The sequence below is a fragment of the Lacerta agilis genome, chromosome 10, assembly GCF_009819535.1.
Source record: "Lacerta agilis isolate rLacAgi1 chromosome 10, rLacAgi1.pri, whole genome shotgun sequence".
NCBI lineage: Eukaryota > Metazoa > Chordata > Lepidosauria > Squamata > Lacertidae > Lacerta > Lacerta agilis.
The window spans coordinates 46,095,139-46,167,227 of record NC_046321.1 but is presented as its reverse complement, the minus strand read 5'-3'; the positions used below and the strand labels follow the sequence as shown (position 1 = coordinate 46,167,227).

Here is a 72,089-nt window from a genome sequence, read left to right as displayed (position 1 = left end):
CTGGCCAACCGGAGCTTTGTAATCACATATGGCTCCAACATGTTGCTCCGCGAAAGACATTTTGAAAATATACCGTAACTCATGGAGGAAATGTAATTTCCAAAGCAGAGTCCCTTTTATCTACAAATCAGTGTGGCAGGGGATCTCTCGTGGACTACTATACTTAAGTGCTGGTTGACTTGAAAACATTCAGATTATGTATCACAATTTGGACCAGGGGAACAATATTAAAACATATTTCTATTGTTCCAGCCCCTTCAACGTTCATGAAAAAGTGAGAACTAAGTTCCATTAAGTTCTAAATGAAGATAGCATGCAAAAATAAGAGACTCAGGGCCAATTCAAGACCTTTTGCAGTCACTGCCTTCACCCTACTCGTAGCCCCCTCTCCACTGACTTCCTCCCACCTCCTCTTCTGGTCACTGTCAGCAGATGTCCTCTGGGGCCTTCCATTCAGCAATGGAAGCAGAGGGTGTTTCGACTAAGGGCTCATCCACACTTACATATTGTCCCACACTTTCCAGGCACAGGTCTGTGCTTTAAAGCTCTATGTCCAAACCCCAGATCTTTCCCTGTGAAACCCCACTCTTTAATTCAGGTTTTTTGCAGTAAAGAGGGATTTCACAGGAAAAACTGGAGAGAGAGAGAGAGAGAGAGAGAGAGAGAGAGAGAGAGAGAGAGAGAGAGGCTGAGCCACAGCTTCAGCCTTATGGAAACAACTGCACATGCCTTGGAAGATGCAGTTCAGACTGAAACCAGGGACAATGTGCCTAATGGCTAAACTCTCAATGTCCATACGCACATAGGTCAACCTACTGGACCCTTAAGGAAGACACCAAGACCAGTCCTTTGCATGGCTCCCCACCACATTCCTTCTTCCTTCCCATGCCTCTCTGTGCTTCTCTTCTCTGTGGCCCCAAAGCACAGGCCACATGCTTCTCAGATTGCCCTGCAGCCCCTGCCTGCTACTTTCCTCTGGCCATCCTGGTCTATTTTTCTCCAAGCATTCAGGCTTCTCACTTTAGTTAGCGCTCTCGGCCACACATCTAGGAGGACGCCCGTTCAGTGCACTAACTGCTCCTCGATATGCTGGACTGCCGTTTTCCTACAGTGCGCGTAGAAATGCTAAGTATGAAAAACAAGAGTTGCCCTCAGAGTGACATCACCCCTGGAAATCCAAGCCTAGCAGGACGCACCATCTGCGATTATGGGTTTGCGCAGGCTTCGTGTGTATAATTATGTAACCCCGGGGTTTTCCACTGATTCGTTTCAGAATGAAAAAATCCACTTGCCACTTTCGTACCTCTAGCCAGTGTATAATTATGGATTGGAGAGGGAAGAGATAGTAGTGGAATCCACAAGCCCTACTCCCGGCTTCCCTTAATTTAGCCCTATTACGTTTCTAAAAACTCAGCAACAAGAGGGAGGGCAGCCCCCTCTGCTCCCACCTGTAATTCGAGCACTGCCACCAAGCAACTTTCTCTTTAGTCCAAAAATGTTGCATTAAAGTAGGAAATCAAAGCACGCAGCCATCACTAGAAACAAATGCATGAATCTGATGGAATTGTCTTAATTGTCATGTTCCTATACTACTATTTTATTTTATTTTATGGCTACAACTGCATATATAAATAACTAAGGGCAGTGCTTTTTTTCTGGGGGTACGCAGGGGTACGCATACCTCTAAACATTTTGTGATTCTAATGGGAGAAGAAACTAAAAAATATATAAATTTTTAGTTTCTTCTCTAGCATGGTGAATTGTCAGTTCCATTGTTACCCCCGATGGCAGCCTTATTTCCTGTCACAGTGTTTCCTGAGTCTCAGACGGAAGCAAGTGTTTAATGTGTCAGCTGTGTAATATGAGGTAATGCATGTTCTTTGTACTTTTGTCAATTTGCTGTATTTATTTTCCCCAATTTGAACTATAAAATGGTGGTTTTCTTCAGTCAAAATGAGAGTACCCCTAAACATTTTTTTAGAAAACAAAGCACTGACTAAGGGTATGCCACAAAATTATTGCATTAACTTAGCTCTCTGCCTATAAGCTGCTGCCCATTACAAACTTATAGTATACCAAGGAGAAGGGAAATTATTTGAAATCTACCTTCTCTCAATCAGCAGGCACATAGCATGGTTAAAAATCAGGAGATTTATGGACGCAAAGAGACAATTGCTACCTCAGGATGTATAATCTGGATGCCCTGTGGTATGCTTAGGGCCCATGCTTAATTTGTCACAAGTTTATTGTAAGTAGCTTTTCCTCTACCCTGCCCAATTTATCACATCCAACTACGCACTCAGATAATGGGAAAGGGAAAAGGAGAGAAGGAAGAACATAAAGGAGTTGCAGTTCAATGGTAGTTTGCTATAGCTATGACAGTATTTGATATCAAGGCCAATTATGTGCATTTGGTCAATTGAAAACACTGGGAAAAATGTGAAAGATAATAGCAGATTTTAGTATTGTGCTAGACTCTCTCACACACACACCTTGCTCCACACACACTTTGTTAATTATGTACAAAATTAAAAATGGAAGACACTGCCAGAAAACATAGAGAAATACAAAATATAACAGGATGGTGTGTTCTGAAAAATGAACTACCTCTAACGACAAAGGATTTAAAAATTTTAAATAAAATACTACCTTATGGAATATGGTTGTGTCAGCATGAAGTATTTTTATAACCAAGGGGGGGGGGAGCTGCCACATAAGCCAAAAGGGAGGGATTTATATTTCAGTATTCAAGTCTCTTCATAAGTGATATGAAGTTGTACAAAAAGCTCTGTTAGCGACACATGTGGATGACTTCCCCTTGGTTCCCATCATGCCCTGCTTTGCTGCCATGACGGCATGAGAAAAATCACATGTGGGCTGGGATGGGTACAGTGGGATATTCTGCTGAGGCACTATGTAATATTGCTTGAAATAAGTTTTGGCATTTGAAATCATCTAAGGGCTGCACTTCAATTCAAATTAAGATATTGTTTCTAACAGCTTTGTGACGGTGCCAGAATTGCTTGAACCAATGTATCCGTTTTTCCTGGTTGCTACTCAGCCTGGGTGATATTCAATGGCACGCAACTGGGAGTCTGCTCACGCAATAGGACCTTCCTTCCCCTTCCTTCCTTCCTTCCTTCCTTCCTTCCTTCCTTCCTTCCTTTTCCTCTCCCCCCTGCATGCCTAGTGTCCCAATCTGCCCCAGAGGGTTATGGGAGCAGCAATTCATTGCATTTGTGATTAACATGATTGGATGTCACCCAATGATGTGTGCCTTTGGATATCTTTAGCCACAAATACTGTCCTCATTTCTTTGGGATGCATAATTAACTAACAGCTTTGTGACTGCTGTGTGTCAGAATTGCTTGAAGCAATGTATCATTTGTTCCTGGTTGCTGATATCTAGGTCCTAACCCAAAGTCCTGCCACCCTCTTTGATAATCCAGCCCTGGCTAAAATGGCCTCAATCACCATTGAGTGAAAAATGAAACTAAGTGCAGAACCAAATATGGATAATCTCAACTGCTCCTCAGCCTTCCACCTGAACAGAGAACATGGACCACCAGTGAGAACATGGAACACCTGTAGGAATCTCTGGTCCAGAGGCATGGCTTTCTTCTTCATCATCGTCATCATCAGTTTAAATCACAAACAAACCATGTCAGTGGGGAGAAAAAGCAGTACATTAACAATAAAAAAATGAAGGCAGTATATGATGGAGAGCTAGCTTCAGAGAACAAAAAACAGAGATTGTTTCCTTCATGTCCTGCTTACAAGTTTCCCAGAAGCATCTGGCTTGCAACTGTGGGAAGCAGAATTCTGGACGAGGCAAACCTTTTCCCTAGCGCTGAGCTGAACATTCTCAGCCAAGAATTTCAGTTCTAAAGGAGAGGTGGGAGAGAAAAGAGGAGTGAAGTGGCTCCCCTTTCTTCACCATTTTCATTGCAGCTAGTTTCACAGCAGCAGTTGTGACAAAGAGGGCTTTTCTTAGCACAGTGACCAGCTGGCAGCTGACATTTTCCCCACCAGAAGGACCTGAGAAGCATGTTAGGATATGATGTTGCCAGAGTACTTTGGGAAAGTGTGTATGCATGTGGTGAAATGGGCAGTTTCCAGCCAGTCATAATAATAATAACTTTCTTTTCAACCACCACCAAATCTGGTATTTTAGTTGCATTTTCACCACCCACTTCGATGCCCACAAAACAATTATTTTCATAATGATTAGATTTGAAGTTGGTGGTGTTTCTTCAAGGTTTGCTTTATAGATTTGGATGCCAAATATTTGCCAGAAATTCTATTGTGTGTGTGTGTGTTGTATAATGTGTTGTGTATGTTGTATAATTTATAATTTAATAAGTTAATTTAATAATTTAATTTACCATTTAATGCTTTATTATTTTATATATGTTGGAAGCTGTCCAGAGTGGCTGGGGCAACACAGTCAGATGCACGGGGTACAAATAACAACAACAACTTATTATTAGCATTGAATATGTATTGTATATGTATTGTATTCCTGAAGTTCATATTGCAAATATTCATTTAGGGTGATATTCAATGTTGTACTGAAAATAGACCCATTTGAAATAAGTGGGACTATGTAACAAATCATTTTAATCCAATGGGTCTACCCTGAGTATGGCTATCATTGGCTATCATCCGTAAGCTATAAGAACTGTCATTTCATGAACATTCCTTTGACACATTTAGCATAGTTCTAACTTATTTAGCACATTTTTTAAAAAGGAAGGTGCATTGCTAATCTCTGAGTCAAATATGGATTGCACCTGGAGCTTCTTCTATGAGATCAGCACACCACATACACAACAGTTTAAAGCAATCATTAAAGATTTTGACTGGAGTCATAAATACAGAGAAGTCAATCAATAATTCTAAAATATAGCATCTTTTTCCTTTATCAGCCAAGGGTGAAACACAGTCACATCCACTGAACATGGCTTTAATTGAATCACAGTTGCTTAAGTGTTCTCAGGAGGTGATAAATTAAAAAGTGTTATGCATGAAGGAAATAGGTTTCCACAAGCTGGAAAAAGTAATAAGGCCTGAACTTGGTAATAAATTGCTGGTTATCCACAAAAACCAAGTTGCTCCCAATAAAAATTATCTGTGCACCTTTTTAAAAAGAAAAAGAAAAAGGCAAGAACAATATGTTTGCTTCTGTTCTCAAATTAACAAGGCTATCTATAAAAGAGGCAGAATTATTTCCTGCAGCCAACAAATGTTGCTTTTCTTGTCCTTTGTGTTGTTTACAAGAACACCCTTTAAATCAAGCACAACACCATTTAAATCAAGCCATAATTTGATTCAACTGCTGTTCTTTTTTTGAAGTAATTTTTTGTTTAATGTTTGATGATGGCATTGCTGGCTAAATTGACTGGCATTTGCTATCCAAATAATGCAGCCGCTTACCAGAATCTGCTTTGACATAAAGCAGTAAAACAAATACTAAACTATGTGTTTTTATGTTAAATTTCTGTTTGAGAAGGAAATCAGGACATACATTTCAAGACGAATCAGTGCAATAACTAAAGGATCTTCCACACTTTGTTTGCCCTTCCACTTCCCCCAGGAAAACCCACAGTTTAGTACTGAATTGGAACAAACGACAATGGGATTTTCTGTGGATTGCTGTTTGTTCTGATTAAAACTAAAAGAACAGGTTTTCTGAAGTAGAGTGGTGGGGCAAAATCAAAACCACTTGAACCTGTGCCTAGAAAACCATTTGTACCCATACTTTTTAGGTATGTTGCAAGTGGAAGTGTGAATGAGCCCTTATACTGAGCAAAATTGTTTACCAAAATAAACAAATTGGGAGAAATATCCATGAAAATGCATATGATTTTTGTTGTTGTTGTTGAAAAATCAGAGTGAGGTGAATGAACAATACTGGGGAAAAGAGATTTGGCTTTCCCCAGGACAGAGGCAAGCTGCACTTCACAGTTATGAATAGCACCAGATCTTTCCTCACTTTACATATGGAATCTATGTGCAATTTACTTGTTAAATTTGTGTCCTACCTTTGAATCCAGAAGCCTACTTTTCCGCATGGTCAATGCAGGAGTTGCCTGTATGCTGGTGATTTGGGGTGGAGTGAGCAGCTAAAATTCGCAGGGAAATGTCTCAAAACCATTGCCTACTGTAGTGTGCCCCCTCTCCTTCTGGCTTAAAATAATAATAAGAAAAATCTGGCACTTGGAGTCTTAGGGAAGTTAAACAGAAAAAAGGATTTATTTCACAATAAGAATGGTAAATGGAAATATTTTGGGAGTTAGAGACCTTCGAAGAATCAGCAAAGTGTATACACCAAACTCAGCAGATGTCACAGACTTTTCAATAAGATGGTAAGTGTACACATTAGATTAACTTTGGTTACTTAAACTTATCACAGAGATGTTCCAACTTAGGTTTCACTAACTTGTGGGTTCTGAAACAGGCTGGTACTTTCTGTCAGGCTGGTATTAATCTGCCTATTGTCCTTCTGGTTCCCCACCTTTAGAAATATCACACCTGAGGCTCCTCTATTTGACTCAGCAAGGTTTATTTCTTTTAGCTGGAACTCACCAGAACTCAGTTCCAACACTTCTCAGGTGGGCGCCATTGCCATTATAAGGAGAACAAGAGTGGCATTCAAAGTGAGTTCTAGAAAAATAGTACTGTGGCAGCTCAGTATATTGGACCAGGGAGATCAGTGCACACTCCCTTTCTAACTGGTTTGGGGTTCTTCTTCTCTCACTAGGAAATCTATCCTCTTCCTACAGAATTGGGATTTAAGTAGAGTGTTCCCTCAGAACTCCACTTCTCTTCTCCCATAATTCAGCTTTCTCATGTCTGTATACCCATTGAAAGACAATAACCACTGTCTTTCAATCTAGCCCCCAGCTCAGAGACTGCCTTCTCTGACTGAAAATATCCCCTCAGGGTGGATTTTCCACAGCTCAGAGGTTATACTGTTTTCCCAGCCCAACACCACAAACAAAGTCCTGTTCCACCCTCCTTCTGGCTAACTGTACCTGCCACCAATCACAGTGAAGCTCTAGCTCAGCATATTCCACTCTGGTGGAATTCCACCTGCACTGCTTTTCCTGGACTTTCCATCACACCTACGCATTTGGAAACTAATGCAAACAACAACATTACCCATATGTGTTAACATGTTAAGATGTAGGAACAGAACGAGCCACCTGCTTCTGTAAATGAAGAAACAGTAAAAACACCATAGAAATGCATGAAAGGGTAAGCAGAATGAACAACTGAACATCCCAGCTCTGCAGTAGCACAACATGTGGGCAACCCGAGGAACAGTAACAGCAACTTGTGGCATACTACAACTATGGAAAACCACAAGACCACCCACAGTCATCGAAAGTGCTGAGCTTAGCACACATTTTTAAAACTGGCAAGCCTCTCCTCATTTTTTCAGATGGTAAGCTGGTAATTTGCATTCAGCCAATGCACCTCCCCAAATATTCTTTAAAATGCACATTATTGTATGAGCATTTTAGGAATGAAAGGTGAGGGACTTTAGTTGTTTAAAAAGCAAACAGAAAATATTAAGGTTGTTGTTGTTGTTATTTGCAATTGTATGACTCAATGGAGGACATTCATAAGTTTGCTGGTTCGTTCTATTTTTATGTTTCCAGGTAAAGTTCAGAGAGGTGTGCATTTCTCATGTAGGGAAAAACATCTAATGCATGCATCTTGTGGAATGCCAATAATGGGGGTAAATTCACTGTTGGAAGTTAGGTCCCATCCACACTGTACATTTGAAGCTGCATCATAGCACTTGGCTTTCCCCAAAACATCTTGAGAACCGAGAATGCTGAGAGTTGTTATGTAACACCCATTCCCCTCATGGAGCTACAGTTTTGACAGGGTTTAACAAGTCAATCCTCCTTTCCCAGAGAACTCTTGGAATTGTAGCTGACAAATCTCTCCACCTTTAACTAACAACAGTTCCTGGGATCCTTTAGGGAACCCATTACTGTTTAAAGTGGTCTGTTACTGCTTTAAATGTCTGATCAGCAACATGACATTACTGAGCTAAGTTCAACATATTAGTGTTAGTGTACAAAGCCCTGAATGACCTAGGATCAGGTTACTAGAAAGAACACCTTGCCTCCTTATACTCCAGCCAGGTCATTGTCATCATGCAGAGAAGCTCTCCTGACTGTCCCCACAGGTGTTTGTTTAGCAGTCAGTGGTGTAGCGTAGGTTGCCCGTGTCCGGGGCATGCAGAGGGGTGGATGGGAGAGAGAAAAATGGATGGAGTATGCATGCACATTCAACTGCCTAGCAGATATTGCAGCCAGAGAGATAAGAAGAGTCATTCTGTTGTCTGAAGAGGTCACTTCCTGATTTGCAAGGAGAAGCCATTTTCAATGGAGCCCAATGACGGATGCGCGCAACTGTATTGAGGCAGCACCGAGTGTTGAATTTTTGCACCCCCTAATAATTTGTGCCTGGGGCAACCACCTCCCCCCCCCCACTATGCCACTATTAGCAGCTTGCTGGAACTAAAGCTTTCAGAACAGTAGCACTAACCCTTTGGGATACACTTCCTGTTGAAATTGAAACAGCACTTGCAAATCCTGATCTGTTTCCATTGTTTTGCTGAAAACATTTTTTGTTGTTCTGTCAAGGTGTTTAGAGAACGCACTTAATTGAATTCCTTGTTGGGTCACTTGATCCTGTCCATTTGCAAAATGAAATGTGACTGTAGATTTTGCTTTAATTTGGGGAAACACTTCTACAATATTTTATTATAATGAGCTGCTGGTTTAGAAATGCCTTTATACGTAAAAGCGAACAAATACATTCACATGTAATGCCGTCAAGCCAGCAGTCACCTTTCCTGTGTTTGTGCATCCGGTTCTTCCTATCAAATTTCAAGCCACTCTGACACCATTTTGGATTCATGACCAGTTTAATATAAGCTTCACAATTTCTCCACTATTTAAACCAGCCCACCCCCCATTCAAATGGCAACCATGTTGTGACTGGTGCCCACATCGTATTATTATTATTATTATTATTATTATTATTATTATTATTATTATTTACCACAGGTCTAAGGGTGGTTCACAGAATAAAATCTAAATCTAAAACCACAAAATGCATAATCAAGATTAAAGCTTGAAAACCCTCTGATATGACAGCATGGGCACTGCCAAAACACAGTCTTGTTTTAGTTATTCCATACCAGGACCGGATGTAGGTTTGATGAGGCCCGAAGCTACTGAAGGTAATGGGGCGCTTTATATGTCCAACTGTCCTTTGTCAACAACAAATTGTCACTTTTTGTGTTGAATATATGCTATATGGTAATTTGGACCTGTTGTTGTTGTTGTTCAGTCGTTCAGTCGTGTCCGACTCTTCGTGACCCCATGGACCAGAGCACGTATCTGGACCTAATAGGTATCTATTTATGGACCTAATAGGTATCTAAAGCCATTTGCACATAACAAAATATGTATTTTATCAAAGTAATTATTGAACTGAAATACAATGAAGAAGTATATTAATAGTGAAATAATCATTAAGCTCTAACTTAAAATGATTTTTAATTCATAACAAACTTAATAATGCAAACACATTGGCATTACATCATAGGAGCCTACACAGCACAAAACACTGTTGCTATATGTAGGTTTTATTTGTTTTTTATCTTATATTTTGGAAATGTACATCCTGTTATTTTTCCTGTAAATTTTTTTTTTGAGGCCCACAAGAGAGTGGGGCCCTAAGCCACTCAACCTCGGCCCTCCAGATGTTTTGTGACTACAATTCCCATCATCCCTGACCACTGGTCCTGTTAGCTAGGGATCATGGGAGTTGTAGGCCAAAACATTTGGAGGACTGAGGTTGAGGAAGCCTGCCCTAAGCTATAGCTTATTTAGCTTATACGTAAATCCGGCACTGTTCCATACTACATAAACAAATTCAAACCTTTACCCATTTCCTTCGTCCTGCAGTATATAATTCCCATAAAATGCTTGGCAGGTTAAACCAAGCTATTGTTATCCTAGAATTATCAATGTCTCTTAGCACGTTAAAGCCAGACAATTGCAGAGTTTTCCGCCTTCCTTATCTGTTGGATTCTCACCACCTCCCTGTCCCTCCTATCAAAATACATCAAGCTCTTTTTATTTGTTATCATTAAGATTTCTTGCTGGGACACCAGTCTTCCCCAGTCTCTTTCCCATGCATGTATGTTCTAAGCAGTGCAGTATGGATACCCATCTGATGCCCAATATACATTGTAGACCATTTCTACAAACCAAAAAAAAAAATGTAATTAAGATAATGTTAATGACTTTATCAGATTTTTTTTAAGTAGTTGAATGAAGTCATGGAATTTGGCTCACAGCAAGAGATCTCTCTACATGCTTTTTATTTATGACTTGCTTTCCACCTACGCTGACACAGCTGGGAATTTACAACAGCACTGAAAGCATTACAAGTAGTAACCTCAGAAATTCCACATTTTTATCGGGCTGCATTATTATGGAACGTTTGTCATGCAGCCCAAACACTGTCAGTTTTGTAAGTGATTTATGGCAACATGCATTTAAAAAACAAACAAACACGGGGGAAGGGATAGGAACTCATCCCTGTATTGGACCCTACTGTTTCAGAAGATATTCCTGCCACATCGCATTGAGGAACACACAGAACTAGAGAAAGCAGCATGCTTACAAGTGCGTATCAGGAAAATGTGGCTGAAGAGGTCTAAAAGCAAAGCCCATCTTTTTCTAAGCTGTAGTCCTATGCTTGTCTACCCAACAAATTCATTGAGACTTACTCCAGAATCAGAAGTAAAGGATTGTGGCTTTAGAAATGTCACACACTAGTTGTATAAAACATCTGTTGGGGAAAATATATTGAATTTAGGATTTTCTTTCTAAGCACTGTCCAGTAAAGCTAATGAAATTCTAGGCTGCATCCACTGAAGTATAATATCCAGATCAAGGGAAGTAATAGTTCCACTCTTTGCTGCCCAAGTTAGACCCCACCTGAGTACTGTGTGCTTTTCTGGGTGCCACGGGGTAAGAAGGATATTGACAAGCTGGAAAGTGTGCAGAGGAGGGAAAAGAGGACAATAAAAGGTCTGGAGGCCAAGCCTTATGAGGAATGGTTGAGGAATGTTTAGCCGGGAGAAGACTGAGAGGTCTGATATTCAAGCCATCTTCAAGTATCCGAAGGACTGTCACGCAGATGATGGAGCAATCTTGTTTTCTGCTCTGCTCCAGAGGGTAGAGCCTGAAGCAATGGATTCAAACTGTAAGAAAAGAGCTTCTGACGAAACATCCTGTCATTTCAAACTCATGTCCTATCGCCTGCACTACACCTGTATGAATATCAAGCCACAAACTTTATTTGATATCTGCGTCAGAAGGAAAAATAGCACAGCATAGCTCTGTGTTCCATGAGCGCAGAGTGTCAGGGTCAACCATTTAGCTTCTTTCTAACTAATAAAACTCAGATGCCAGAAATTGTGCATGGAAGCAAACTAAAAATATATTTTTGTAATGTTTCTACCTCCAAAAATTAATGTGTGACAACATGTACTCTGGAACTGGTTCCTACATACAGGCACATATCAGAATGAAGGCTGCCTTGTGAAGAAATCATAGTTCTGCCTTTCAAAATGTGCACAGACAGTGTATTTGTCCAGAGGCAGCCTTCACAGCCAACACAAGCAGCACATGTTTTTGTTTGTTTTTTTACTCAGGAATTCAATCTGTAAGACATCTTAAGAGGTCCTCAGTGTCCAGCAATTGGGAGTTGACAATTGAAACTGGAGCTCCTCTATTAGATGAAAAGTGTTGCAATATGCTTAACAGCATGATACACTTAAGCATCATTAAGGCCCATTGATGTTAATAGGAGATTTTAAGTACAGTATATGCATATTTGCTCTCCTTAAAATCAATGGAAATCAGAAGTGCCTAACTTTGGCTAGACTGGGCCTTCTGACAAGATGTAAAGCCATAATACGAAAAGCAGAATTTTACCTTCCTCTATTTTGGCTTGGTGTCAATTCTTTCTACCCTTTCTGGAATTTCCCAGGATTGGAAAGCCAACTTGTTGAAAGCTCTCTTCTAGGAAGAAGAGGGAAAGAACCCAAAAGTCTGCCTATCCATGCACATCTCACTGTGCAGATCTTTTAGCTCTTTTGTCTGTCTGTAAAATTAAACTCTGATATGTCATTAGTGTAATTCTAGATAGATGTATTGGAAATTGTTGAGTATGAGCATCCAATGAATAATGGGCTTAGTCTCAGGAAAGTGAGTGTAGGATCGCACCACTAGCAAGCAAATCTAATTTAGGGTTTCTTACATTACTGTCTCGGAGCTGTGCGTCTAACCCTGGAAAAATTAATTTCTCTCAAAACACCGTTAATTATCCCCAAATGCTGATATCCGTGTCTGCCACCACATAACCACATCTGGCAACAATGAAGACAAATTAACAAGAACAGTCAGAAAACCTGGCAATTTGATAAACAAAGCATGAAAAATCCATTCTGTACAGTTAGACCACCGGTGTCTTAAGATGGATTAGCTTCCTGTCTCCAATGCTAGGGCTGAAATTAAAGAGGGAAATTACACTGCAATCTGGATGCCAGGTTCCTGGATGGGGAGGAAAAAGACAGAGCTTGACTTCACTGGGATGGGCAATGGGGAGGGGAAAGGACCTTTGCTCCAGACTTACTCTCTGAAAGATGCAGCCTACAGAGTTCTGTTCCAACAGCTGCTTTAATTAAGCCTTAAAAAGTCTGACAACTATATAATTTGCACCTTCAAAGTGAAGCGATTTTTTTTAAAAAAAGAGACTCATAATATTAGCCTACAGGGAGCCACATGGGTCTAAGCACATTTGTTGAGATGAGGATTCGCAACTTTTCAGGAGCCCTCGAGTAATGAAACAGATGGGGAGGGTAAATTAGGCTTTTATACCTTGACCTACATTTCTTGCCCTCCCACCATTTTTTGCTTTAAACTGGCGTTGGTGCGGGGTTCCCCCACTTTAAACCTGGTCTAGATGAATTGTACCATTTAACTGATGAATACTTAAATATGTATCTTTAAGAGAATAGGGAATTATGTGCTTCCTCCATAAGTTGGCCTCCAATTCCTATCAACTGCAGCTACCATGGTCAATGGTCGGAAATGTAGTTCAGCAGTATCTGGAGGCCACAGGTTAGCACCCCCGCTTTAGAGTAATACATGGATAACCTCCACTTAATATAGGGCTGAAAATGGCTTCTCTGTAATATATGAACTTTGCACATGCAGGGAGAGTAGAGAACATTTTCAAGTAAGCCCTCTACTGTGTGCATATTTGGAGGTGATGAAAATCATCTCACACACCCTGAAAAATATGAGTCTCCCTTAATGCATTATACACAGGGACGTGGGTGGCGCTGTGGTATAAACCACCGAGCCTAGGGCTTGCTGATCGGAGGTTGGAGGTTTGAATCCCCCGACGGGGTACGCTCCCATTGCTCGGTCACCTGCTCCTGCCCACCTGGCAGTTCGAAAGCACTTCAAAGTGCAAGTAGATAAATAGGTACCGCTCCGGCAGGAAGGTAAACAGCGTTTCTGTGCGCTGCTCTGGTTTCGCCAGAAGCGAATTAGTCATGCTAGCCACATGACCTGGAAAAACTGTCTGCGGACAAACGTCTGCTCCCTTGGCCAGTAATGCGAGATGAGCGCCACAAACCCCAGAGTCTGGACTTAACTGCCAGGGGTCCTTTACCTTTACCGCACTATACACAATCATTTTCACCAATATACTGAGTGCGTGGAGGGGTGTGGGTGGTCAAATCCACAGGTAAAGGATGTGGGATATCTTGCTTAGCAGTGCTATATAAGCAACGAACCTTGAGTTTGCAGTCAGTCACAGGATGATCATACCAGCAGTGTTAATGCGGCTGCAAACACAATCTTAGGTTGCATTAACAGAACCATTCTTTCCAAGACTCAAGAAGTAATAGTTCTAGCCAGACCTCATCTGGAATACCGCGTAAGGTTCTGGTCATAGCATTTTAAGAAGGATATAGACAAATCAGAAAAGGTTCAGAGGAAGGCAACAATGCTAGTCAGTGGTTGTAGGAAGTAGCTTAGTCTCTAGAGTAGCACCGAGGAATCTCTGGCCTGCAGGCCAGATGAAGGCCTCGTTTGGTCCATGAGGTTGCTTAGGCCAAGCATGCCCATCTCAATGTGGGGCAAGTAAAGATGCAGCTCCCTACAAAAGGGACCAGCTGATCATCATCACCTTCAAAACCCTGTGCTTTTGCCCTTTTGGTTTGTGGAAAGGTAGTTTCCCCACAGGTATCGAGACCTGTGATTTTAACTTGTAACCTGGAATGCACTGCGGACATCAAAACTGTTCTGGGTCTTCCCAAACTGGGTGGACAAGCATTGAAATGGCAAATGTGATTCAACGTAAGCAATTGTTAAGGGAAATACACCAGGGCAAAACAGTCTAACGTCCCACATACAGGTTCGGGTTATGGGTATACTTCCAGGTTTCGCTGCTCACGCATGTGCAGAAGCACTCTATCGCGCTGCGCGTGCATGCAGAAATGGCACCTCTAGTTACGGATTTTTCAGGGTGCACATGGCACCCCGAAATAAATTAAATCCGTAACCAGAGGTACCACTATACAGCTCTGGAGTCTGAACTGACAGTGACTGACGGCCAAAGTGTTTGGATATGTGCAGTGTAGCCCCACCACAAGTACTTTGCCCATCAGAGTGTTTGGGCTCAAACTGAGCAGGGTGCCTTTTGTTGTTTTCAAGTGAGGATACATAAGAAGTAATGTTCCCGGTTACTTCTTTACAATTACAAGACTTCATCAGCTGTAAGCTTTGTTCCGTTCCTAGGCAGGTAACCTTCTGAAAGTGTTATGAAAATACTTTATTGGGGTATTCAGGCTTAACAGACTGTTGAATGACTTGGTAAACAGGGTTTTAAATTATTTTTTTGATCTTTGGCAAAAAAAAAATTGGGTATTGCTACATTTTTAGAGATGATTTTGTTTGGGAAACTGAAATGGTAAAATAACAAGCATAAATGATTAACTCATATTCGTTTGGAATGTTTTCCAGTGGCTCAAATGGCACACAATCAAAGATTCATACAAATCAAACATGTTTGCCTTAAGGAATGCATCACATGTTGATGGGCTGCTCCTTTGCATGTGCAAAGCTCTACATACAACTTGGAATTAGGCCAATATATGGTGGGTTTGAAAATGCTGTTGCTCATTTTGCTCTGCAGAACTGTGATGCACATTGGCGAAGCTGCCTAAATCAAAAGTAGCAGCTCAAGTAAAATAATGAACACTATCTGGAAAAGGAGACTTACAAGTGCCTTTGTTCAGATGCCAAATATTCTGCTATGGGTGCTTATGCACTGTACTGCAGACAAATTGGTGAAAAGATGGTTGGAGGAGGGAAACGACTTTTTCATTTCTCTGAACATAAAAAGCCGGCTGTATTTTTTCTTTTTATTACAGTGCTTCAAGTGCACAAGGCAGCCCAATGTATTAAAAAGTGATATGGAAATATGACCATTTTACCAGCTTATAACTTTGGAATGACCATTAAATGCGCGCACACACACACACACACACACACACCCCATGGAAACAAAACTTGTACATATGTTGGTATTCCTTTAGAACACTTTAGCACCCATTTCAACAAAATGAAATCTTAGTAACAAATGCATAGTTATTATTCACACCCTTAATTTACAAAAAGGTACCATTCAGTTTAAAACAAAGCTATAAAATTATTAGAAATATATTCTATAAGGAATGTATAATCTGCATAAAAATGTATAATGTTTTTGGCAATAAAACTGCATCTGTATAAAAAAATGTACTTCTTTCTTTCTTTCTTTGAATCATAGCTCTAATAAAAAAACAAGTATGGAGTGTCTTCTTTTCCCTCCTTTTTTAAATAATGTCCACTTTGAGGTAGTATATTCCTTTGGTTCATAAATCAACTTGCAGGGTAGAGGGGGGAAGCTATGTATCCAACTCAGAGAACCGAAAAGCAGGAGTCCTAAAACTTTCAGCAGCCTGTCCGTATATACAATTGCCACTGTCCCCTTCATGAAACGTCCGGTCCTTTCTGTTATCATCCTCAGACTCTGAGTCAAAATTCAATGATTCGTGAGGATGATTTTGAGCAGCTTTTGGCTGCCAAATTGAAGGCTGCCTACAACTTGAGAAGGAATCGAGCTGATGTCTCCATATAGGTTTTCCAAATGTTCCTGAAAGATACACAGAGAGAAAATACGTTTGTCAACTGCTCTCCATTAAGAAGGGACAAAAGGCCACCCCACAGACCAATGAAATGTTCTTAAATCAGATCCACCTTTCTACCCGCTGCCTTTTGACACAGTTAAATGTTGAAGTCAGTAACAAGATGCATTTTTTTAAAATAGTCAACTCCCTGAGTTTAGCCAGAGGCTGTATACATGTGGCTGCAGATTTTCATTCAACACTATCGCCAGCTGGTTGGGGAATTCTGTGTGCAAATGGGTGCTGAATGTTGCATTTCCCAACCCAACATTGAAATGGAGACTGCATGACAATGGTTCACATTTATTTGCTTTTTCAAAGCTATTTTAACCATTGAAAACGTACCCATGAAAGCGCCGCTTGTAGCAAGGGGAGGCAGCTCTTGATTTCTGCTAAATTCACATGCATCCAAATTCAGATGCAAGCTTCTTGTTCCACTGTCTTCACGCTGAGTGTAAGCTGAGGGGAGCAATTTACTACTTGGAGGGGGTATTCCAGAAATGCTGATATACTGGTCAAAAGGATCTTCAGGCGGGTGGGGATAGGGGTAGCATTCCTTTTTCTTTAAGCAGCTTGAGTCATACAGGTCCGCACACACTGTCCTTTGCTCCGGATTGCAGCCTTAAAGAAACAGCACAAGCAAAAAAAAACAAGGTTGGGTTAGCTTCGCTAAGCAAAAGAGAGCCTTCAAAAAGAGACAATGAAATGCAACCAACTATTTCATATATACGTATGTAATGAAGATTACCTGTGTGGTATACGTCAAACATATCTGGGCCGCATATATTGCTTTTCAAATATATACTTCCTGAAGTTCCCAGATAATGACATAAGAACGGATCTGTTACAGCTTCCAAGTCATTTTCGCTGCAGTTATCTGTATGACAAATTCCTTCAAAACAGAAATGGTATATAGGTCAGGATCCCTTTGTTTTCACTTTAACATTCATATATGAATACATATTATAAAAAAGCTGTGCAGTGAATAATTCTTTTATTGATTTAAAAGCAATATTATGTTGAGGTACTCGTTTATTTCTTTATTAAGTGTATTTAATAAAGGTCCCAGATATTACACTAATTTGAGAAATTAATGAGATTTTTCAGAGTTAGTGGTTTCCAGCGTTAAGAGTTGCGCACCCTTAACATCCAGTTCCACAGAGTCTATTGAGATGGTGTAGCACTGACCACGCTGTGGGACATCTCAGCTTTCTGTAAAAATGCCCCTAAATTCTAGAAGTAGCTTGTCAAAGGTGTGGAAAAGCTGCTGCTTGGGAAGGGTGGTGGAGGATCTCCTAACAACATTCCTTACAAAGAACTGACTGTGCAGCCCTCTAGATCACAGTCATTGCCAGGGTCAACGTCATAAAGTTCCTTGTCAAGTTAGGTGCACTTAAGTCTCGGCACAATATTTCCTCAACTGCGAGAGCTAGACCAAGGGTGGGGAATCTGTGGCCCACAAGCTGTTGTCCCATTATCTCTGATCATTAGTTGAGGCTAATGGGAGTTGCAAGACAACAACAACAACAACAACAACAACAACAACAACAACAACAACAATTTGCAGTAATACCTCCGCGAAAGTCTGCCTTGTCTAGCGTCCATTCTGGTTAATGTCCGCGGCAAACCCAGACGTACCGGAACGGGTTACTTCCGGTTTTGCCGCTCGTGCATGCGCAAACTGCACCGTGCGTCTGCGCTGATGGGGCGCTTTGCCCTGCGTCCTTTTCGACTAGCGGCCGGGGCTCCGGAACAGATCCCGGCCGCAAAACGAGGTACAACTGTATTGTTTATACCCTGCCCATCTGGCTGGGTTTCCCTGGCCACTCTGGGCAGCTCCCAACAGAATATTAAAAACACGATACAACATCAAACATTAAAAACTTCCCTAAACAGGGTTGCTTTCAGAGGCCCCTGGGGGGCCACAGTCTCCCCATCACTGATCTAGAGCATTAAGTAGGGCACAAAATATGGCTGCCACACCATGTCCTTCTGTTGCATCTCACAGAAAGAACCAGTGGATACAGACTTTGCCTTCTGGATATGGAAGACTTGGGAAAGTAGTAACTTGGAAAAAAGCCCCTCTGCTTGATGCTGGGGAATGGGGGAAAACAGAACTTATCCTGTCCAGACAGAAAGGTCTCAGCTGAAGATGCTTGGTAGCATTCGGATCACTACTGATGTCCTTGGCCAGTGGTTGAAAAGCTTGGCTCCAGGTAGAAAATAAAAATGAAATAAAATGCACAAGGAAAATCTCCAAGCCATTTCCTGGAAGCACTCCTCAGCAGGACAAAAACGTATGAATTTGCATCTGTATACACCAATGATCTACTACTGAATGCTAAAAGAAGGCAAGTGTTTTGATATTCCAATACTCGTTAAGGGACCATAGCCATTAGTTGACAATTTTCTCATCAACAGAGTCTATCTGTCGAAGAAGCTGCCCTCCATGAATTAAGGACAATAGTGACTGGATCGCTAGCTTTCGGATGGCACACTTCAACATTTTGAATGCTTACCGCCGCTGTCTCTTTGTTGTAAGAAATATCCTCCCATGGATGAGGATGAAGATGCAAAATGATGTTGACTTCCATTCTCCAATGACCCATATCCATCTTGCCTTTCAGCTAGAGTTCCCTGGGATGACAGATAGCTTGGAATATCAGCAGGCAGATTTGTCTCATCTGCGATTTAAGCAAACACACGGAGCTATCAGAATCGAGATTCTTTGCGGCATTTTAAGGCTAATGAGCAACAGAGGGGCGTATTTGAAAAGCTATTCGCTCTTCTGAATCGGAGTCAAGAGACACAAATAAGCCTGGAAGAAAAACCTCTGTAGGTTAACCACAAACATATTTCAGTCTGCTCTTCCGGTGCCAAGTTTCAGTTTACACACCTGTGTTTGTGATGCTGCAATCTTCATTTCTCCTTCTTGTGTGGTATATGATGACCACCCACACGAGGGAAGTGCCCACCACACAGCACACCACAGCTATGATCACAACGCCCACAGTGGCCCATCCATCATCGTCCAAAGATGGGGCAGCGTTCGGAGGAGAGTCACAGGTTGGTGTGGGAATGACGCTGAGGCGGATGTTGCCTCTCTCTGTCCCAAGAGTATTTGACATTTCGCATGTGTACTTCCCAGCGTCTTCAAAGTCTGTGTCCACAATGATGAGCAACTGGTTTCCTGCAGCAAAGAAATGCCTCTCGGTCACCATCAGAGTGCTGTCGTCTTTGGTCCAGTTAAGCCGAGGCGGGGGGCTACCACCGGCAATGCACTGCAAGACGGCCGTTTCACCTTTCGTCACCGTCCGGTCCAACAAAGGCCTCAAAAATGAGGGTGTTTCTGAAGGAAAGTTGGGGGGAGGGGAAGAAGCAAATATATGAATGTTACCAAGTCCAAAAATGAATGAATGAATCTTTATTTGCGTCAGCCATAGCAATAAAAAAACAGTATGATATACAAATAATAGAAATAAAAAGTCAATTATATAAAATACATTTTAGGGTTTTGAATCAATAGTCAAATAGTGGATCTTATTCTGATAGCCCCAGCTAAAAACCTTGCAACCTTTGCTGTCACCTGATCATCTTGATCTGCCAAGAGAAAGGACACTGTGGCAGTGGCTGGGCGACCCGGAATGGACAATAAAAGAGGGGTGATAAATCTCATTCCTCAAGTCTTTATAAAGAGTGCAAGCCAGAAAGGCATGCACCACTGATTTGGTACTGCCATCTCCACAGGGACATAAGCGTTTTTCGTGTGGAATCTGTTGGAATCGTCCCTCAAGTACAGCCGAGGACAATACATTCAATCTTGCGAGAGTAAAAGTGCGCCTATATTTTAGAATTGCTAGGTTATGCAGATAGGGTGCCAGAGAGTCGAAATGGGAAGATGGAAAATAGTCATACCATGGGCAAAATTTCCTTAATGTGGCCAAGTTGTTCTGCCGCTCAGTATTATTTAGGCGCTGACAAATTAGACTGTTTGCTTTACTAAAACCCAAAGTGAGTAGCTGTTGTGGTGATAAACCACGAGAGTGAAGTTTTTGATGGACAATTTTAGCCCAGGCGCTCTTGTGACAATCTTGCACCACTTGGGATATTAGACTGGGTGGGGATTTGAGTCCAAGCCCAAAAATATCTCTAAAGCTTTAATCATGTTATCAGCAAGCAAAGACAAAGCAGTGTTCAGCTGGCAGTCACGTTTTATCTTACCTAACACTGTTAATGTTGCATTAGCAGAGATGCTACCAGCAGTGTTCTGAGCTGTGCAGCTATAGACACCAGTATCTTCGATTTTGACATCCACTATAAAGAAGACATCGTCTTCGGGCATCACGTGCATGCGTCTCTTACGTGCTGCGGGAAAGTCAGTGCCGCCATCTTTCTGCCAAGCGATCTGGGGCACCGGGTGGCCGACTGCAGCGCATTCCAGTCGTGCCATCGCCCCTGCACGGATGGTAAGGTCCATGGGCATCTTGGTAAATGAAGGAAGCACTACAAAAAACACAAAAGATGCAAAAAGATACAAGTGAGTTTTCTTATTACATAGCGTGCAGACCACAGTTTTCAGTATGCCCATACAATGGAAGTGGAATCGGTGTCACCATTGATTCATGGACACTTGTTTCCCCTTCTCAACTGGGTCTAGATTTTTTAATGCCCAACTCAGAATGAAACATCTGCAAGCTGCTTTTGAAATAAGGACTGGTTTCAGGAAAGTACATACAGGGCAATCATTTCTGCATCCCAAGCACTAGCAGCATAACATTACGAAGTGGCTGCTTGCTATGCTATCAATTCTGCTGCCGATTCTCTAGTTTATTTAGGGATAGATGAACCTGTCAATATCCGTTTCTCTCGGTGTGCCTTGTCTGCATGAAAATCTGTATGCAATTTCTGCCGATATGCACATTTTGCATTCATACTGCGATTTGAGAAAGGCATCACAAAATTTGTAGATGTGCATATTTTGAATGATTGCTGCCTCCTGGTTTACGCATTAATTCTGAGAGTGTGAATTTCTCCCCCATGACACTGTATTTAATTTTACTTGAATATTTGACTGAATGTTGTCTTTAACTGGGTGTATCCTGAATGGCAATTCTTTGAATCTTTGATGAACCAAATGCAGTCTGCTTTATATACATAATTTCTAAAGAATCAAATGAGGTTTAACAGGTTGTGACGTACACAACTCTGGAAAACATATATATGAATTGATCTTATTTTAGACAGACCGTATTCATTTACATTTCACACACTCCAAGGTTAATTCTGGGATAAGTGTGTTGGATATAACCTACTGAATCCCAGATATATATGGTTTTGGTGCATTAAAATATAATGTGCTTTCACATTTGTTCCCCATGTGTCCAGACAAGGCAGCCAACAGCATCTCAACTTCCAGTATCCAAATATTTCGGGTGATGCCTTTTGGATTACATATCATATGTTTTTTGTTTAATTTATAGGTAATCTCAAGATGCTTACTGTTCACTGTGAGTTTAGCTTTGACAGAGTAGGATGAGCCAAAGTGATTTGAAATAACACACTGATATTTCCCCTCGTTGCTGAATTCCACATTGCGCAGCCTAAGAATGGTGGTATATTCCATCACTTCGCCGCCCTGTGCCCTGAGATGTGCGTAATTCTCCATTTCAGCATCATGCAGCAATTCATTGTCCTTCTTCCAAGCAAAAGTCATTGGGGAATCGCTGCTGCTGGCGGCTGAACATATAAAACTTAAATTGGAACCTTTGATTGCTGACTGAGTTTCAGGCTGTACGGTTATCTGTGGCTTCGGAAAATCATCTGTGAATATAAGAGCAAAAGGGAGGGAGGGGGAGAATTGCAATAAGCTCACATGATTTCTTGTCGGAGACGAAAGTGAGAGACCAGACCAGACCTTTAATTATAGGTCTGGAAGAATCAAGTACTTAAAAGAGATATGATGCAGATTCCCAATCAGCAGTCTAAATCATGGATGGTGAGCCTTTGACTCCGACTCCCATCATCCCTGACCATTTGCTACAGTGGCTGGGGCCTGGTGGGAGTCGCAATCCAACAACATCTGCAGGGCCACAGGGTCCCCCATCCCTGTTCTAAATTGTACTCTTGAGGGAGGTTCGTTTACGAATAGCTGGGGACACTGGTAACGCTAAACCACTGAGCCTCTTGGGCTTGCCAATCGGAAGGTTGGCAGTCAAATCCCCGTGATGGGGTGAGCTCCCATTGCTCTGTCCCAGCTTCTGCCAACCTAGCAGTGCAAGTAGATAAATAGGTACCACTGCAGTGGGAAGATGAACGGTGCTTCCGTGCGCTCTGGCTTCCGTCACGGTGTTCCGTTGCGCCAGAAGCGGTTTAGTCATGCTGGCCACATGACCCAGGAAGCTGCCTGAGGACAAATGCCGGTCAACAGCATCTGGTGGAACACTAGTTCTCCATCTCAGGTCTACACAGTAACTTTGTTTGTACTTATCTCAGAAACTGTGCCCGTCAAAGGCACCATCCTTTCCCAAATAAGGAAGCAGCACACATACACAAATGGATCCTCTGTTTCTTGTCTACAGAAAGAGCACATTGCTGGATTGGCTGAGGCAAGCAAGCCCAGGCCTCCCATTCCCTCTGATGTTTGGTCATGCTGCTTTTGCATGTGGTTGAGGGTAGGTGGGGCTAAGAGAAGATAAACAGGGCTCTACTAAATCCCATCGGGAAATTGTTGTACTCCGAACACTATAATGTTTTGACCAATCAACTAATGTTTAGCATTTCACTCAAAAAGCAGAAGTACATTCCAACTGCAATCCTATATGCATTTATCTGGCAGCTGAGTCCTATTGAACTCAATAGAGCTTGTTTCTAAGTAGACATGCCTAAGATTGTGCTGCCAGTTTCCATCGCTTGTCAGCTACTGGCTTTGCCACTCTGTCAAGGGAGCAAGAGGTGGCATGTTAAAAGTCAGGTTCCTGGCCTGGTATAAAATTTCATTGCTTATAATCGCAGCAACTTCCATATTGCCTTTTCACCTTTGGGTTGTGCAGCTTTGGCCCAGGGGATACCAGCTGACAACTTCTATTGCATAATCATATGATGATCATACACAACAATGATATACAGGTAAAGCCATGGATCTGCAAGATTATGTTATATTTAAAATCTCATTTTCACCTTCTTCTTTTTTGAAAAAAATGCCTTTAGGTCTGAAATTTATCATCTTTTGATAGCTGGGAGAAGTACAAATTACATCAATTTCAAATTATAAGGACAAAGGAACCAGTAAGCACACACTTTCATTTTATTAAAATGCCCTGTTTCTGTTTCCTTGGCTTCTAAAACCACATACACACAGAGTTGTTTTCATTAAATTTAGAAAGGCATGTGGTATTTTTCTCCTGCTGAGCAACCATATTAATGAATGCAAGGATGAATATTTAAATTACTGTCATTCAGCTGCAAGATCTGAGAATTAAGGAGCACAATTCTTCTTGACTGAAAATATATCTTTAAGCAGCATTTCCCACTGAAACATTAACGTGATAACTAGGATATGGAGATCAAAAAGTGTTTATTCAATTCAATTAATTTGTTTAGTCCATTAAAGAAACCAAATTTTTGTCCAGTTCTTGCTGCAAAGAAAGTTTAATTCAAATAGTAACTCTCTCAATTAGACATGAGGGATTTATTTTAAAAGTTATTAAGAAGCCGTATTGCAAAGATGCTATAGCATATATATTTGCAATGTACTGCATTTCAGTGCTTTCCAGTTGAATGCCTGTAACATTGGCTGAGCTGAAAGCATGTCTCTTTCTTGTAGAAGTTATTTTTTGTGGTTTAATTTCCCATTTCTAATAATGGGGTCAATTATGCTTTTGGACCCACAGTTTCATTAGTTATATTTTACAGCTCTTCAGAGCAAGCCATGGTGGTTGTTTTTATTTTTTATTTTTATTTTTACAAAAGCTGCATTTCTGCTGCCCGTTATGCATTCATAAATCATATTCTTTTAATGCCAGTGTTAACTGTGTACAAAACTTCAGCCCAAGTTTGCTTAGGGCCACCAACTATGGCCATTAACTGTGGCTATGAAAGAACACTTTTGACGGTGGTTCAATGAGCAGCACATTGATGAACAGCACAAAAATAACAGAAATCCTAGACCTGAACCTCCCTGCTATTTAGCACTGGTGTGTTTTTCACTGCAAGAAAGATAAACCAGAGTTAACCCCTCAAAAATTCACAATGCATGACAGATTGTTTGCTCTTTCTGGTCAGTTCCTGTTACCACAGGCTCCCTGCTTCCTTAAAACATGCTCACATTTCATTGGCTGTCAGGGTTGGACAACCTCCCTCCCTTCCATTGTGAACAGAGAGATGCAAAGAGCTTCTCACTGTGAGTGAGGTGGTGCAGTTGCCCTCAAATAGGGTCTAATGAGGAAAGTGCCCACATCATTAGGGCTGGGCGATATATCGTCCAAAATCAGTTTGAAGTCCATATTATGATACTGGTTTCATAATTTCTGACCTGGCGATATATCGGGAATCATGATCTGTGTGCTATGCCAAAAACACAACTTGAGAAAAACCATGAAGACAGCCAATGTCTCCACAAACTCCATCCTTATTTCGGACATTGTGCACTATCAGTATATCGTGAAGTTTAGCTGGTGGTATACCAACAATGCTGAAAACCAGATACCACCCAGCCCTACACAATGTTCGTTTTGTGGTCCAATCTCTTTCTACTCTTTTAGAAATGAAACTATGCCCAAACAAAATTGACTGTGGAATTAGAGCTGGAAAAGATATTGGAATTCCCTAATTTTGAGGGGTGGTGGGTGGAATAATTGTGCCGAGTTGCAAACACCGAAAAGTGCGTCTGTGAGAAAACAATTCCCTAAAGACCATGAGCTCAATAGAGCTTCCTGGGCAGCTGCTAACATGCTGGTCAAAATAGAATGGATGCTTTTGTCTCACCTCTGACTCTTCTCTTTAGGAGATGGGAGCCAGGAATGCTAGAGCTTTGCTAGAGCTCTCAAATGTTCTCAGATGTAGGAGCGCACAAAGGCCAGAAAAATGAAACATTGTGCTTACAGATGACTATGTGGATTTTGTATGTTAACAAAGCTCCTGAAGAACGTCTTAACCTCTGCACAATGAAGGTGCTATTTATATTATACGTATTCCTGTGTTTTTGCATTTAAGAAAACACTAAGCGTGCATCTGTCTAAACATTTCACAGCGTGCCAAAATATTTAGAACAATGCTCACCTAAGTGGCATTCACATTTTAAGCCTAGCAGCGTATGCATTTGCCACCACAAACCACTGAGCCTTCCTTTGTACACAATATGCAACTATGCAGTACACAAAACTTAATCCTAAACTGTCGTTCCCCATCTGAAATAAAACCACAAACTTGAAATATATGCAGTGCAGAGCTCATGGACAGTGGAGAAGGGGGGAAGATTTTAAACAAACAAACAAACAAAACTATTAACCCTCATAACCCTCACAGTTCAGGTAATAAAGCCAAAGCTGTTTAAATCTGTCCTGAAACAACAATCTAGACAGCAATGAAAAAGGATTACAAAAAAACAACAACAACCTTACCACACACAAAATCTTCTAGGCTGACAGCAAGCACATTCCTCCCTTTTAGTATCTGAGGGTGGGCACAAGTGGCATTGACGAAAGCCTGGAAATTGTTGTCCATCAGCCACTCGGGTAGCCATTTCAGCTGGCAGTCGCACAAAAGGCTAGACGTGTTTAGGTACCTATAAAAACGAAACCGGAGAAGATTCCATTCATAGGAAGCAGAACTTCACAACTTCCAGAGCAGGAAAGCAGTTTTAAATCAAACCCGAAGATAAGTTAAGCACCAAAACTGATCACAAAAATCAACGGCGTTGCACTGATTGATTGATTTCGTTTGCAGCCTGGCCGGTCTCAACATCTCAGGGAAGGTTCATGGAAAGGTGAGAATCATGGGCTATCAGACGTACATGTGTTGGAGGGAACATATTACAGGCTTCTTGCTCATTCAGGTCTAACACATACATGAGAACTGAGTGTGGCAGTGTGTAGAAGCCTCCTGCCTCACTCCTAACCTACCCAGATGTGCTACATCTTTTTAACTTTATATATGAACGTACAGAATCAGACCATTGGTCCATCTAGTTTATTACTGAATGCACTGAATGGCAGTAGCTCCCCAGGGTTTCAGACAGATGCCAGGGATTGAACCTCGGATCTTCTGCATGCAAGGCAGAAATTTTATGGCCCTTCCCCTATACTTGGAGAATGAGGGGGACAGAAACAAAACCTTCCCCTACCTTACCTCACTGAGCTAAATCCTGTGCTGGCTCCCTGGTATCAGAACCAGGGTGGTGGAGTAGGAAATGACTTAAAGAAGCGTGATTAAGGGTTTGGTTTTGCGTCCTGTACGTGCAGCTGAACACGCAAGTGTCTACTATAGTCAGTGCCGGATTTACGTATAAGCTAAACAAGCTATAGCTTAGGGCCCCCTCTCTTGCCCCCCCCCCAAAAACCTAAAAAAAAAACTGGATGTACATTTCCAAAATATAAGATAAAAACAAATAAAATAAAACCTACATACAGCAAGTGTTTTATTTTGTTGTGTAGGCTCCTATGATATAAGTAATGGGCCCCACCTGCTAGCCTGTTCCCTAAAATATTACTGATTTGCTCATTTCTATATATAGGGTGCCTACATTCTGCATATGCAAATGGCTTTAGATACCTATTAGGTCCATAAATTACCATATAGCATATATTCGACATAAAAAAACAGTGACAATTTGTTGTTGACAAAGGACAGCTGGACATATAAAGGGCCCAATTACCTTCAGTAGCTTGGGGCCTCATCAAACCTAAATCCAGCCCTGGGTATAGTTCAGAGTAGCCCTTGCTTTAGGTAGGTGGGAAAAAAAATTCTGTCTTATAGGACCAAAACAGAGTGTCATTACTTCTTGAGCATGAACTTCTAGAATTATCCTTGCCTTAGCTGTATCCCTCAAAATACGTACAGTGGTACCTCGGAAGCTGAACGGAACCTGTTCTGGAAGTCCGCTTCACTTCCAAAACGTTCAGAAACCAAGGCACGGCTTCCAATTGGCTGCAGGAGCCTCCTGCAGCCAATCGGAAGCCGCACCAGATGTTTGGGTTCCAAAATAACGTTCGCAAACAGGAACACTCACTTCCAGGTTCACGGCGTTCACGAGCCAAAACTTTTGAGTCGCAAAGCATTCCAGAACCAAGGTACGACTGTATTTCCTTTTTCAGATCCACAGCACCATTTTTCTTAACTGTGCCCTACGTTGTTCGACAACGCCGTGAGAAAGCTGCTAAAGGTACGACTTTTCAAAATAAATGCATTGTCATTACTACCAATGTCGATTCCTATGATTATCTGATATATTCAAACGTAACGCACGTCTCATTGGGGCAAAGTAGAGACACTTACAATTCTTTGAGTTTCTTCATCTGTGAAAACGTGTTTCCTTGAACTGACATGATGGCATTGTTACTTAGATCTCTGGGGATGGAAACAAAAGGAAAAGGCAAAATGTAGGATCACAAGGCAAACAAAGTCAAAGCAAATTCTCACATTCTGCTGGGGTAAAATAAAATAAAATGTGAAAAAGAAGCAGCTTGTACCCTATAAGTACCACTACATAGAGGCTCATTTAAACGATAACGAATCGTAGAATTGTAGAGTTCGAAGGGACCACGGGAGCCATCTCATTCAAGCCCTGCAGTACAGGAATCTTCCACCCAATGCAGGGCTGAAACCCACTGGGTCTCATGCTGTACCAGCTGAGCTACCCCAGTTGTATGATTTGACCATATTTCCTAGATACAATGCAATTTTGCAAGGGAATGCCATCTATAGATCCAATGCTGCAACACAGAAAGTCGTCACATACTCAAACCATCTCTAGCTCAGTCTACAATGATAGGCAGCAGCTCCCCAGGGTTTCAGACAGGGCTTTCTTCTCAACCCTTATTGGAGAATGGAACTGGGAACTTGGGCGTGCAAAGCAGGAGCTCTACCACTGAGCTATATGTCCCCTTTGAAGGTTATCATCGAGTTGGCATCATTGCACATTTTTAAAATTGTCTGGTTCAATATGATTTTCAACTACTTACAGGTGTTCAAGTGCATCCAGACCAGAAAACGCTTTCTTAGTAATTGACCTAATCCGGTTTCCTTGGAGTAGCCTGGAAATATAAAACACTTAACATGTAACAGATGAAAATGAAATATAGATGCATGGTTTTTGGAACCGTTAGGAGAGACTCTTGATAACTGCTTTTTGGGCATGTTTTACTGCACTGTGTCTACCTACCTCTCAACACCTTCCTCTCCTAAATATATACACGTATTCTGCTTCAGTTACTGGAGAGATGAAGGCATGTTCAAAGTCTTTTAATGTATATAATTTGGTGAAGCATTTTTTTTTTTTTGCCAGGGCTGTCAGCCAATTTATTTCTACATCTGTGCATTGTGAAGAAAATCTTTGCATTCTAACACAGCCATTGCCTCTGAATGTTGGATTGCCCTGCCAAACATCTGCAATTGTCTGCCTTATGTAGCTTTCCATTAACATGACAGCCTCTAATTTCTACTCTGAAGAATCTTGGTCTTATGTGAAAGGTATAAGGACTGATTTCACGACACCATGCATGCAGTTAAGATAATCCAAAGTCTTTTCAACCGAAGAGTATTTGGAAACTTTTTTTTGTGTGTGTTTAACGAAAGGAGAGATGTACTGAAGAGAAGCACATCAAGGAAGTCCAGGTTAAATTAAGGTGACTCCAAAGAGCAAATCAAGAAAACATCCTGCTGTTTCTGGACTTTTGCTCCAAGGTTTCATAGGATGTGTTAATTCCCACTCTGCCTGCCTCCATTTTAGCTAATTTCGTCTTTCCAGATTACCCTTCTCCCTCCAACTATAAGCTACATAAAGCAGATTAATACGAGAATCAAGCTTCTGGTAGCTTTGCACTGTTGCAGCTCAGACCTCAGCAGAGAGGGCTGTGTCAGGGAAGTACAGTGGTACCCCGGAAGTTGAATGGAATCCATTCCGGAAGTCTGTTCAACTTCCAAAACCTTCGGAAACCAAGGCGTGGTTTCTGATTGGCTGCAGTAAGCTCCTGCAGCCAATCGGAGGCCATGGAAGTAGTGTCGGGTGTTCGGGTTCCAAAGAACATTTGCAAACCAGAATACTCACTTCCAGGTTTGCGGAGTTCAGGAGCCAAAACATTCAACTTGCAAGGAGTTCGGGATCCAAGGTACGACTGTAAATGTTAACCTACAGTCAAGCACCCTAGTGGCTAAATCCACCTGACAGATGACTTCCAGCTTCCCACAACCACCAATACTAGCAATCTTTTCTTTCCCACCCTTCCTGCCTGATCCTTCTTTATTCTTTACTTTTGCCTCTATTGCCTCTCTCTAACGTGCAAAAGAGGAAAGAGATCTGGAAGGATATTAGCAGCTGGGGTAGAGTGGGGGATACAGAATCTGCATTTGAAGATAAAGCAGTAAGTTGTACCCGTACTTACAGCCACTTAAGTTTGTCAAGTCCAGAAAAAGCGCCATTCATATCTTCAATTGTCCAGGAGATTTCATTGTTTTTCAGATCCCTGTTGAAAGAAACAGGCGAGTCAGATCCAGGATCTTCAAAGTGTACGAGTACGTTTAAATCACAAAAGCAATTGATTCCTAGAAGGGAGCACATTGGGAACCCAGCGGCACGTTTACCCCTGCTCTAAATGTTTTACCCAACTCTAAATGTTTTACCCAGGAAATTGGTGACTCTTTCCACACACAGTGCTTAGAAGCACCCTCTTAAAAGTCGTTTTCAAAAGGAGCAGCTGCATGTCATAAAATCAGCAAAGTAAAGCAGCCCTATTATTTCATGATTTTGCTTTTTGTTCAACTGATCGTATTTTTTTTTTCCAGGCCTGTTGTGAGGAATTATTCTAAAATGTGAGGTGTATATATATCCAAAATAAAATCAAAACAGGTAAAGTAGCTTCAACAGTTGCTGTCAATGCATATCAATGGCAGCAGAGACTAAACCTTCCTTATATTAAGATGTATTCATCGTTTAGAATTCCTTCACATTCATCTTCTACACTAAGATGGTCTTGTTATTGTAGAGCTTTCTGAGAGAGAGAGAGAGAGAGAGAGAGAGAGAGAGAGAGAGAGAGAGAGAGACCCTACTATGAAACTTACAAAGTCTGCAAACTCGATAGTCCTCGGAAGGCACAATCAGCAATGTAGCTCACTTTGTTGTTCCCAACATTCAGCCTCACAAGTAGGCTTAAACCAACAAAGCTTGAATCCTCTAGCCGGGTTAAATGATTATAAGTTAAGTCCCTGCAAATTTGAGAGGGGAAGAAACGTTTGCTCTAATCAGTATTAATAAGGAACCCAAACCCAATTCACAATTCATCCCCTGATTAATTTCAGCCTGGTTATTTTTAATATAAGCTTGCACATTGTTTTCCATTTCACAGAATATAGCAGAATGGGTTTCCTTATTTAAAAAAATTACAGTAACAAAAGACCAAATGTAACTTTTACGAAGAGGGGAGGAAAATGCAGTTGGCTTCAGCTTCACACAACAAAATATCATTGCATTAACTAACACACAAACAGCTGTTGCCACCTTTAGAAATCTTGTTACAAAAAATTCACAGCTCACTGGTAAGCTGCTCATGCTTTGGCTTGTACCATGCTCTTAAAAATGGAAGAGTTTAAACACAAAACTACTACTCACAGCTCACTGAGTTTTTGGCAAAACTCCCAGGCATCAGGGCTGATTCTGCTGATAGCATTTTGGCTAAGATGGAGCTGCTGCAACATCAGCAAGCCATAAAGCCAGCCTTTGGTAATTTCTGTTAGGTTGTTATGATCCAGCTGCCTGTACACACACACACACACACACACACACACACACACACACACACACAAGCATAGAAACAAAAAAAGAAAAAAAAGACTTCAAGTTTCATATGAAAACTTAAAAACCAGTACATAATAAGAAGAAATTAAGGCTCTTCCTACTGAAAACAGAAGCCAGAAAGGTTTTACAGGTTGGTGGGTTGTACATTTATATATTGTTAGCATCACAGTTACTCAAAATAAGCAATGAACTAAGGGATTCAGAAATGGTTATTTTTTGAAGACTATGGAAGCGTATACTTACAGGATTTCCATGCTACTTAATCCCCAGAAAGCTCCATCCATGAGTCTAGCTAGCCCATTTCTTTGTATTCTTAAAGATTTCAAAGAAGGAAGTCCTTGAAATGTAAGCCCATCTATTTTTTTAATTTTGTTACGGTTCATTTCTCTGAGGGAAAAAAGAAAAGAGTTCCAAGTTAACTAAAATAAGTTCAGACTTCCAAGCATATATATATTCTGGGCAGCTCCTCTCTTGGTACAATCAGAACGTCAAAGTGTGGCCCCACAAATTGTTGATTACGTACGTTGCTAGTAGTGAGATGGAACAGTAACAAATAAAAGCCAGATTTTCCTGATGTACCAGGGTAACACTGTGAGCTGCAAGAGTATGTTAGCATTCTTAGGGGCATTACTCAGGGCAAAGCAAGCAGATGATATCAACATGAAACCTTAGGACAGGGGTGGTGGAAACTGTGATCTCCATTATGTCGTTGGACTACAGGTCTCATCATCCCTGACAACTGGCCACACTGACTGCAGCTGATGGGAGCTGGTGTCTAGCAACATCTGGAGCACAACCAGTTCCCCATCCTCGGTTTAAAACATGAATGCATCATGAGAACTATGCCTCTGTTCTATCTAAAGCTTTCCTGCCTTTATGTGGTTACTACTGAGGTTGATGCTCAACCGTTGCCAGAAGTCTGCAGGACTAATTTAAAACAGTTAGGCTGTACTTACAGATGCTGGAGATGAGGGAGTTTAAACATCTTCTGTGGGATGGCTGAAATTCGGTTCCTGTTCAGCTTTAATACTTGAAGTGTGCTAGACAGGTTGTCAAAAGTGCCTGGTTCCATGGAGATTATTCGATTATTATTAATGTGGCTGTGGAAACAATGACAGCAACTATGGAAATTGTAGCAGATTTCATACCAAGACCTCATTACTGACTACGTGGTAACTGCTAATCCTAACTTAAGAACTTAATAATCGCTTTAAAATATCCCCCACCTCTGTCAACCTCCAATCGGTGGTTAAGTGGAACTTTGAATGGAAACATACGTTTTGCCTTCAGCCAAACTCTGTGGCTCCTAGCAGACAGGAAATAGCCAGCATTGATCCAATGGCAAATATAATTTAAATTCTCAAATAATATTTCAATGACTGAAAGATACTCTGCCCTTCCACTTGTAGAAGGGACCATTAGATTCAACCCAATGAATGTCTTTATAGGACAACTATTTTTTTTTTTTTTAAATCACACATACTGAAAGGGTTGTTTTTACTTTAGTCTACTACTTTAACTATGCTTATCAGACAGTAAATTAATATATGATTTTAGAACTCAAGATGTAATGAAAGCCTTGACTTAAATAAAGTTAAACTTACATGTACTTGAGCATCAGAGAAGGAAACGAATCCACCTTAAGCACAGAAATATTGTTGTTGCTCAAGTCCAAAGTTTCTAGAGACTGGAATGGTTTCAGGTCTTCAGGCAAGATGTCTGTAATCTTGTTACTTGTCCTAAATTAAAATTTACATGTCAAATTTGAGGCAGTTTCCAGACAAGTAATGAAATAATTGCACTTCCCAAGAACTTAAGAACTTAAAAATAAAAAGTTTTGCCAGAATGAGGGTAGCAATCCTATATGCATGCTGCTGGCCGTAAGTCCTGCTGAACTCCACGGAGCTTATATCTGACCAGACTTGGAGAAAACTGCAATGTCAGAGCCACACATAAAAGCAAAACAACATAAAGATTATGGAGGGTTGGTGGAGTCTCTGGTGTGCACTGGGGCAGGGGGATGCAGGGGGGATGAATGGAGGGGAAGTCTCAACATCTCCAACCTCCACCCCCCCTGCAAACAAAAAACACCACATACAAGGAACCATGAGCAAAAGAGGCACAGCACACCAAAAGAGAACTTGAGGGAAGGCAACTATTAAGATGCAGAAAGCTCTGAACACATGGAAAACCCAGAGGAAAATGACAAAGACATGATACAACAGAGCAGCTAGTCAGACGGATGAGATTGAGCAATGTGCAAAGAACAAAACATGGGGAGGAAATCAAGGAGAGGAGGATGAACATCTTTGGAATTAAGAAATTTATAATTAATACCACCAGCAAAAGAACAAAAAAAGGAAGAGATGATTATAATGTGAGACAGGAGAACAAGTTAAGAAGCAGAATTCAGCAGGCAAAGAAGGGGAACACTGTGAACTTGGGAGCCAAAGAAGAAAAACAACCAAAACCTGAACACAAAAAAGAATAAGGCCTTCCATGGACACATCTAATAAATAACAGGGTATGTGATAATTGGAACTTTGCTGTTCTGCTACAGCGTTCATTGGCATCATATCTTAAATTAAAATTTAGTTCTTTTGAGGAAACAAATTATTCACAGTTTCCTAATGACTATCTATCTATCTATCTATCAATCATCTATTTATTTATTTATTTGCTTATTTATTTATTTATTTATTTGCTTCCTTTGGGATAGTTCAGTTCAGGACAGTAATTGTAGAGCTGACCTGGGAGGTATCAGGCACTAGGTCAGCCACAGTGTCAAACATGTTGTTCTTATTCTGTCAAGAGCACAATTAAAAATAAAACAAGCAAAGCTCTCTCCTCCTCAGCTATCAACCCAAGAAAAGGGCCCACCAGTTGCCCACTCTGAAAAAATTATAACAAATTTGATCTCATGTTTGTGTGTAGGATAGGGTGCCACCAGCAAAAGTGATACCGTGTGTCATGCTTAGGAGAACAGAAGGTACTTTAAAGTTTTCATAAAGACTGCATCACTTCATCCTTCCACATAATTTCAGGATGTTTTTCTGCATTCAGGATCCAACAATGACCCTCTGAAAATTCTTGCCCAAATTGGTGAAGGTCACATAGCAGCAGCTATTCCATCAGGCTACAGAACAGATTAGGGGAAATGGAAACACAGCTATCCCATTGCCTCTGGCCTACCCTCAACAACAGCCAGTTCCATCCTACTTCCATTCCAACTGGTCATAAGAACTGCGTCTTCAAAACCTGGTACCTGAGTTTGCTACCGACCCTTCCTTTGGATGTCAAGCCTGAAAGCAGCAGGGATGATCTTACTATTGATCTTGGAAGCTACTCTGGGAGCCTTTTCAGCTAAAGAATGAGGGTAAAAATGCTTGAGATCAATAAATAATTGGCAATCCTTGTTGAGATGTCTGCCAGCAGAGCCACCTCCAGGTTTGAGGGAGTACTAGGCAAAGAGCTTTCTGCTGGCCCTTCTCCTACATCAGGGACGAGGAGTTTGTGGCCCTTTGGGTATTGTTGGGACTCCCAACTCCCATCAGCCTCGGTTAGCATCACCAATGCCCAGACAGGATGCAAGATGGAGTCCAACAAACATCTGGAAGGCTGCAGAGGTTCCTCGCTCCTATCCTTCATAGATAGATTGTTGGCTTCTGAGGCAAGATGCCATGAGCTGCCTTTTTTAAATTGCCTTCAGTACTCTGGAGCAATGCAGGAGCCCTGTGGTAAATTAAAAATGGTGGTTCAGAGCCCTAGCTGCCTGTAGCAAGAAACCCAAAGCAGGCATTGTTGCTGGCAACCCAATTGCTGGGCACTGGGTTATTGGAAGCTGCTGGGAGTTGCCAAGTGCTGATGCCAGGTCCGTCAGGCTAATTTATGAGGCAGATTATAAAATATGAAAGGGCAGAAACGTAATGTGGGTTATCATGTTCTAAATCTAAGCAGAGGGAGAAGTTGGCTTGCCCACCTCGATTCTGCTAAAATTATACCATTTGAGGGTACTCTGAGCACATCAACGGGACGGTTCCTTCAAAATAAGTTGTTTCTATTTAAAACAGGATGTCTGGCAACTGAGGTACCCATATAAGCATTTAGGGGAAGTTAGAGGCTGAGATTAATCACCACTCATTAAAACCAAGAAATTGGCAAAAAAAGAAGAAGCCAGAAGTTGTGGATTAACTAGCCCTCACACCAGATGTGTTAAAAAGAAGTGATATTTTGTTACACCTCAGACATTGTTCTCACTCAGCATCAAGTTTCAGCCCTTGGCCTGTCGAGTCTAGGCTCTTTAAATTTAACTCTTAGCTGCAAGGTCTTATTTAAATCTTTTTCTTTTTTTTTAAACTCAACAGATGAGCCATGCGGCAGATTTATGAGAGAGCAAGACAAAGTTAGATAACAAGTTTAAGAGGCTTTAGTTTAGACGTTAGTGTTCATAAGGTAATTACTAATAAGGTACTAAAAATTGCCAATTACTTGAGTGACAAATAAAATTTTCCTTGCAGTAAAACTGTGCTTCAGCCTAAGCCAGCAATTTCCTGAACTGCACGTCTCCTAAATTGCAGTGTGAAAATATTCAGTTAGGGAAAGCGTACACACTGCAGTCTTTGTGTCAGCATTGCTTCATAAAAGGGAAATTTCTTACAACTGGCTGGATAATAGCCCCCGTAATCATGAATTTCAGCTGTTCCTAATGGATCAGAATAATCTCACTTTCAGATTAGATTTTAACTAACTGGCAAATTACTCCAAGGCAGCCTCCTTTACAGATAAGGCTTGCTGGAGCTTTATTGTGGGAATACGGGAAGAGAACATTCGTAACAGCGGGCAAGACATTAGTAGCTTAATTACATCTCAATATAGTTCAAAGGCAGAGTAAGTAATTAAACCACACTGCATTTTTGGTGCTGGTTATCTGAAAGATGCACTTGAAGATAAAACTCTCTCATCTCTGCACTGAGTGTTACACTGTCTTAAAGAGCACCACACCTTCAGTCAAAGGTCCTCAATCTTTCTAAGCCCACTGGCGCGCACGGAGTTTTGAGAGCATGTCACAAGCAAAAACTCCTTTGCTCCCTTCTGTTCTCCCTCCCCACAACAGGCAAGCTCTCTGCCCCCCCTTTTTCCATAAAAGTCAAATCCAGCAAAATGAAACTGGATTTTAGTAAATTCACATAATTCTATATCCTACCCTACCAAAAGAGCCATAAAATTAAAACTTATACTGGTAGACTGCACCATTAAAAAATGTAGGTAAAGGTAAAGGGACCCCTGACCATTAGGTACAGTCGCAGACGACTCTGGGGTTGCGGCGCTCATCGTGCTTTATTGGCCGAGGGAGCCGGTGTACAGCTTCCGGGTCATGTGGCCAGCATGACTAAGCCGCTTCTGGCAAACCAGAGCAGTGCATTGAAACGCAATTTACCTTCCCGCTGGAGCGGTACCTATTTATCTACTTGCACTTTGATGTGCTTTCAAACTGCTAGGTGGGCAGGAGCAGGGACTGAGCAATGGGAGCTCACCCTGTTGTGGGGATTCGAACCGCCGACCTTCTGATCAGCAAGCCCTAGGCTCTGTGGTTTAACCCACAGCGCCACCCACGTCCCATATGTAAAAAAATGTAAGTAAATCACAATTCCAAAGCTTGCCAGAACCACAAAAACACTGATCCAATGCACAGATCCATACGGGTCGTCATGATTTCTTTATTTTGTTTTGCAAAGGATTACAACAAAACCTCCAAAAGAAGATAAAAAATAAAAAAAAAAATCCTTCCAGTAGCACCTTAGAGACCAACTAAGTTTGTTCTTGGTATGAGCTTTCATGTGCATGCACACATCTTCAGAAGCTAATACCAGGAACTTAGTTGGTCTCTAAGGTGCTACTGAAAGGATTTTTTTTTTTTTTTTTTTTTGACTATGGCAGACCAACACAGTTACTTACCTGTAAACAAAACCTCCAGTGAATTACAGAACACATCTGCGGACACAGAGGTAACCTATAATTTGATGACAGTTTTGGGGGGATCAATTAGATCTGAATGTCTCTTATTAGCAGGAACACCAACTTTTAAGTTTCCTCAGACCTCAAATATTTCTTTACATATAACAAGTATGTAAGAGCGCTGTCATGCTGCAGTTTGCATAAGTGTCGACAGGTGGCGCTACAAACTACAGGGGGGGGCAACAAACTGGGCTGTCAGAGCGGTTGAGCCATCACAGCAAAATCAGAGCATGAGGAAGAAGCTTGAGGTAGCTGGCCGATCCAGCTGAACCACAGAGGAACAGTCAGGACAAGACTATCAGGACAGGGCAGCTTCCCAGCAACCACTGTGCTCTGCTGCCGCCCGTCTCACACCGATGATGCCAGTTAGTGGGCATGTTGTGAAGGGACAGGATGGTTTGGTTGAGCTGCAAATGGGGGTTGGAGATTGTGAATGGAACAAGCACAGATACAGCTCTTGGGCTTCCCAATATCTACGCCAGTCTTTCTCTGCCTTGGGTCCTCCAATGCTGTTGGAATACAACTCCCATCACCCCTAGCTAGCAGGACCAGTGGTCAGGGATGGTGTGATCTGTAGTCCAACAACACTGAGGACCGAAGGCTGAGAAAGGCTGATCTATACCAAGTGCTCATCTTGCTGGGGAACCGAGGGCATCAACTAAAGTCAATTGGTGAGTGCAAAGGAGGAGAAACCTGAATGACGGACACAAATCCCCAGATACTCTGATTTAATTGTATACTTTTTGTTTCAAAATTAGCACTATATCTGAAACACAAGAATGTGCCAATCATGGCTATAAATCACATCAAAGCTCAGAAAGTTTATCAACAGCTGTGACCATTTACAGGATGTCTATCATTACCTTGAGCTTGTAGAGAGGAAAGTAATGATTTGTGTAACATACTATAAATAAAACAAATTATAAACATCTTTTAAATTGGGCAATCTGCATTCCAAGGTCATATGTGGCCCTCTGTATTGTTTCATGCAGCAGAAAGGACAGAAAAAAGCTTCATGAAAGATGGGTGGCAAAAAACGGAATATTGGTATCTGAAGAAGTGTGCATGCACACGAAAGCTCATACCAAGAACAAACTTAGTTGGTCTCTAAGGTGCTACTGGAAGGAATTTTTTAATTTTGTTTTTTAAAAAAACAGAGAATATACAGTACTTAAAAGCAAAACTAAAACCACACAACTATTATGAATGTGCTGGTGGTTACTGTATCCTTAATGTGAGCTGATCATTTATCGATAGCAGTATTCAGATATTATTTCTTCTCCTGTATTTTTAAAAAATCTTATTATTTCTCTTCATTAAATTTGCAAATAATCTCTATCTAAAAATGAAACTAAACTTTAACAGAGTGGGGAAAGAACAGAGTGCTCACTCATTTCAAGCTGTACTAGTAAAATCTGCAGTTTTTGTAGTTGGTCCTAACAGGTTACTCACACTTCTTGATCAACTCCCTTCTTTATTGCATTACGTTTTGCTTGGCAGGCATTCAGATTTGATGTCAGACCATTTGTGGATCTACCTATGCATCTTATTTAGAGAGGCAGTATTGTATATTTTTAACTACTGATTTTATTTATACTTGGATTTTTGTTTAGGCCAACTTGTTTTTAACTTCTGAGTTTTACTGATAATTTTAATGTATCTTTTTTGTTTCAAATGTATATTTTTGTTCTACTTTTTGTTTAATGTATATTATTTTTGTTCTAAAGCCTAGAGATTTCAACATTTAAACAGTGTATATATGTTTTGTGTTTGTTTGGTGTTGTTTTTTTATAAAAAAAACAACAACTTAAAAGTACAGTTGTACTTTGGAAGTCGAATAGAATCCATTCAGGAAGTCGGTTTTACTTCCCAAACAGCCAGAAACCAAATTGCAGCTTCTGATTGGCTGCAGGAAGTTCCTGCAGCCAATTGGAAGCCCCGTCAGATGTTCAGCTGCCAAAAACCGGAACAGTCACTTCCGGGCTTGCAGCGTTCGGAAGCCAAAACATTCGAGAACTAAGCTGTTCGAAAACCAATGTACGACTGTACAGTGATTAAAGAAATAGAAATTCCAAGGTCCAATAATCAATTTAGTTTAGGACACTGAATATCTTCTATTGGATTGTTTATCTTGGCAAAGGACTCTCACTATTGTACAAACAACTAATTTCATATTGTTCACCTCCACTTCTCTGAAATGCCAAACGGCCCTTTGACAAGGAAGATTCTAAGCATGACTGGATCTCTTTATGCCTGGAGAAGGGAAGCAGCAGCAGAAGCAAGAGGAAAATGTCAGGAGAGACTGTTGCTGTCTCCTTTCTCGTCCAAATCGTAAGAGAATCATAGAATGAATTGTAGAGTTGGAAGGTACCCCAAGGGTCATCTAGTCCAACCCCCTGCAATGCAGGAATATTCAGCTGTCCCATACGGGGATCGAATCTGCAAGCTTGGTGTTATCAGCACCACTCTAACCAACCGAGCCATCTCTCGGGACTCTCTTCCAGGGCTTCTATGTTTCATCTGCCTAAGTCCAGGGAACTGTAGAAACTACAAAGTGGAACCCAGCTATATTTTTTGCCTCCACTAACTTCAGCGCAAATGAGAGATGCTCAAATGAGAATAAGAGGGATCCTGGTGGATCAGATCAGAGGCCTTTCTGGCCCAGTATCCTTTTTCCCGTGGTTGCCAACAAGCAGGACAGGAAGCCAAGAGTTGTTGCTGGTCCTCATGGCCATACTTCCCCTGAAAGCAGGAGGCAGCCTATAGTTGTCATTTCTTACTGATAAATCTTCAATCTTCACTTCCTTCACAATCCCTTACACTTCCGTGACCTCATCTATTTGGCATGCGTCATACACACTGGTACTCCCAGATCAGCCTTTGCTTTTTGTTACCATTTTCCCTTCCAACTTGCTCTGCCACAGACCAAACATTTAACAGGCAGGCATATTCTTCAGCTTTACCGTGAACCACATTTAAGAGCTTGCAGAACCTGCTTCTTCCTCCCTCTACTTGCAGCCCTTTGTTCGCTCCCCGTCCCCCCCAGTAACATTTTACCACAATTTTCATTCCTGGGCCTGATTCCAAGTGGATTCCAAGAATGAATGCTTGCCTGTAATTCAATAGGTCATGCCTCCACCTTCGTCTCAAGTTCACAGTTTCTTTTTCAAGGCTCACGTACCCTTATGCTCATCACAACAAGTTGCTGGTACATGACAATTTACCGGTAAACATCTGATAAAAACAGTTTTGCTAGTTTCAGATATAAAAGCTTATACTTTTAGACTTGTGATCTGAAATCCCACCTATTTCCCCCACCCCAGTTAGGCCAGAAGACCAAAGCACTGGTCATGTTCACATGTGCGTGTTGATCACTTGTACAGCTGCAAGAAATGTGACTTCCATATGTGTCACAGCGAACATGCAACTTTATACCTTCTCAAAACACACCTGTTGACAAGGAGTGCAGGTTATATCTTATGGCTCAAAAAAAAAAAAAAACACAACCCCAAAGGGATGAGAAACCAAGTTTATATATAACCACATGGAACAAGGGATAAGCTCATGCGTGCACATTCATCACACAAAATCCATGCCATCAAAACGACTAACACGTGAGCAGCAACCATCAACAGATCAAGCAACACAGAACTTTTGTGCCAACACCATTTCACTGGGGGTGGTTCATATATTCATCTCCAACCCATCAAATGCCTAAATAAATCAGAGTTTAGGGTGTTTTTTAAAATGGGACAGGGATAGCAGCCAGGAGCAACCTGGAAATCACTGAGATTTGCCCAGTGCTCATAACCAATGATCAATATCCACACAACACAACTTGTCATCTGGTCCCCTCCCAAAACAATTTATAAGCAAACACCAGAAGTAACCAAGGTACCACATCAGATAAGCTCACACGATTAAATAAATCATTTGAGAAATAATTTAAACAGCCTAGATGGTTGAAGTGACTGTGTCAAACTTTGTGTTATAAGGGAAAGACAAATATTAATTATGGGGGGGGGCATTCTTTTCAGCCTCAGATGTGAAGGTTATTTAAATATAAAGTAGTATGCATTCACACCAATGCTCTTCAAGAGCTGATTTCCTTGGCCATCATAACAAAACTGCAGGTCAAGCGTCGCTGATTTAAAGTTGTGACTATCTGCAGTGCACAAAGGGAATCGGAGTAGCAGTTACACACTTCCAGCAGTAGGGGAGATGGGGTGAGGTTGGGAAAGCTCTGGTTTCACAGCGGTGGCACCACAGCTCCTCCACCCACACTCTCATGTGCTGCTGTTGGTTATGACAATCTCCAATATCCCACTGGGGATAATAGGAAAACAAAGTTATGAGGATGAGGAAATGGTTGCTGAACTCTTCAGGTTCCAACTGAAATAGAAAGTCAAAGAATGCCAATCCTTAAAACTGGGCCAGTCAACTCAACAGCCAAACTCTTGGGCACTTTCTTATTTCCAATGCAAGGGGTTCTTCCAGTTTTTTCTAGGAAAAAACTTGTCAGGCAAGAATAGTCTAACATCTTATTTCCCTACCTGGTGTCCTCCAGCTGTTTTGGACAGCTTCCATCAGCCCCAGTTGTAGTCCACAACAGCTGGTAGACACCATGTTCCCATCGTTCAGCCCGGACACTGAGGTCCAGCTCTGAGGGCCTTCTGGAGGTTCACTTACTGCAGAAAGTGAAGTTACAGGGAACCAGGCAGAGGGCCTTTTTGGTAGTGGTGCCCATCCTGTGGAACGCCCTCCCATCTGTCAAGGAAATAAACAACTATCTGACTTTTATAAGTCATCTGAAGACAACCCTGTTTAGGGAAGTTTTTAATGTCTGATATTTTATTGTGTTTTTAATATTTTGTTGGAAGCCACCCAGAGTGGCTGGGGAAACCCAGCTGGATGGGTGGGGTATAAATAATAACTGAGGGTGATAATGAGGGTGGTGGTGGTGGTGGTGTCCCAAAGGAGCTGCCTCCAATCATGCAAATCTTGTATCAAGAGCAAAGTTAGGATGGAATCACACAGCTCTTTACAGCACAAAGTCCCCTTGAAAACTTAACACGTGGTGACTCTAACCGTGCAACAATCTGATCACTTCTAAATGTTCAGAGGTGACATTCTCATTTTGGATGAGGCACGTGGAAATGCAGAAGACATGGAAATATCCCAGCCCTCAAGGTGTGAGGATACAATGGACTAACTCTACGCAGTTATCACTACCACGCAGAGAGTTTCGGCAACCATCAAATTATAGCCATTTTATGGTCTGCTTATCTTAACTCTACCACCACAAGATAACTACCAACCGTATTACATGCCTTTCTCAGACATTCATTACCAAGGCATACATTTCATCCCATTTATGACGGTTAGCAAACAGCAAACCTCACAGACGCTGTATCTGCCCTCACAAAAGTACCCAGGAGCAAGAAGACAGCCAGGTATGCATGAAGTGTTTTACGAAATACGTACTTAAAACCACACAACAGATGGCCTCACAGGTGTTTTGTTTCACTCATCACCGTTCTTATTGCAAAACTCCCTTTGTTCATAGGCTTTGTTTGCCCACCATTAGGTGTCTGGTACACACTGTAAGACTCCGACAAACAATATCCTATTACCTCACACTCCTCCCTCAGGCTTGTATAATAAGTAGACTGGACACAAAAGCCAAGTGGGCTGAAATGCTGAGCCACTGCTATGTCATTTTCACAGCGTAACCTTGTGCATGTTTATTCAGGAGCAAGTCCCGCAATGTTCAACGGGGCTTACTGCCTAGGAAGTGTAGGGCAGCAACCTCAGGTTTAATGGGTCCTCTCATACAACACATATATTCACATCACATTCCCAGCTCTAGCAAGAAGTCAGGATGCAGAGGCAAGTGCATTAGATGACCTAAACAGCCTGTGGCACACAGGTCTAATTTATACTAGCACCTAAGAAGGAATTCCATCTAAAGCAATCCCACTGATGATGATAATAATATTTATATGCCGCCCATCTGACTGGGTTGCCCCAGCCAGTTTGGGTGGCTTCCAACCAATTAAAACGTCAAATGCAGAACAACATCGAACATTAAAAATTTCAATGTCTTCTAAAAGTCATATAGTTGTCTATCTGTTTTACATATGACGGGAGGGTGTTCCACATGGCAGGCACAGCTACCGAGAAGGCCACTCTGCCTGGTTCTCTGTAACCATATTTCTTGCAAAGAGGGAACCACTCCAGAAGGCCCTTGGAGCTGAACCTCAGCATCTGGGCTGAACAGAAGATATGGTAAGATTTCATGATATGGCAATTTGTAAGTCATTCATTCCCAAGGGAGCTTTTTAAAATTCAAAAATGGTTCCATGCATGAAAATGGAATTGTAAAGACACTACATGAGGACCTTAACAGAGTCAAAAATAAATGAGTGAATTGACCTTTAAATTTGTGATTAACTTGCACAACAGATTGTACTATGCTGCCTATTGAACCACTCGTTGACTCCAGCTTATCTACAGCAATCAGAAGGTCAATACAAATGTTAAATGTAAGGCCCTGGAGCCTTATTAGAACCTGTGGAATTCCCAAAACAAGTGTCCACCCCTGTGCTGCCTGTAACATACAACTCAAGCATTTATAAGGTTGTCACATGACATGCTTGAAGTGCCTTAAAACACATTGCTTTCCTTGTACTATGAACTAAGTCAACCAGACATCACAAATCAGATTTGATAGTGGACTCACTTTCAAAGCCTTGTTCCTTCCCTACCCTTGCAGAAGGATCTCTTCTTGAGATATACAGTACTCCAGGAAGAGAAAAAACTTTCCATAGTTAACAGCAAAAAGAGAATTTGGGGGAAATGCTTTTACCAAAAGTGCAACTGGCTTTTATTTTCCACAGCAAAAAAGACAGTGCCACTGAACATCTGTCAGGTACAGAATTCTGTTCTTATGAGCATCTGTGTTTTACACCCTACTCCAGGGTGTAAATCCCTTTAATGGAAAAAAAGTCCTAGAGTCATGAAAACACAGCAGCTTTGATTGTGAGAATATATTATGTATCTTGAGTTGTTAATTTACTGCTGGTTAATTGTTCTGAAGAAACGCCATGTGTTCAGATAGGCAGGCTACTCCTCTGGCAGGAAAAAATACTGTGCGCACTAATTTGGATGAAGATCTTCTATACCAATAGCAAACACATACCGCATGTGTGGGTCATTATCAGCCTCACAGGCAGAGCGGGTTCTAGCTGCTCAGCCCCACTCCCTTGCCTCAGAGGACCTCAGTGGGAACTGTTGCCTGCTACCTGCAGAACAAGTCTTGTCTCCATCTCCAGCTGATTGAGTGCCCGCTACTTAGCCTGACTCCCTTGTCTCAGGTGTCATCAATGAGCTCTGCTGCCTAGTAGGGAAGACCAAGGAGGAGGACAGGGAATGCCACCTGCAACACTCTGTTGGGAATCTCACTTGCCCTACTGATTTCAGTAGCACTAACCTCCAAGTTTAGCAGGCCTGAGCTGCAAACTCTCTGCAAAAGTTCCTAGGGAGTAAGTTGCATTGAACCAAGTTCGACCTAGGCATATTTCTGCACAGCTCAACTCTAAAATCTGTTTTTTTATCTGTTTTACATTATTTGTTAGCTACTCCAATAAGAGCCATACTGAAGGGCACGGTAGATATATTTTTCCAAAATAAATGAAATAAACAAGTACCCCACACTTCAAGGTAATCTACCATGTGAAGAGGATGATAGCACAGTAATGACTTCAGACGAATGCTGGTAGCTTGTATGAAATCCATTTGTGTCAATATTTAACCACAAATAATCTCTGGGTCATAGTGTTAAGATACACTAATAATAATAATAATAATAATAATAATAATAATAATAATACCTAAATTGCTCTATTTCACTGAGTCATAAAGTGGAAGATGAGGTTTTTTCATCTTGCACCAGATTACAGTAGCCTTTTTATTCTATATATAGTTATTCCAGTCATCTGCAGCCTAAAAGCAAAAAGAGCCCATTTCATTCTGAAATTCAGCAACCTTTGTCACCTCAGAATTGGTGACCCTGGCTGCAAGTTACACCCAAATCTGGCAGAGAATTTTAAAAAGCCACACACACTACTTTTAAAGCTGTGCTGCATGAAAGCCCCTAGATGTATCTGCCTACAATCTAGCAAACTCCATCCACTCTGGAGGGGAGGCTGTGCTTGCAAATTTTATCCACTCCTATGAAGTTTTCCAAAAAGTTGTAACCACTTTTAGATGCCCTGTCATAGTTTTAAAAAAATATGTAAAGGGGGGTGTTAAATGACTTTGTTTTCAACATATCTAATTCTGTTCTGCATGAGTCAAAATGGAAAGACACAGAGCAGCCCCAAAACAGATTGGGCTGCTTCCCAAAGCTGCTGATATAGATACAAGTCAAATCTTGTTGCTGGTGCACACCCTTAGAGAATATTGTCAAAAGATAATAAACTTTCATCCTTATGATTCATGTGCAGTCAACAATAGAGAGATATAATTTAAAGTAGCCTAAGCCACTGAGAAGCATATTACCAGGAAATAAGTGTGTGTGGGGATTTGCTTCTGCCTCCAACATTTCTATCAAACAGCCTTTTGCAAAATCCTCCTTGGAGGGACAGGGCCACACATGGGGCTCCTCCAGCAGCAGCAACTTCTATGAAATTACTTTAGCGGAAGAGAAAGTCCCATGCCTCGTGGGGCAACTCACAGAGAGTTGACATCTTCTTGCAGTGAATTGGAAAGCACACTCTGAAAACACCTCTGGGTGTGAACATCAGAATGCACAGCAGGTTCCATATCAGAAGCAGGGAAAAGCTGGCCTCGCCATTAATATAACTGGTATGCGCATGGAAGAAGAGAGCGTTCATTTTGCCATTTACTCAACAATGTCAATCACACATACTGTTGCAAGACAGAAGGCAACCGATCCCTCTTACGTAGTGAAATATGGCACAGATCTGAATGAAAGCCAATACAATCAAGAAGTCAAATGCTCTCTGAAAAGCGACAGCCTACTGGATGTATTGCAAGCCTTTCCATCATTCTTCATATATTGGTTGGCTATGTCAAAGCTGAAGGGTGAAACTTATTTCGCTGGTGCCCTCCAACTAAAGTTTGAGAAGTAGCAGCCAAACTGCACGGAGAAGGCAAGAGGCTGATCTTGCCAGTGCCGCAACGGGCTCTTGGCAAAGCACACGCCATCACTTTCTCTGTAGGACTGTATGAGATTCAGCACTACTGAAAAAGTGCAAATTTTCATATAGATATATAGACGCAGGGGTTACGTTCCAAGGCACTGTGCGCATCAGTGAAATCCTGCATATTTGAAACACCACTGAAAAAGACTGAAAATGCCCTGCTCCACACTTGTCCTGCCTCCAGTGTGATGTAGTGGTTAAGAGTGGTAGACTCGTAATCTGGTGAACTGGGTTTGTGTCTCAGCTCCTCCACATGCAGCTGCTGGGTGACCTTGGGCTAGTCACACTTCTTTGAAGTGTCTCAGCCCCACTCACCTTACAGAGTGTTGTGGGGAAGGAGGGGAAAGGAGACTGTTAGCTGCTTTGAGACTCCTTTGGGTAGTGATAAAGCGGGATATCAAATCCAAACTCTTCTTCCACGCCACTCTAGTATTATAAGAGAAGGCAGGGAACATCTCCCGATCCACTTTCTCCCCACCTCACTTGATCTTATAACACCTCTACCAAAAAAGTGTTTCTTTTCCAAAACTCGCACCATTTGTAATCATAATTTCTTCAGTCATAATTCTGAGGAGTTGATTAATGGGTTGGGCATTACCAGAGTTCTTATCATGACACCAGGGCATATTGCATCCCATTCTCATAAAGGCTGTCTGTGTTATAAACCCTCCATGCATCTCTAATGGTGGATGGCTTTGAAAGCAGGTCGGGTAATGGCAATAGAACCCCTTTCCTTCCACCACTCTCAGAAATTTATTGTGTCCAGACAGGGAAACCTTTCCTGAAACCTTAAAAAAAACACACACCAGAGCATAATTTAGGACTGAAACCACACTTACAAAGGAGATTGTCATGGACATGCACCTTCACTTTTGATGAAACAAAGGAAGTGGCCCTCAGATTGCCAAAGTGTAACAGAAACCAGGTGAACATCATTGCTGCTTCATCTCACATCCACTTCTCAACTACAGGACCAAGGGAAGCCTACAGAGCAAGCTTGTCCACATTCACAAAAAGTGCCTTTTCCCCCAATTCAGAGGCTTCCATTCAAGCACAAAAGTACAGAATGGAGAGAGTGAGAGCCTGCTTCTGTGCAGAGAAAAGAGTGTAATGCGCAGAATCTGTGGTCACACTACACAGTGCAGAATTAAGTACCGGACACAGAATTCTGCATGCTAGAAATTTGTGGATATGTTTGTTTACAGCAACATAGAATGGAATGCAGGTGGTGAGGGCAGGATGGGGTTTTGCTGCCCAACATAGACCTGAGAGCGGCAGATACAGAATTATGCAACAGATGCATGTGCAAATTAGCTTCATTTCCCTAACTGATGCAGGCCAGAGACTCCAGCACTTCTCAGCGCATTGTTTGGGGTATCCTGCTTCAGAATCTGGATTTTTTCTTATTAGAACATATGCCACGCCGGTAATAGCAGTCTTTCCCCAGAGTCAAGCTGCAAAGGTGCCAGCTGCACTCCTATCCTGCTCCAACTCATCGAGGGATTAGTAGCAGAGAAAGGAAGAAAGAGAGGCTGCCAGATATGGAGACAAAAAAGAAGTCCGTCTGCTTTCCAAAATAAGCCAAACGTGCTCTGGGAACGGGAAAATCTGACACAACGATGGCAGGCAGCCCAACACTACACCCATTTCAAGGAGCAGTTATAAAAGCTCACTCAGTTCAATTCCCAGCCTGTATTTACCTTCCTCCCAATTCAAAAGGCCACTAGTAGTCAGACTGGGTTGATACAAGCCATGCAGTTTTGAGCAGAGCGGTCAATTTGCTTCCATGCCAATTGACAGGGCAGCACACACAAGAAAGGTCACACACAGGCATTGATCGGAGCAGCATTTATCTGGTTCAGTCAGAATTTGTGGAAAGGTGCTAATGGGCACGTGCTAGGCTGAGATTAGGAGCAGTGCTGCAGTCTGGCCAGAACACTAGTACAGACTGATAATCTGCACTGCTTAAAATGAGAAAATACTGCCTTTTGGCCAATGCTCGGCAAACTGAGACTCCTACTGCAGCAGGTTCTGCTCCTGAGCATACTTGCTATGGGGCTAATATTCTGCTCATGGCAACACTGCCACTGGTTTTCGAACGTTTTGGAAGTCGAACGGATTCCGTTCAACTTCCAAGGTACAATATATACCGGTACATTTAAAATAAGTACATAAATCTCAAGAATGTTGACTATAATAGCAAGTTCTGGATAGAAGAGCCAATTCTCTTTTATTGTGGGGGGTTTGGGGGGGGAGACAGGTGATCAGACACCTGTGAAATCCAGGTCATTCATCTCAAACGCTCATCACTCAATTCTCAAAGACTGCAATACTGTATGCTAATAACACATGCTTTAAGAGAACCCTGTGTTCACTGTATGTGGTCCTTCAAATATTTAAGGAATGCAAATAAGCAAATATTTTAAATATCTGTGTTTAGGGATACAGAATATGGCTATTGATAGTCAGCACAAACATTTATAGCAGTTTAAATCCAGAATCCCCAATACTGGAGGGGGGGGAGCTGCATTCATTCGGTGCTAATTTCTTCCAAAACAATTTTTAATAAGGATGATAAAAATAAGTATTTAAATGCTCGTGTGTCACTAGGAGTGCATAAAAATTAATGGGACTGTGCTGAACCAAAATCTTTTATGGCTCAATTTTAAGTAAAGCAAGGCAACACATTAGTATTTCCTTTAAGATTCCCCCAGGAGGTCTAAGAGAGGACATATCCACAAGTACCAGTCAAATAGAAGATGTGGGTACTCTGCTTTGAAAGTAATGCTCACTTTTCAGCATTCCCCCTAAAGGAGGATACCCACACTGCCAAATAACCGCACTGATTATCTACACCAGGGGTCGGCAACCTAAGGTCCATGGGCCGGTAGCAGCCCACAGGGCTTGTCTATCCGGCCCATGACGGCCCAACACCCCCCCCCCCCGCGCTCTTACAGGCACGGCAACCGACTTCCGTGTTGAAGGCGCCTGTGGGCATGCGCAGGGGCACTCCCCCGACCTGAGTGTGTGTGCCGGAAATAGCGTGTGCGGGCCAGAGAAGCACCCGTGTGCATGCGCAAACGCTATTTCCGCCACACATCCGGGTCGGAGAAGCGCTGGAAATAGCGTGTGCACACATGCACAGGCGCTCCTCCAACCCGGAAGTGTGTGCGTGTGCACACACTCTGGCCCATCCTCTGAAGGACGGAGCGTGGACCGGCTCATCGTCCGGTTAGCTTGCCGACTCCTGATCTACACAAATGGCCAGCTCTGGGAAGTGCATGCTGGGGATATTTTTGCCTAGCAAAAGTCCCTTGTGAATTGGTGGTTAGGCAATCCAGAAGACAACTCACAGAAGAATGCGGTGTGGTCTCCCCTCGACTAAGTGGGTTACGGGTTTGCCATTTGATAAGCAGAAAAGCAATTTGCCACTTTAATTTTTATTTGAAAAATCACCAGCATCTATTTTTGCAGAATGATGCGAGTTGAAGGAGATCATTTTGTCAAGCCCCCTTCCTCAATCTGCAATGCAAGATGTTTCTGTAGCATCTCTGTCAGATGGCCACCCATCCTCTTCTTAAATATCCATAGTAAAAGAGATCCCAGAACCTCTTGAGGGAGTCAGAGGAAGCCTCACCTAATATTTAGCCAAAATCCATTCTCCTGCAATTGCCACTTGTTGGTTCCAGTTTTGTTCTCTGGAGCAAGAAAGAACGTCTGTTCCATCTTCTACTATTCAAACACCGCTGTCATATCTCTCTTAATCTTCCCTTCTCCAGACTAAATATACCCAGCTTTTTCAACAATTCTTCATAGCATTTAGTTTACATACTCCCATGCTACCCTAGTCCTCTGGACACACTCCTGTTTATGTAGTAGCCAAACAGACCACAGACTGACCAATGCAGAACAGAAAAAACTGTAATCTCGATGATAATGGTTCTGTTAACATACCCTAATATTGTCTTGGGTTTTTAAATATATATATATCTCTGGTGTATAAAACATTCGCTCAGAACAGCAGACAATACATGCTGAGTACAATTCACTGCAGAAATTCCTAGGCACACAAGGCAAAAACTTAAAGCCTCAAACTTATACAGGTATAAGGGTTACTTTTCATTTATTCAAAGGAGGACACTGGAACGTTTAAGAATCTGAATGGGCAGCAGAAGTATCACTAGATGCCTTCAGATGACATACAGATAATATCTGCACACTGCCTATGTCATTTGTGCACATGCAAGCACACATACAAGTCACCAGGACTCACTTAGAAACGGAACTGGCCCCTGTGCAGAAAAAAGGCTAGCAGTCACACACACAGAGAGAGAGAGACAGAGAGAGAGAGAGAGAGAGAGAGAGAGAGAGGAGAAAAAACTTTTCATAAAAGCTCTCTATACAGTGGTACCTCGGTTTAAGAACTTAATACGTTCCGTAAGTCTGTTCTTAAACCAAAACCGTTCTTAAACCAAGGTGTGCTTTTCCCTAATGAGGCCTCCCGCTGCCAGTGCCCTTCCACTGTTCGGATTCCATTCTTAGACCGAGGTAAAGTTGGCAAACCGGGACACTACTTCCGGTTTTGCGTAGTTCGTAAACAGAGTTGTTTATAAACAGCGCTATTCTTAAACCGAGGTGCCACTGTAGGTCTTCCTTCAACCGAAGTCAGCCTTTGAAAGTGGGGGGGGAGGCGGGTTGCTAGATACCAATTTGGCACAACGTATGCAAAATTTAAGTTCTGCGGTGGCAGGAATTTCACAGTACAATCCCATACATGTTTACAGCCAGTGTGGTGTAGCGGTTGAGAGTGGTAGACTCGTAATCTGGTGAACCGGGTTCGCGCCCCGCTCCTCCACATGCAGCTGCTGCGTGACCCTGGGCTAGTCACACTTCTTTGAAGTCTCTCAGCCCCACTCACCTTACAGAGTGTTTGTTGTGGGGGAGGAAGGGAAAGGAGAATGTTAGCCGCTTTGAGACTGCTTCGGGTAGTGAAAAGCGGGATATCAAATCCAAACTCTTCTTTTTCTACTACTCAATAGTAAGCACCGTCGATTACAACAGTTCTTACTCCCAGGTAAGCAGATACAGGATCACAGCCTCAGCCATTTTTGCGCATTCCAAGCTGTGAGCTCTGGGAGAATCAGCTTCATCCTGGTGGGTCGATTCTGCTTTGCAGCAGGTTTTGTGTGCGTGTGTGTGGCAGGGAACAGTTAGCTTGAAGAATGTAGAGCGAACATCCCTGATTACACACTAACTGCCACCTGATCCCTGTCCTTTGCCTTTATTTTATTTTGTGCTCATCCCAAAGTTGGGCCCATGCTGTGCTGACCTAAAGGTGGCTTTCATGTCAAAGCAGCCATAATAAATTGCTACTATTTCTAATTCCAGTCATTCTCCGCAGAGGTCAGGAGGTACATGGTACATACACTTGTAACCTCAGCCGAGTTCTGCTGAGCATAATCAGAAGCCTTCGGAGGCCATTCAGAGGCACCGTGTGAGTTTCAAAGGACAATGGTAACAAGACACCTCTTCTCAAGCAGCCCAACTGTGCCACATAACAATTCCACATCTTTTCAGGAAGCACCTTAAAAGAAATGTATGCTTGTATTTTATTTTTATTTATAAAGGGGGGGGGGACACACCATACACACAACCAAAATGAAATAAAAGAAAAGATCTTTATATTTGGCCGGCTGGCTAAACTAACATAAACTCACATATCTGAAGAGGTGTGCATGCACACGAAAGCTCATACCAAGAACAAACTCAGTTGGTCTCTAAGGTGCTACTGGAAAGAATTTTCTATTTTGTTATAAACTCACAAGTTCAAGATTGTGAGGCTTGACTTTTGAAGTCTTTTCACAGCTGCAGAGGAATATTTTTAGGTTTTCCTGAGCTGCAGTTACACTTCCTTGGAATGTAGAAAGTAGAGGACACAACAGAAAGTCGTGGGTGCCGAATGAGACACGGTAGGGTGGAAAACAGGGAAATCAACAGTGGATGGAGCCAGAACCAAATGAAAGGCAAAGCCAAGCAATTCAAGTTTTGTCCCTCATCTTCCTCCTTGTGGTGTTCTGTTCCAAAGGCCAACTCTGAGAAGGAAGCCAATAGGCAATGCTATTATTCACTGGATTGGTCATAAATAAGGAGGCAAATATTTGAGGCCTTGCTAAGGTCAGATTGAGGTTGGTGGGGCAATGTCCCATTTGCACTAATGGAGCAGCTTCCACTAGCAGAGATGATTAATAATAATAATAATAATAATAATTTGTTTGCCACCCATCTGTTTGTGCTGCCCCAGCCACTCTGGATGACTTCCAACAAATCAACACATCAAACATTAAAAACTTCCCTATACAGAGCTGTCTTCAGGTGTCTTCTAAAAGTTGTAGTTATTTATCTCCTTGACATTTGATGGGAGGGCGTTCCACAGGGCAGGTGCATCTACCAAGAAGCCCCTCTGCCCGATTCCCTGTAACCTCACTTCTCACAATGAGGGGAACTGCCAGAAAGCCCTTGGACCTCAGTGTCCAAGCTGAACAATGGGGTTGAGAGACGTTCTTCCAGGAATACGGAAGATCTAGCCTTGTTCTTCAGAGCCCACGCAATAAGATTTCATGGTATGGCAATTTGTAAGTCATTCATTCACAAGGGAGCTTTATATATATATATATATATATATATATATATATATATATATATATATAATGATTCCGTGCATGAAAATGGTAAGGTAAAGACACTACATGAGGACCTTAACATAGTCAAAAATAAACGAGTGAATTGGTCTTAAACATCTTGATCAACTTGTACAACAGCTTGGGCTGAACGATGGGGGTGGAGACCTTAGAAACTGAACTTTTACGCCTCAAGTTGAGATTTCACCTATGGAATTCTACAGTATTGAAGGTAAAGGGACCCCTGACCATTAGGTCCAGTCGCGGACGACTCTGGGGTTGCGGCGCTCATCTCGCTTTACTGGCCAAGGGAGCCGGCGTCCCTTCTATAGTATTAGGCTGCTGTTAATTTTATGGACCAGCTCTCTGCTTCTTCTTCTTTCCCCCCCATAAACCATCTGCCTTTCCTTTTCAGTTCTCTCCTCCACCCAGCCTAATCTATATGAAAGCCACACCAATATCAAATGTCATTCAGCTCTTTCTCAAATAGGAGCAGAGCAGACACAGCGGCTGCAACCAGCTGACTTAGCTGACCTAGGCTCAGAGTAAAAACAGCAGGATAATAAGTCACCAGATGTAAGCAATTGAATACTGATCACTTTCATTAACTGAACGGCTTCCCAAAATTTACCATATTATTTTAACCCTTTAGCGTCCTCTACCAACAGACACCGTGCAACTTGTACTTAAGTGCAGATTTTCACTGCTAGAAAAACGAGACAACCGTGAAGCAATCAAATGGCACTTCCAAATCACACAAAGAACAACATTTTTCACTTACTAAGGATTGGAAAACTGAGACTGAGAAGTTCTTACAAACATTCCATTTCACAGGAGCAAAAGGTTATGAGTTGGAAAGTTGCCAAATTCTTGAGAAAAGGGAATTTATTGTTAACAATATTCAGAATTGGATGTTCAATTCTGCTTTTCTTAATTTCTAGCTAAATATACAGACCTAGAATTTTAAAAACAAAAATATGGATCATTAGAGAAAGGTAAGAGTCTTGACAAAGGGGTGCTCTATTCAAACACTCAATTCAACTGGCAGGAGTTCAGCTTTTTCTTTTCTTTTTAAAGAAGTGCTTCATGTATGTAGCTCCATATGTTCTGTTGCAATGAAGTCTGCATGTTTCCCATAATATCTATGACATATTTTTGGAAGAAGCCGCTCTACGAAAGCCAGCAACCAACTTCAGGCAAGCAGCAGCATAGGAAGCTACCTTACACAAAGTCAGAATGTTGACTCCCAGTCACAGACTGTACGAAAGTGTAGGTCTGGTTTGCACACAATGCTAAACCATAGTTTAGCTCTACATGCACAAGACAGAATGAGCCCAAGCACACCCAACCCTCGTCTCTCCTCCCACGCAATTAGAAGGACTTCTGCAGTATTTAGTTTCACTTTTTATGAATCCTAGAAAGTGAAATTAAGCTGTACTGAAGTGCTTCTCCTAGCTGTCCAGAAAGGAGAGGGAAGTGTGCATACTCAAGATTTCATTCACTCGGGCTCATTCTATCCTGTCGGCATAGTGTTAAATCATGGTTAAACAATATGTGTCAATATGGCCACTGTTTTCAAATATGAATAAAAATATTTTTTAAAATCGACTTACAGAGTCAGGAGAGTGATGTTTGCTGAAACAGGTCCCAAATTTGGTATGGCTTCAAATTCATTACTGTTTAGTTTTCTGCCAACATTTAAAAACAAAACAAAAACACAAGTCAGCTGACACAGAAACAAGATTTTCTGATTTTCGCTTGACTGTTTTAACCCATCACACTAACTTAAAGTAGCGCCCCCCCCCCGCTGCCGCCCAAAAAGGGAAGTGGGGATAGCCTATAGCAGTGGTGGCGAACCTTTTAGAGACCGAGTGCCCAAACTGCAACCCAAAACCCAATGATTTATCACAAAGTGCCAATCCGGGGGATAATGGGGGAGAGCTGTTGAGCTTTTTTTGGGAGGAGTTGTTGAACTTATATCTGCACTTTATGTATAATATTTTCAAAATAAATAGTTGCCTTTCTTAAATTACTGATTTACTAAAATTCAAGAAAACACAAATTGCCTCCAGAAAATGTAGAATTATATACATGTTACTTAAGAGGCAATTCAAAGGCTTGAATAACTTTCGGAAACTTTGGAGAGGTTTTAAAAAGTGGTCTTTGCTCTCTGCCCTAGTGCTGAAAGGAAGAATCCTATATTTGCATTATTGGGTGGTTGCGGGGGAGTGAGGAATATGGTCTTGTGGAACCACTGCTGTTTCTTGTGTGTTACCAAGAAAGGAGGGGTTAAACGAAGGCTTACACAGTCACAACAGCAACCTGGTTGGGCGCTTGGCTGAGCAGCAGAAAAAGGGGAGTTCAAACCCCACCAAGCCTGGAGGGGGAAAGCGCCACCGCTCACCACCTGCAGGGAGTTTCGCAACAGGAACCAAAGGAAAGTGACTGCTGGGACTCAAGCCACCACCTGGCTTGTCGTCGTTGCTTTAGAGTACTTTCCGGGTGGAAAGACAGGAGGGCTTATCACCTTCCTGAAGCATAGGCTGCTTAGTGCTGCCCCAGGAAAGGTTTGCTCAGGAGGAGGTGAGCTGCGCGGAATTGAAGCGCGCGTGCGCTTCCAAGCCTCGCGCAGCGCAACCCTGCGCAACTTTGTGCAGAAACATCCCCAGAGAAACGAGTGAAAGCACCGCCGGGCACTTTGAAGGCGCCTTTTCCACTCTCCCCGCCCTGTTGGCTGCTTCGTTTTCCTCCGGGGGCGAGAGGGGCGCAGCCACCCCACACACTCTCATCTCAGGTTCCACCTTCTCGGGAAAGGAACAACTGGCCCCTTTTCTCTCCCTCTTCCCTACACAAAACTTTGTCTCCCAGCAACTGTGCGGGCAGCGTCACTTCCTCTCCCTGCAAGCCAGCCCTCGGTGGGCGGGAAAAGAAGAGGGCTCATTCTGTGTCTTTGCAGGCTGCTCCGCGCGGGGACCAGCCACAAAACGAGCGTCCTATTGCAGCAGCAGCCAACCAGCTGGTTGGCGGGCGCGAAACTCTGGGGAGCGTTTCCAGCTCATAGCGGTGTGGGGGGACACCCAACACACACACACTGCCGCTGCGGCTGGCACGCACTATAGGGAACGTTTCCCGCCCGCTGCGGCATTTGGGGGGGGAGAGGCTGTCACCTTTGCAAACCACAAAAAAACGAACCTGATGGGGCGATGGCACGCGTGCCCACAGAGAGGGCTCTGCGTGCCCACTTGGGCACGCGTGCCATAGGTTCGCCACCACTGGCCTATAGCAATACTGACTTACATAGATATCCTCTGAACACCCCCCCCATAAGTTATAGCCTCATTTCACACTGTATAATTTTGTGCCCATGCATCGCTATGAATACCACCACTGAAAATCATTTAAAGGAATATATTTTACAACATGCATATTATAGCCAAACAGAAGAACATGGAGCCACTTACATTTCTCGTAGTTTACCAAGGTGACTCAAGGAACTAGGCTTGATTGAAGACAATTTATTGTGGCTCAGATCTCTACAAGGATACAAGAAGAAGAAAAAGATATTGTGTCAGCTTTCACCAATATCAGGTACATTTCAAAGAGAGCAAGCAAGTAGCTTGCACAGAAGGAAACTGGGTCATATATTGAAATCTAACACATAAAATGCACACTGATTTTGTTGTGCATCTCCCCTCCATCTACAGATAACATTGTTATTGTTCTTCTAACGCAGGTGTGAGGAACTTGTGGCTCTCCATATGCTGTTGGACTGCAACTCCCATCATCCCTTACCAGTGCCTTTTCATTCTCCACCATCTGATCCAGGGGTGAGGAACTTGTTACTTGCCCAACGTTTCATGACTACAAGACCCATCATCCACAATCATTGGCAATGCTGGCTGGCTGGGGAGTGTTGAAGGCCCACAGGAAGATACTTTTGCATCCGCTTAAGTTGGTTCAATTAATTGCCAATAAAACACCATCACAGTTCTACGTCTCCTATTCAGTATATGAGCCAAACTTCCCCCCCCCACCACCATAGAAGTCTAGGGGGGCCAAAGATTGTTGTTATAGTCTAGCGACATCTGGCAAATCCAACATAAAGCTGTTGCTCAATTTATGGCTTTCACCTGGTAAGTCTAAATTTGCAAAGTCTAGGTATATTGACGGCTGGGTGGTACGGAAACCTCTCCTCTCCTGTGTTCACGTGTCTTTGCACCATTAATTCTCACACATAAAAATGTTAATGCAAGCCATATGTGAGTAGTGGAAAACAGGCCTGGATAAACACTCCAGCCTCAAGGCATCAACATTTCGAACGCAAAGCTGAACGAAAACAGCCCCATCTGCCACAGATGTGTCTCTCCTGCAGCAACGCAAGCCCGCTTCCTCATGTGCATCAGCCATAATGGATGGAGGCATAAGTCTTTCCAGGGCACCCTTGACGGAACTGGAGAGGTGCAGGCCAGCTAATTCAACAGGACTGAAACGGTGATCTGAATTAAGCTCACTTTAACACAAGAGAGAGGCCTTTCTCCTGCCTTGCGCCTCAACTGGAATATTTGGCCTTGGCTCACAGGGATAAGAAGAACTATGCAAACCCACAGCCAAAATGCTATGAAGTCATGGCTGTTAAAAGTCTAATACATTACTGTTCATCCTGCATTAGACAAGAATCAGCAATTATTTCAACAAAGAGCTTTCAAAATCCTACTGCAAAAAGTGCTCTTTCCAACAACCTGCCTTTCTTCAGTTCACCTAAAAAGTCAGGAAGAAGGGGGGAGGGGGAGGACACCCTATGAAAATTTATTTAAAACATGCTTGTTTGCCTTGGGACCTACCAGACAGTATCAGACATGAGTGGATTTGTTCTGCTGTAGTTATAGCACTGGGGAGAGGAAGGTTGGGGGGGGGGGGAATCTGGCAGAGCCTTTAAACTATAAAAATCCTGCAATTACAACCACTGCTGTGCATGATCACCAAACTGGAGCCAGACACTTTCACTCACAGCTCAAGCTCACCATCCATCTGGAGTCCATCAAGGCAACCATAAGCATAACAACTTGCATTATGTTTCAGACTAAATTTGTGTTTTCTGACACTGCCGATATCCACAGATTTTCCATGCACTGTGCTGCTTTAAAGGGGCGGGGGGGGGGGGAGGAGATGCAAAAATCCCTCAAAAGCCCTTAAGGTTTTCTTAAACCTGATTCGGAAAACTGTGACTCCCATCCAAAAAAATAATTATAATGTGCCTTTATTGCTCAGCAGCCCAAATCAAACAATTAACAGCACTTTAATAGTTCTGCTATTTATAGCAAAAAATTTTACACTATCTAGAATCACCAAGGAGAAGATGACTCTTTTGAAGAGATGAGCATTCCTGTATAACTGCTAGAAACAGGATGGGAGCTAAAATAATCCTTTCTGAAATCAGCTTCTTTCCTGATATAATAGGTTTTTAAGTGTGCACATTTGTCTTTTTAAAAGGGCAGAAGCAGCAAATACAATTCCTTAAACCCGTAGCAAAATAATGTGAACAGACCTCCTCCTTATAATTTAGGAGCAGGAGCTGGAATCACAAAAGTGGTGGAAACACATTTTCCACTCCCAATTGCCTCCTCCCTCTTTGCCCTTCCCTTAAACCACAGTACATGGAAAGAAAAATCTCTACAGTGGTTTAAGCTTACTAGTAGCACTTTGAAACTTATAAGGCGGCTGGTTTCAGGCATTTCAAGTGCAAGCTTCACTTTGGAAAGCAGAGCACCTTTTAAAATGCCATGCTGTTGGTACAAACTCAAAAGTCCACACTCTTCTCACCTTAGAAGACACATAGTGGACTGCTGGCTTGGAAGCTTTTTCCTGCAAATGGAAAGCTCAGGAAGACCTTCTTGAGGGGGAAGCTTCTGCACATGAAACTTCTGGTGCAGTTTTGCTTTCAAAACAGAATTCCCCAATGCACTCTCTGTGACGAACTATGAGAACCAAGTGTATATAACATAAACTTAAAGGACATTTTAACAACTCTCTGCTAAAAGATAGCAATACTTGCTGCTTTAGTGTATAAATGCAGAATTTAAACTCATCAGTTAACATTTTTTTCGGTTCACAGAGTCGACACTTGAGTCTGATTGAGGAAGGGATCGACATTTTGGGGGGAGATACATCAGATAAACAGAAGGATGTTTGTATGTTTTCCATCTCCCTTCTCTACTTGCATCAGCAAGCAGGAGAGCATTTGCTTCCAGTTTCAACTAACTATGGTTTGTTGGTATGTGGGGATCTGGTTAGTCTTCAAACTATGGTTTAGTGTAGCAAGTCATGACCAGAAGAACCAAGGTTTGAACTCTGCTTATTTCCCAAAACTGTGGTTAAGGCAAACCACAGTTAACCTGCTTTCAGAAATATCAATAAACTTCAGTTGGTTAAAGCAAAGGCACTTTTAAGAGATAACTTATAGGAGGAGGGAAAGTCAGAAAAGCAGGACAATCAATACATGCATAAGGCACCGAAGTGTTCCACAATCACAAAGTTTCAACTTTTAACAATCCTTGGTTTGCGGAATAGTGCTAAGCTGTACTAAATAAGGTCTTCCAAGCCTGCGTTTGTCCAAGGAATTGCTCACCATGGATGGTGTTATCAGCAATAAGATTCACAAAAAATCTCAGCAAAGTGAAGTGGTGAAGAAACAGCTCTTTGGACGTTTTATAAATGTGTATGTTAGGGATCAGCTCCATGTGTGCCATTTAGCTGCAATCAATATGGTCTTTCTTGGAAATGCCTGAAACTTAATTCAAATTTTTAAAATGCAAATCCAGCAGCAGCTTCTTAATCAATTCCCATTGGGGCCTTTATAGCTGCTAATTCAGCAAAAAGAAGGAAAGCTAAAAAACAAAAAGACAGGCTGTAGCTGTTTTAAGACACAGATCTAAAGTGACTCATAAATCAGCATGCTATGTTCAGATTTTAGTCTGGAAAATGCTGAAGAACAGCTGTGAAAACTATCCAAACTTTTTTCCTCTGGCAATTCTGGTAAGAACTGGAAGGTTTAGAAAATGTAAATACCAAGATGTAATACAAACATTAGCAGAAACCATCCTTTAGATTTCCCCCTGTCTCAGTGACAGCTTCAACATTCCTAGACAAACCCTGGTAAAATAATCTAGAATTCCAAAGAGAACTGAAAAAACAGCAAAGATGTATGGCGACTGTTCAGAGTCTCTCTTCCTCTCCCATCCTGGCTGCTAAACCTTAAACCTAACAAAAGCGAAGTTCTTAAACTGTAGAGTGTTTCTCTGAGCGACTAGCCTCCTGCCCTGCAAGCAAACTGTAAAGAAAATTTGTTGATAAACTTTTACAAACACTCACTAGCTCTGAACAGTCTTGGTTTTATTTAAGTCTGTGAATACCTCTTTAGTGAAAGCCTGTAGTAAAAAAAACTGTTAAAATTGGCTACTTTCCCTCACTCGGAGACTTTTGCTATGTCAACTGCAATTACAAGAGTAACCGCAACTCAGACAACACGGACAGATAATACAATTTTGGTCCTCCATCAGCCAGATCAAAAAACAGGCCTGGGATTTGCAGTTGCATCATTTGTTCCAACCCACCACCCAAAAATCACATCCAGCAAGAAATTTGAATGTAAAAAAAGGGGAGGGGTTTCACTCAGATGGCTACCAGTGTTTAAGAATGAAAAAAGAGCCTGCTGGATAGCCCATCTAGTCCGGCATCCTGTTCTCACAGTGGCCAACCAGATGCCTGCAAGCAGCATTTGTGCACAAGAGCACTCTCTCCTCAGAAATGGGGTGGTTGCCTTGAGTGGGAAGAACTAAAGGGGCACCTGTGATAGGAGAAAGCTCTGGTCAAGTGAGAATTAATCAGCATCTCTCTGCAGCACGGATTAAGCACTTCTAGCCCTCCAGATGTTGTTGGAATCCTATCACTCCCAGCCAGCATAGCCAATGGTCAAGGACAATGAGAGGTTTACTCATAGAATCATAGAACTGTAGTGTTGAAAGTAACCCTGAGGACCATCTAGTCCAACCCTCTGCAATGCAGGAATATGCAGCTGTCCCATACAGGGATCGAACCTGCAACCTCAGCATTATCAGCTCCACGCTCTCACCAATTGAGCTATACTCAAGCAACAACTCGAGGATCCTCACCTCTGCTCTACAGAAGGACCTAAAATTCTGAACGCATTCATTTCAAAAATTTGCACTGTTTAAGGCAGGCATAGCCAAACTTGGCCCTCCAGCTGTTTTGGGACTACAATTCCCATCATCCCTGACCACTGGTCCTGTTAGCTAGGGATGATGGGAGTTGTAGTCCCAAAACAGCTGGAGGGCTGAGTTTGGGGGTGCCTGGCTTAGGGTAACTAAGTCTATGAAAAATCTTACTGGAGTTAGCCTGCAATCCCCCCACCCTTGAAGTAAATTGTAGTAGACTACACTAAGCTTACTTCTGAGTAGACATGTATGCGATTGCACTCTTAGCATGCTATTTCGATCATTTTTACATACAGCCTAATCCTAAACATGTTTGCTCAAAAGTAAGCCTGCATTCTGAGAGAGCAAGCATAGGATTGCTCTCTTGAAGTCCACACCCCAAGACTGCATTCCTTACACATTTGGGAGTAAACACTACTGAGCTCAGTGCGGTTTGCTCCCAAGTGTGAACAGGAATGCAGTCTTGGGCTGAAATGCTAAGAACACATTCCTCTGCACAGTTTACTCAGAAGCAACCCCATTGTGTCCACTGGAACTTACCTCCCAGTAGATGTGTTTAGAATTACAGACTTTCTGGAAAGTAAGATCCTCTGAAACTGGTAAGAACTCTTCCCTGGGAAATATACTGGTGAGGTGCCAGAGATTTAAGATTTTTGAAGCAAGTAGTTTTGGTTATATAATCAACGAATATTTCAGCAAAACTGTTTGCAGCCTGATTATTATTCACAGACAAAACTATCTGGGACAACAGTGATCTATGCTAATAAACTATTTTGTTTCGTTATTGCCTCTTAACCACCTAGAGTTCTTTAGCAGTCTCAGTTCTGCTGTATAAGAACAACAGGAGGCAAGAGAAGAAGGCCACATGTCTGCCTGCACGCTTTTTAAGGGGGGTGGAAAAGCAAGTAATGAACAGGAACTTCTAAAGACATTTAACTCAAACAAAAGAAACATTTGCACAAAACCTAGCAGACCACATGGTCTGGTGACACCTACAAAGATGGTAACCCCCTGAGTTTAAGAACAAGTGACACAGCTGCCCAATGAGTGATCACAGCAGGGTTCCTTACAAAAGGCCAAGTGCTTATTTATACAAGTGGAGCCCATTTTTCACACTTCTTTTAAAGGAATGTGAATGTACATATGGACAATTTAAGTCTCCAGGGGAAATCCAATTAGAAAGCTTCCACTGTGCTAACTGAAACAACAAAAGATCTGTTTGTTTTAATGGCCACTAAATCAACTGTCACAGAGATATCTTGCTATTATTTCTGTTGACCCAATATCCATCTTAGAAAACAACCCTTTAAAAATCAGTTTTAATTCCTAATTAGCATTTTTTCCTATAAATTACTTGCTAGGATTTCCCGTGGTTCCACATTTGTTAGATTCGTACTATTGCACCTTTAACCCAATGTCCAGGAAAACTACTATCATATTCGATAAACTTTAGTTGAAAAGTTTACGGGATTTAGTTGCTTGTTTATTTAAAATCAAATCTACAAATAAAAATTGTGGCAAACGTTTCTTGTCAAATAATAGCTTGGCCTTTACATTCTTCGACTACCGGTATTTGTGACTTCAATCATATGCACAACTTACCTGGGAGTAAATGCCATTGAACTCAATGGAACTTACTTTTGAGTAGGGACTGTTCTGTAAATCAGTGTTTCCCAACCTTGTGCCTCCAGATGTTTTTGGACTACAACTCCCATCATCCCTAGCTAGCAAGACCAGTGGTCAGGGATGATGGGAATTGTAGTCTGAAAACATCTGGAGGCACAAGGTTGGGAAACACTGCTGTAAATGTTCCACAGAGTCAAACCCAGGTGTTATGAATACAACAGTCACTAGGAAGACCTCCAGAGGAGGCAATTGAACAGAATTAGCCAGAACTAATTCAAAGACTTCCTGTTTACTTTAAAGTTCTTATCAGCACTTGTTTCTGAAGTGCAACAGAAAATTAATAAACCAATTGAGATGTGATTGAAATGACAAGAGGTTAACCTCATTCACACTATTCCAAAGTTTTTCACCTACTTTCTGACTTTAGAAAATTTCAAAGTCTTTGTGGAGTAATCAGTGTGGATACAGTACTAGATATTAAAATACCAGCTCAATCATGTCCATCTCCCATGCTTGTGTTGATGAGTTAATTTAACAGCCAGTGGAATCAGTTGTTGTTGTTGTTGTTCAGTCGTTCAGTCGTGTCCGACTCTTCGTGACCCCATGGACCAGAGCACGCCAGGCACGCCTATCCTTCACTGCCTCTCGCAGTTTGGCCAAACTCATGTTAGTAGCTTCGAGAACACTGTCCAACCACCTCATCCTCTGTCGTCCCCTTCTCCTTGTGCCCTCCATCTTTCCCAACATCAGGGTCTTTTCTAGGGAGTCTTCTCTTCTCATGAGGTGGCCAAAGTACTGGAGCCTCAACTTCAGGATCTGTCCTTCTAGTGAGCACTCAGGGCTGATTTCTTTGAGAATGGATAGGTTTGATCTTCTTGCAGTCCATGGGACTCTCAAGAGTCTCCTCCAGCACCATAATTCAAAAGCATCAATTCTTCGGCGATCAGCCTTCTTGATGGTCCAGCTCTCACTTCCGTACATTACTACTGGGAAAACCATAGCTTTAACTATACGGACCTTTGTCGGCAAGGTGATGTCTTTGCTTTTTAAGATGCTGTCTAGGTTTGTCATTGCTTTTCTCCCAAGAAGCAGGCGTCTTCTAATTTCGTGACTGCTGTCACCATCTGCAGTGATCATGGAACCCAAGAAAGTGAAATCTCTCACTGCCTCCATTTCTTCCCCTTCTATTTGCCAGGAGGTGATGGGACCAGTGGCCATGATCTTAGTTTTTTTGATGTTGAGCTTCAGACCATATCTTGCGCTTTCCTCTTTCACCCTCATTAAAAGGTTCTTTAATTCCTCCTCACTTTCTGCCATCAAGGTAGTATCATCAGCATATCTGAGGTTGTTGATATTTTTTCCGGCAATCTTAATTCCGGTTTGGGATTCATCCAGTCCAGCCTTTCGCATGATGAATTCTGCATATAAGTTAAATAAGCAGGGAGACAATATACAGCCTTGTCGTACTCCTTTCCCAATTTTGAACCAATCAGTTGTTCCATATCCAGTTCTAACTGTAGCTTCTTGTCCCCCATAGAGATTTCTCAGGAGACAAATGAGGTGATCCGGCACTCCCATTTCTTTAAGAACTTGCCATAGTTTGCTGTGGTCGACACAGTCAAATGCTTTTGTGTAGTCAATGAAGCAGAAGTAGATGTTTTTCTGGAACTCTCTAGCTTTCTCCATAATCCAGCGCATGTTTGCAATTTGGTCTCTGGTTCCTCTGCCCCTTCGAAATCCAGCTTGCACTTCTGGGAGTTCTCGGTCCACATACTGCTTAAGCCTGCCTTGTAGAATTTTAAGCATAACCTTGCTAGCATGTGAAATGAGTGCAATTGTGCGGTAGTTGGAGCATTCTTTGGCACTGCCCTTCTTTGGGATTGGGATGTAGACTGATCTTCTCCAATCCTCTGGCCACTGCTGAGTTTTCCAAACTTGTTGGCATATTGAGTGTAGCACCTTAACAGCATCATCTTTTAAAATTTTAAATAGTTCAGCTGGAATATCATCACTTCCACTGGCCTTGTTGTTAGCAAGGCTTTCTAAGGCCCATTTGACTTCACTCTCCAGGATGTCTGGCTCAAGGTCAGCAACCACATTACCTGGGGTGTATGAGATCTCCATATCTTTCTGGTATAATTCTTCTGTGTATTCTTGCCACCTCTTCTTGATGTCTTCTGCTTCTGTTAGGTCCTTTCCACTTTTGTCCTTAATTGTGGTAATCTTTGTACGAAATGTTCCTTTCATATCTCCAATTTTCTTGAACAAATCTCTGGTTTTTCCCATTCTGTTATTTTCCTCTATTTCTTTGCATTGCTCGTTTAGAAAGGCCCTCTTGTCTCTCCTTGCTATTCTTTGGAAATCTGCATTCAATTTCCTGTATCTTTCACGATCTCCCTCGCATTTTGCTTGCCTTCTCTCCCCCGCTATTTGTAAGGCCTCCTTGGACAGCCACTGTGCTTTCTTGCATTTCTTTTTCATTGGGATGGTTTTCGTTGCTGTCTCCTGTATAATGTTACGAGCCTCCATCCACAGTTCTTCAGGCACTCTATCCACCAAATCTAAATCCTTAAACCTGTTCTTCACTTCAACTGTGTATTCATAAGGAATTTGATTTAGATTGTATCTTACTGGCCCAGTGGTTTTTCCTACTTTCTTCAGTTTAAGCTGGAATTTTGCTATAAGAAGCTGATGATCTGAGCCACAGTCAGCTCCAGGTCTTGTTTTTGCTGACTGTATAGAGCTTCTCCATCTTTGGCTGCAGAGAATATAATCAATCTGATTTCGATGTTGCCCATCTGGTGATGTCCATGTGTAGAGTCGTCTCTTGTGTTGTTGGAAAAGAGTGTTTGTGATGACCAGCTTGTTCTCTTGACAGAACTCTATTAGCCTTTGCCCTGCTTCATTTTGAACTCCAAGGCCAAACTTGCCAGTTGTTCCTTTTATCTCTTGACTCCCTACTTTAGCATTCCAATCTCCTATAATGAGAAGAACATCCTTCTTTGGTGTCATTTCTATAAGGTGTTCTAAGTCTTCATAGAATTGATCAATTTCAGTTTCTTCAGCACTGGTAGTTGGTGCATAAACTTGGATTACTGTGATGTTAAAAGGTCTGCCTTGGATTCGCATCGAGATCATTCTATCATTTTTGAAATTACATCCCAGTACAGCTTTCGCCACTCTTTTGTTGACTATGAGGGCCACTCCATTTCTTTTACGGGATTCCTGCCCACAGTAGTAGATATGATAGTCATCCGAACTGAATTCGCCCATTCCTGTCCATTTTAGTTCACTGATGCCTAGGATGTCAATGTTTATTCTTGCCATCTCACTTTTTACCACATCCAGCTTACCAAGGTTCATGGTTCTTACATTCCAACTACTTTACTGTGTCAATAAATCATCACGTGAACAAAAGCACAAGAGACCACAACTTTTCTAAAACTGCTCTCAGCTTGGAGGAATGTTGCTCAGGGACCATACTGGGTCCCACGTTTGCTTAAACAAGTATCAGCCAGCGCAGTTCTCAAAAATCCACGTTTTTTATATAGCTAACATTTGAAGAAAAAGCAAGTGGAGTTGGAATGTAGGATACCAGAAACCCTTGTTTTAAAGCAACATATTTAATATACATTTAATTAGCATATTCATCCCCTTGCCTATTAACACAATGGCATTTCGATACATTGCTTTTAATTCTCTATGGAATCATGTATTGTTTCCAAGCCCTATTTCTGCTTCATTCTCCCAATAACAGAGACTCCCAGGGCAATGGTGTCAACCACTAAGAATGTTACCAACTGTGGATCAACATCCTCCTTGTGTAAAAAGGAACTATGATTGGATGCATGAAAGTGCCACCCGTTTCTTTGACTTTTTAATGCATCAGGTAGTTCTTATAGGATAATGGCATTGAGGAACAGGAAGGGGGGGACAAAGTGGCATCATTTTTTCCAAGGAAAGGTACAGATCAGTGTTGGAAACTGAGACATGAAAGCTAGGAGCTAAATAGCACCTCAAACCTAGGTTATGGGCGCAACAACGTAATTTTTTTTATAACAAGAATACAAAGCTGAAAATGAATGAAGTGGAGCTAAAATATTATGTTCGTTTTCACATCTTCCTTTTCCTTTTCTTCCACTCTGCAGTTTTAATCTGAAATCTTCGGCGCAATACTGCGCCCAGAGCTCAGAAACTGCTCACACTGATGAAATTCCCTGTCGCAAAACGCGCCTAGAACAATGGGAGTTTCAGACACTGGTACAAATACAGTGTCCACAGTAGGCCTGGGATGCCATCCCTGCCCACTACACTCCTATATGCTGTCCATTCTAGACGGAAGAAATCCACTTTGCCCTACAGAAACACAACTTACCACATTTACACATCCCTCTGCCTCAGACCCCACCCCCCACTGCACCACTCAAAAGTTTCAAGTTGATTACTTGCGCCAGTCAAGACTGACATCTGGAGTTGGTACCCTCAGGCAAGGCCCCAGCATCTCAAGGCCCCAGCACCTGCCAACATGGGAGGTTTGGACCCCTTCAAGGAGATGAGCTTCCACCCTCTTTGAGGCAACCTTTCCTCTTCACCTCCTCCTCCTCACGAGAGGCAGAAACCAAAGCATGTGGGAGATGCAAGGGGCAGCCACTTTCCCCCTCTCTCTTCCCCACCCCACACGCATCCTTTCCCTCTGCCCAGTAGTGTGAACAGAACTCAGCCCTGCTTCCAGAGGGAGCACCTAGGCGAGGGGGGGGGCCCTGCTCAATGCCACCCTGGCTGCTCCATCACCCATCCAAGCCCTCTCCTCAGGACCACAACCTTCAAAGGAGCATTAGGCAACTTTGTGAAGGCAACCAGCAAATGACTAGTTACGGAAACCATGCGCTACCCTCCAGGAATAGAGGCGGCAACAGCAACAGAAGAGAGCTATTGCTTTCCTGCCATGCTTAAGGGTCTCCCAGAGGGATCTGACTGACCACCACAGGGAACAGGATGCTGGAATACATAGGCCTTGGCTCTGATCCAAAAAAGTTCTTACAGTACAGTGGGTTGGAGTTGCCCCCACCAGGGCCCAACTCCACATGCTGGCCCAAGAGAGACCATTCCTCTCATCAGTCGCCCTGCCTCCCTATCTACAGCTTCCCAGAGGGAGAGAGCCAGTCAAGCAGAGGCAGTGGTGTCTGTTTTGCTCACCTATGAGCTCCCCATGCAGCAGCTTGGAGGCACTCCCTCTAGGAAGGCACAGCAGATTCCACCCATACCTCCCTGTTGCGTGAGAGGGAGAGGGTAGGGCCTCTGCCTTATCTCTCACCTACTCACTTTCTAGCTGGCCTCTGGGCAATGCAACAGGTTGAGATTGAGTGCAACAGTCCCAGTTCCACATCCCTGTTGCCCAGAGAGAAACAAAGCGAGGGGATTGTGTTGAGGGGGTGGGAATTCTCAGAAGGAGAGGTGGCTCTCCATATGTTGGTGGGACTCCCAACTCCCATTGGCTCCAGCCAGCATGGTCTAGGGTCAGGGTCGAAGCACTGGTTTACCACCTCTGCTTTAAAGTCATCCCTGTCACCTGACAGCTCACCCGCTTTGCAGCCAGGAACTTCTCTTGGACGCCCTGCCATTTGGGTGGGTTCATCTTTCCCACCTCCCCAGTAGCAAAGCACAGACAGTGTGTGGGTAACACAAGGAGGGCCGCTCAAAACATGCCACTGCCCCTATGTGCAGCTCAGTGGTGCAACATCTGCCTTGCCCACCACACAAGGTCCTGGGTTCAAACAACCAAGCTTTATTGGCACAGAGAAGACAGGAATTTATGGATTGAAATGTAGAATTGGCATCTTTTCACAGGAGGAGATGCTTCTAGATAAAACTATACAGGCCTAATAAGGTTTAAAAGCGCCACTCAAGTCTAAGTCCTGGGTTCTCCAAGAGGCCCAAAATCTTGGCGAGCCGCTTTCAGCCAGCGCATACAACACCGATGGGACTCTGCAGAAGGCAACTTCCTAGGTTCGTCCATTCTACACTCTAGACTATTTTAAACTTAGCAAGCGGTACAGAAATCAAATGAGAACACGGTAAGAGCACACGAAAGAATAAATCAAAGCCATTTGCTCCTGGGACGCGGGGAGCCCGGAGCGCCCCCTGGCGCCACCAAGCCTGGCAGGAGCGAAGCCCGCTCGCCCGCTCTCGCTACTCACAGCTGCACGACCCAGTCCGGGAGAGGTTCGGGCAATCGGCTCAGCTTCAGGCGGCTGCAGTCCAGCAGTTCCCCCCGGCAGCGGCACGGCAGCGCCGGGCACCCTTGGGCCAGCGCCGAGGAGGTGGAGAAGAAGGCGACCAGGCAGCAGCACAGGAGCAGCGTCGGCAGCGCGGCGCCCATGGCTAGAGCTCCCTTGGCGCGCGTCGGCGCGCCGCGCTTTCCGACGGGGCGGCTGGGCGCACTCGGGCGGCGCGAAGCGTGTCCCGTTTCTGGGGCGCTGGGCCGGAGGCTCCCTTTCATGGCCGCCTGCCCCCCGCTAGACCCGCGGGCGAGGCTCCGCCGCTGCACAGCCAACTCCAGACGCCTCGCCAAACTTTCCGCCGCCGCTGCCTCCTCGTCGCAGCAGCGCCTGCCTGGGCCCGCCCCCTACCATGTGATGACAACAAGGCGGAGGGCGGGCGCTCGGGAAGAGATCCTCGACGGCAGAGGGAAAGCAGCCGGCCTCGCCGACGGAGCTGCATCGCGCAGCCGAGGCCGACCAACAGCAGCCCCAAGACCTCCAGGAAGCGCTCCTGGCTTCCCTCTCTTTTCTACCCGCCCGTCTTTTCTACCAAGACCCGTCTGCAGAAAAGAAACGCGCGCAATTTCAAGCAGAGCGACAGAGACAGGCCTGCATATTTTAAAGAAGTCTCCCAGTCCGCAAACACCTCTTTCTCTCTCAGCAAAGGAGCCAGCTAGCAATGCCCAAGCCGGTGCTATATGCTATTTTGTTAGGAACTCACCACGATTCCACGAACGCCTCCCTTGTTCTCTTATCATGGCATTGGCGCCCATCCGGCTGGAAAAAAGAAAAGCCCTACAACGGGTGCCATCAGTGCTGGATTTACGTATAACCCACAGCACCACCCGCGTCCCCAAATGAACAGTAAATAGTCTATATGCTTTCCCCAGCAAGGCCTTCCTGGCACCTACATTAACATCTTCTTGGTGCCAGGTTACACTTTCTTTATTCCCAGGTATTGATGGCACCTGTTGGGTTTTATAAGCTATTTTTCTATTGGGTATTAGCTGGCTCCTCTGCTGAGAGATAGGTATTTGTAGTGTGGGATATTGTTCTGTTCCTGTTGCTCTGCTTGAAATTGTGTGTTACTTTTCTGTAAGTTGTCTCGAGTCAGTCTTGATATAAAGCATCTAAGCAATGTAATAAAGGATACTATGCAGCAATGAAATGAAATCATGAAATGCAATAATTATTATTTGTTTACATTTTAAAGTGATGCAAAAGCATGCAATATTAGTTCTTTTTATATCTTATTTGAATGAAAATAACATACATCAATGAAAAAAGGCTAGCCTACAGACTGCATAATGCTCCAATTCCTGGAGTTCATAGAAAAGTGCTTTTTTATATAAAAAAAACCACACCATTTTTTCCCCTTCTTATCTAGAGTGTTGGCAAGGGCAGTGACTCATATGCAAGTGTTAATAGAGGCATTAAGCTTTCAGCTTTCACTTTCAAGAAAAAGAACAGAAACAAAGCTTGTCTGAACTTATGCAGATTGAAACATTTTGCAGAAGTGTAAACTATAAATGGGTGGGAAGGTTTCAGAAATAAAGAATAAGCATAAACAAACTGATCTTTAAGGATCATTTTATAACAACAGGGGCTTAATAAAGCAATATATATACATTACTGATATACTATTAACAAGGCATAGAACTCTTTTAACATGCTTAAGAAGGGGTGGAAGGCAGCATTGGTAGTTATTATACACCCAAACTAGTGGCTTCAATAAAATACAATGAAACCTGTGTGCTAATTCAGTTCATGCCCCCCTGATGGAATGACAGTACCATAATCTACAAAAAGATGCAGGGTGGGGCTCCTTTCTAACAGCCATGAACCATCTCCATCACCAGATAATACAATAATTGTTTCATGCAAAAACTGTGTGGCCCAGAAATGGGCAAATACTGGATGTGTTTGGAACTTGTAACTATTTGTGTTATGACAAAATATGGTATATTCTCGTGTTTATTCTGTATTGAAAGCTGTGTTTTGGTGTATGGGGGCAACATCTTTATTAGGCCTGCCAAAATGTCCACAGAGCAGTGTGCATGTTTTTTCAAGCGCACCAGAATTCTTCATCAGGCTAGATGTAATAAATGTAGGTGGGTAAGGGAGGAGAGAGAAAGGATGTTCTAACCAGCTCCGCGCTGCCCCAAACGGTCCACCCACCGCCTCCCCCTCAGCTGTAGGGCGGCTGAGTGGGAGGAGGCAGCCAGACTCCGCGAAGGCCCTGCGGAGCATCCTGCCCTGGCTCACCCTGCCTTGCAGGTGGCTGGCCCCGCCCCTGGTTGCAGGGCACGCGCATCGCCCCAGGCGCCTGATCGGCTTGCTCCACCGCTGGGTGGGAGATTAGTGGGACATGATTTAGAGAAGCAAATTGCCTGTCGGGGGAATCACAATTTCACAAACACAAATCCATGAAATCAATATAAGCAAAGGCTATTTCCTAATCGTTTCTTTCCTAGTTGTTTCACAAGAAACAAATCAAATTTAAGCTGCTTAGGTCACCCTGTATGCCATCGGGCATAGAATGTTAACTTATGTTCCGGAAAAGCTGAGTTCAAATCAGTGGAAGATCATGGGCTAGTTGATCTTTCTCAGTCTATCCAGGGGTAGGGCACCTCAGATCTAGCTGCCAAATGTGGCCCTCCAGGCCTCTCTACCTGGTCCTCAAAACTTTCCCCGGAACACC

At 42.6% G+C, this 72,089-nt stretch overlaps 1 protein-coding gene across 1 annotated transcript; it reads right to left on the bottom strand.

Moving 5' to 3' along the window:
- Window positions 1-15,703: 15,703 nt before the first annotated feature.
- Window positions 15,704-69,775, bottom strand: LRIG3 (leucine rich repeats and immunoglobulin like domains 3). The gene is made up of 19 exons (XM_033161794.1): window positions 69,326-69,775; window positions 56,733-56,804; window positions 54,885-54,959; window positions 32,957-33,091; window positions 32,309-32,452; window positions 31,596-31,739; window positions 31,167-31,310; window positions 30,620-30,763; window positions 29,944-30,024; window positions 28,525-28,596; window positions 27,839-27,910; window positions 25,966-26,129; window positions 21,848-22,168; window positions 20,570-20,851; window positions 19,245-19,697; window positions 18,868-19,032; window positions 17,097-17,240; window positions 16,694-16,969; window positions 15,704-16,317 (listed from the first exon to the last, which is right to left on the bottom strand). The coding sequence occupies exons 1-19, from the start codon at window positions 69,625-69,627 to the stop codon at window positions 16,070-16,072; spliced, it is 3,438 nt and encodes a 1,145-aa protein (XP_033017685.1). The 5' UTR covers window positions 69,628-69,775; the 3' UTR covers window positions 15,704-16,069.
- Between the last annotated feature and the right edge of the window lie 2,314 nt (window positions 69,776-72,089).

What these genes read in the sequence shown, in the direction of transcription:
- LRIG3 (XM_033161794.1), bottom strand. Translation starts at nt 69,627, where the DNA reads ATGAAAGGGAGCCTCCGGCCCAGCGCCCCAGAAACGGGACACGCTTCG. An exon ending in CCTAGAAGATTTTGTGTGTG is followed by an intron (nt 22,169 to 25,965) that starts GTAAGGTTGTTG and finishes TTATATTCACAG; the next exon opens with ATGATTTTCCGAAGCCACAG. An exon ending in TTGCAGCATCACAAACACAG is followed by an intron (nt 19,033 to 19,244) that starts GTGTGTAAACTG and finishes CTTAAATCGCAG; the next exon opens with ATGAGACAAATCTGCCTGCT.